A 72089-nucleotide genomic window follows, 5' to 3' on the forward strand; every position below is an offset into this window, starting at 1 on the left:
ATGCTAGCAAGGTTCTTAATGAAGCCCAAAGAAACTACACCACCACAGAAAAAGAACTCCTTGCTATAGTCTTTACATTAGATAAATTCAGATCTTACTTCATTGGTTCTAAAGTCATTGTGTTCACTGATCATGCAGCACTCAAATACTTGTTAACCAAATAAGAATCCAAGCCTAGATTGATCAGATGGATCCTATTACTCCAAGAGTTCAACATTGAAATCAAGGACAGAAGTTGAGCAGAAAATAAGGTGGCTGACCACCTATCAAGGATCCCACATGAAGAGGATGAAGCACACAACCCTGGTGTAAATGAGAGTTTCCTATATGAGAAATTGATGATGATCCTAGAGGCTCTATGGTTCGTAGACATAGCCAACTTCAAGGCCAATGGAGAGCTACCTTCCAACATCAATAAACACTTGAAAAGGAACCTCATCAATGATGCCAAGCATTACATTTGGAATGAGCCCTATCTCTTCAAGAGGTGTGCTGATGGACTATTAAGAAGATGCATCCCCCATGAGGAAGGACAAGAGGTTCTTTGGCATTGCCATGGATCTATCTATAGAGGACATTTTAGTGGAGAAAGGACTGCAGCCAAGGTGTTACAATGTGGATTCTTTTGGCCTACTATATTCAAAGATGCAAAGGAGTTTGTAACAAGGTGCAATGAGTGTCAAAGTGCTAGCAACCTACCCAAAAAGAATGGGATGCCACAAAGATTCATCATGGAGTTGGAATTGTTTGATGTTTGGGTGATTGATTTTATAGGACCTTTTTCACCCTCATATTCAAAAAATTACATACTAATGGCTATGGATTATGTGTCCAAATAGGTAAAGACCATCGCAACATCAACAAATGACAATAAAGTGGTGATCAACTTCTTGAGGAAGAACATATTTAGCCGATTTGGGGTTCCAAGAGCTCTTATAAGTGAAGGGGAACTCACTTTTGCAACAAGCAACTAGAGACACTCCTCCTCAAATATGGTGTTAAGCATAAGGTAGCCACCCCATACCATGCACAAACTAATGGTCAAGCTGAAATTTCAAATAGAGAGCTCAAGAGGGTCCTTGAGAAGACTGTTAGGAACTCAAGAAAAGATTGGTCCAAGAAGCTGGATGATGCATTATGGGCTTATAGAACATCTTTTAAGACACCTATTGGCATGTCTCCATAACAATTGGTGTTTGAAAAAGCTTGTCATCTACCAGTGAAGATTGAACATAGAGCATTTTGGGCTCTAAAGATGTTAAACTTTGATAATCAAGCTGTTGGAAAAAGAAGATTGCTACAACTCAATGAGTTAGAAGAAAAAAGACCACCCCACTGAGAAACCCAAAAAGTACTACAACTACACCCCTTTTCGAGTGTCTCTTGTGGACGTTTACGGGGAGATATGTAACACTGAGAAGATCCCATTGCCTCGCCCAATTAGACACAAGAAAGTAGGAGGTCGGACAAAGTATTACGAATACCACCAAATCTACAGGCATTCTACCAACAAGTTCTACGACCTAAAGAATTGCATAGAAAAATTGGTGCGAGAAGGTCGATTAGATCGGTTCTTAGCCAATAGAGTGGATGAACCAAAAAAGAGAAGAAGGAATGAAGAGGTCGGACGAGCTGAACGTCCCCCTCACACACCTGAGAGACATGTTCACATGATAAACAGATGATTCGCAGGAGGAGGGATCTCTAAGTCATCCCGCAAAAGACACCTTTAAGAGGTTTATCATGTTGGAGAAGGGGACAGGTCACCCGACCTCCCCACTATTACCTTCACTCAAGAAGACGCCGTAGGCATCATCCCGGGCACGATGACCCCGTGATCATTACCATAGCACTCACCAACGCCAATCTCCACCGAACCTTGGTAGACCAAGGAAGCTCTGCAGATATCCTGTTCAAATCCGCCTTCAACAAGCTCGACCTACAAGAGAAAGAGCTCAGAGCTTATCCAAATAGCTTGTTCGGACTCGGAGATGCCCTAATCCAACCATTTGGGTACATCCCACTACACACAACATTTAAAAAAGGAACACGGTCTAGAACGCTGAGTATAGACTACATCGTAGTCGACGTGAACTCCGCATACAATGCCCTTATAGGTCGGACAACGTTAAATCAGCTCACCCTGGTGGTCTCCACTCCACACCTATGCATGAAGTTCCTAACTACAGAAGGGATCACTACTGTAAAGGGGGACCAAAAACTCGTGCGACGCTGTTACAACGAAAGCCTGAACCTTAAAGGCGACTCCAGAGGAAAGGAAACCAATACTATAGAACTTGGGGGAATCCGAGCTCGTGAGGAACTTCTCTCTCAACCAAAAGGTGAGACCAAAGAAGTTCAAATCGGAGACACTCGAGATAAAACAACCAACATAGGGGAAAATCTATGAGGAGACCTAAAGGAGCTGCTAACAAAGCTCCTAAGGGATAATTCCGACCTCTTTGCATGGAAGGCAGCCAACATAGATCCCGGACTAATGTGCCATAAGTTAGCCGTATATCCTGGGTCTCGGCCATTGCAACAAAAGCGTAGGATGCTCGCCCGGAGAGGTCGCAAGCCATAGAGGAGCAGGTACAATCCTTGTTGGAGGCAGGGTTCATAAGGGAGGTAAAATACCCATTATGGCTAGCCAATGTAATATTAGTCAAAAAGTCAAATAGGAAGTGGCGGATGTGTACTGATTACACCGACCTCAACAAAGCCTACCCAAAAGATCCCTACCCACTCCCGAACATAGACACACTAGTCGACGCTTCATCGGGGTATAAGTACCTCTCCTTCAAAGACGCTTACTCGGGATACAATCAAATCCCAATGTATCAATCAGACCAGGAGAAAACTTCATTCTTAACCCCAAGAGCAAACTACTGCTACATAGACATGGCCTTCGAACTCAAAAACGCAGGAGCTATGTACCAGAGACTGATGAACAAAGTTTTCGCTAATCACATCGGGAAGCTGATGGAGGTTTATGTAGATGACATGCTGGTGATGACTTGCATTATCTACCCTTCCTTCTTGCATAAAGAAGACCATAAAAGAGCACAAATCTCATTTGATCAATACAATTCATTCATTATTTGATGAATATTATGGTACACTACTTTGAGATGAGTTGTGCTGGATTGCAGGTTAAAAAGGTGTCAAAAATGGGAAGAAGACAAATAAGAAGCTGAGCGTGTGTGATTGGCGTGTCACATGGGGGCAAACGCCACAAAAATGCACTAGGGTGGCATGCCAGGAGCTAAGCGTGGCACGCCATTACTAAATTCCAAAAGGGAAATCCAAGCATGCATGTGGGCGTGGCACGCCAGGTAGGGGTGCACATGGGCCAGGTGAAGCCGGGTTTGAGGTGACCCAGACCTGGCTCGAAATATAGACCGGGTCTATTTATTAGACCCGGACCCGGCCCTAGACCCGATGAAACCAACAGTCTTTCTGGCCACAATTAAACCGGGTGAAAATCAGGTGAAAACCGAGCCATAACCAACCCTTCTTCAAAATTAAAACATAATCAGAATCAATACCAAAGCATCATCACAATCAATAGTCCAATACTAATATTGCCTAATAACACTAAATATTTAAGTCAATACAAATAACACAATAATATGCATTAGTCTAAAGTCAAAACAAATAACACAATAATATTTAAGTCAATACAAATAAAATGTTAAGGTTTACAATACATAAGAATAATCACCCTCTATCAATAGCCATTAATGTTATCAACTTGTTCCTTGTGATGTGGATGCATTAGTGAAACCTACAAAACATATAAAATTACTCATTTTTCATATAAAAGATTATTACTTGAAATAAATAAGTCACAAATAATAAAGATATCATAAATGTACCTTCAACAATCTTCTGACTGTTATCAAATTGATCAAACTCTTGATTTCCAACGTCTTGTTTAGAAGGGCACAACCAACTTTGAGTGCATATCAAAGCTTCAGCCATTAATGGTGACAAAGAGCTATGAAAGACATCAAGCACACGTCCACCGGTGCTGAAGCATGATTCAGAAGCAACAGTTGAAACCGGAATACCCAAGATGTCGCGGGCTATGAGAGAAAGAATCCTGTATTTTGAAGCATTCACTTTCCACCAAGTCAATATATTAAAATTCTCATCTTCCACAGTATCCTCGGCGAAATATCTCTCCACATCTGACTTTCTATCTGCATTAGCCTTCTCTCTTTTTGGTTTTTTCCACATATTCACCCGATTTTCAGAAACGCTCTTGGCACCAGCTGAGATTTTAATATTGTCATTTAATACAATACTAGATAAATCTCCACCATCATCCCTTCCTTTATCATCGACAACCTCTTTTTCATAAAACTTATGCAATGTATCTAATGTGAGTTTAACAACACCAGTCATGCTAGTAGATACTTCCTTGTCATAGACATCCTCCAAACACCAACAGAGAAAATCTAGTTTGTACCGAGGATCCAATACAACAGCAACAAGTAACAATGGATTAAATTTGTCAACCAGTCCCCAATATTTATCATATTTATGTTTCATAGAGCATGCCATACTTCCTAACAAATCAGATTGATTTTGGCTCCAAGATGTTAATTGAGAAGCAACAGATGCAATTTCATGAAAATATATGTTAGATGTAACATGCAAGGAAGATGAGAAAGTCAAAGTTATCTCATAGAAAACTCTCAAAAAATCCATGAATAACCTAGCATGTTGCCAATCAAGGGGTGTAGGTGGACCAATATTCTTTTTTCCCCCACTATCCTCTCCAAACCATCTAAGAAAATCAATTTCTTGATCATAAAGTCTATCAAAAGCTTTTTCAAATTTCTCGGCATGTTCCAACATTAGATAGGTAGAATTCCACCTAGTTGGAACATCCAAGCACACAAGACTTTTAGATTCAATTAATTCAGCCTCAATGCAATCTTTAAATTTTTTAGTCCTTTGAGGAGAGGACCTAACATACGTTACAGCATTTCTAATGCTTTCAATTGAAGTTTGTTGCTCTTTAATTCCTTCATTCACTACCAAATTAAGAACATGAGCACAGCATCTCACATGCATGTACTTTCCTCCACACACCAACCCACCTCTTGTACCTAATTTCCTTTGAAGAAAAGTAATAGCTCCATCATTCAAGGTTGCATTATCCACTGTGATTGTGAAGACTTTTTCAATTCCCCACTCTCTCAAGCATTTCTCGATTTCTCTTCCAACAATGTCACCCTTGTGGTTCTCAATTTGACAGAAATTTATAATTTTCTTTTGTAACATCCATTCTTCATCAACAAAATGTGCAGTCAAGCTTATATAAGTATAGTTTTGATTTGATGTCCAGCAATCTGTTGTCAAACAAACCCGAGCACATGACTTTGCCAACCATTCTTTTAGCCTTTTCTTCTCATCTAAATAAAGTTGAAAGCAATTTTTTGAGACTGTCATCCTAGATGGTACCGTAAATCTTGGCTCAAATCGATTTAACATCCTACGAAACCCAATCCCCTCGACAACTTTAAACGGCATTTCATCAAGTACAACAAACTCAGCTACAGACTTCTTACAATCTTCTAAGTTATAACCCTTAAAAGCATTGCATAGATCCTCTTCTTCAATTTTGGGCATGTACCCATGAAGTGTACCCTTCTTCCCCACTTTAGTAAATATCCACTTATGAGCACTCTTTAAATGCTTATTTAAAGAATTTGTGCCATGTTTAGTAGGATGACAACCGAATTTTTTCTGGCAATGATTACATTTAGCTTGGTGCAGTCCCACGGAAGTTGAGTAAAATGCTGCCAAACATACGATTTCTTTCCCCTTGTTCGAGCAGCTTCTAGATTCTCCATTTTTCATCAAAATTTTCTTCATTAGCTTCTGGTTCAGTAGGAGTTGTGGCAGCATCAACAGCAGGAACAACAACATTTTCAGCTTCAATTTCCATTGTTTTATTCTCCTCCATAATTTCTAAAGGAATGCAATTATCTCCTCCTCCCATTGTTCGTTACCTAAACAAACAAAATCAAGAACAAATTCAACAATAATCAGCAAATCAGAAAGATAGAAATCTTATAATAAAACATGAAAAAATAAATCAGTAAATATACAGTAAACACAAGTAAAAATTTAGAAATTAGTACAAAATCAGTAAACCCAGAAAATCAGTAACTAATTATCATAACAGATTCTTGTAAGGAATCGATGAGCATTTCTTGTGTTAGCATAAATGGGTGTCACCAATGTCACTAACAGATTCTTTCCTTTTTATATTATTCACTACGTTCCTGCTTTTTATCTACTATCACTTTTCATTACATCCTTAATCTAATCATTGTATCTGGATAGAAGGGATTGAGATTGTAACATTTAGTCATTTAATGTAACACAAGAAGATCAAATAGCCACCAATTATTAAAATGCAACTAATAAATCGTGATTACTTTGTAATAATCTCCCTAGCATGGGAGTTAAAGGTATGGTTAAATCTCCTGAATTAGAGGGCAAATATCAAGTTCAACATATAAAATGGCTTACATACAAGTAATGATCCAGCAATCAAACAAACAAACAAAAATGATCATACAATAAAGAAAAAAAAAAGATGCTTACATACAATTAATCATCAACCAAACAAACACTAGAAGGCAGGATAAGGATTATACAATATCCAATCTTTTTCTTCACCATATTACACTAACAATCCCTCTTTGACCTGTAGGCAGGGGATGATGCAACTTGAAAGAGTCACAAATGGCCAAACAATGCCAAACATCTTAAACCAAGCTTTGCTTCATACTCTCAAAATATGAACATGTGAATGCGTGTGTGCAGCTTCATTGCGTAAAATACCAAAATGGTTAGTGCTGGATTACCTTAAACCAAGCTTTGCTTCATACTCTCATTCAGCAATTTTACTTTCTTGGCTGTCTTTGGATCTTCTGGTGCAGGTGAACTTTCACTCTGATAAATGTTATGGTCCAATGCACCTGTACAATATAGTTCAGCTCAACTTGTCATATAAGAACAACTGAACAAGATAATCAGTAACTAATCAGCTAAACAAATCATTTAACACACATCAACACCCACACCTAATCAGTAAAGAATCAGTAAATCCACACCTACTCAGTAAAGAATTAGTAAACCCAGAAATCAGTAGTAAACAGTGAATCAGAACAAAAAATAAGCTAAACACACATCAACAGCCACACCTAATCAGAGTTCTAATAATGAAAATCAACACCTACAACCAAAATTCACAAATTCTATTTATCAAAAACCCTAATCCTTAATCAGAATTTTAATGACATAATAAAATTAATTACTTACCTAAGTAGAAGACCTGAAAAGAAGACCAGATAAGAGAGTAGAGCAGAAGGAGCAGGACTAGCAGAGCAGAGCAGAGCAACGTCACCGAGAAGCAGGTCAGCACCGTACGTCGTCACTATCGTCCGTCGAACGAAGAGCTTCGGCGGTGACTGGGGTGAAACATGGAGGGTTGTGAAGAGATTAGAAAGGGAGGAGTCGGCGACTGCGTGGTGCGTGCCGCGAGACTCGGAGTGGGCCGTGGGGAGAGAAGATGAGGTCAGGGTCACCAGATCGGCCTGCCACCGGGCCAGGTCCGGGTGACCCGAGCCATGGCCCGGTCCCGGCTTCACTTCCCTTTCTGATTTTATTTTTTTTCCCGGGTCCACCCCGGGTCACTTCGGGTCCGGGTCTTTGCGGCCCAAATTCCTTCGGGGCCGGGCCGGGTCTTCGAGCCGGTCCGGGTCTGTGCACCCCTAACGCTAGGGACTAGGCATGGTACGCTAGTACAAAATATCAGAGAGCAAAACGGAGGACACAAAAGGGGTGTGGCACGCCAGGTTGGGCATGGCACGCATGACCCCTCAACCTCACTTAGGCGTGCCACTTGGTGTCGAAGGAGTGGCACGCCAGCTCTAAAAGTCAGTTTGGCGTGCCACTTGAAAACGCAGGCGTAGCACGCCAAGCTTTAAGATTGCACAAATACATGGGCGTGCCACTTGAGCAACATGGCCTGGAAAGCTGGTAAAGTGATCCAGAGAAGGGGCTGAAGGCAAATAAGGACTGGGCGTGCCTGATGAGAGAACTTTTGCGTGGTCTAGAATTCAGAATAAATTCTCGTTGTAAGTATAGCTTCTAAACCAACAGAAGTCCTTTCATACAAACATTTTGGTTGTCACAAGTAACAAACCCCTTTAAAATTGATAACCGAGTATTTAAACCTCGGGTTGTCTTCTCAAGGAATTGCAGGGAGGTATGTTCTTATTATTGGTTATGAAGATTGTAAATCGGGGTTTTGAAGTTTGGGCAATGGGCACAGGTATATTTAAATGACAAGTAAAATAAATTAACAATAATAAAATCTCTTGGCAAGGTATAAGAACTGGAAGTCCTATCCTAGTTATCCTTATCAATTGTGATGAGAATAGGATTTTTCTCCCACTTCGAATCCTCAAGTCCTAGTCTTTCCTGGGGAAGAGTTAGAGTTATTGGATCTTGTTCTGAGGGTTACCTAAAATTGTAGGTCGATCTCGGATGAGATCTTCTGTGCTGGTCGGAGCCGACGTGTTCGGCGAGTGTGTAGCGGCCGGAGCTGGTGTGTCCGACTTGTGGAACTAAGAATGCTACTGATCCTTCGTCCTCGGAGGGTGGGGGGTACCTGCAAGGGACTCCGATGCTTAAGTTAGCAAGGGTATTAAACAGGTATTGAGTAGAATCAGAGTATGAATTATACCTGGGTGCTCCAGTGTATTTATAATGGTGAGATGTGACCTCCTGTGGATAAGATAAGTTAGTTATCTTATCTTATCTTTAGGTGTGGTCATCTTATCTTCAAGGGAACCGCCCTTCTCCCTGTAGGCTTAGGCTGCCCTTGGATTTGGGACGTGTTCCTCTATTTGGGCCCTTTGTTTGGGCTTTCCTGTGACTTGGCCGAGCTCTTTGAGAAGAGGTCGGGTTGTCTTGACCTGAAGAGGCCGGTCGCTTTGTCTGTCGAACATCCCGGGTCGGACAGCTCGACCCAGGGTATGAACAGTGCCCCTGCTTGAGCTCAGACTTCTTTGAGGTCGAGTCTTTGACTTCGGTCCTTCTTTGGTGAAGCCGAACTCAAGCATTTTGTCGATTCCTTTGTAGCAGCTTTTGAATGTAGAACGTTTTCCTCTAAAAGCGTGCGTTTTTATATCAGCGCTTTTTTGGGGATGTGTGAGAGTTTTAATATCTGCATTTAATTGGCATTAATTGCCCCGTTTTCTCTTGGTCTTTTATTTTGAATTTCTCAATCAAAAAATGGTTTCTCTTCTTCACTCCTTCTTCGTAACTTCTCCTTTTACTCTCTCATTTTCTGTTTCTTTCGTAGTTTCTTCCATCTGTTCTGTCGCTACTTTCTGTGGAAGAGGAGTGACTTCTAGGTTTTTTCCTCCGCAATTTTCCGCTTTCGAGGGGTGGCTTTTGTGGCTTCTGTTCTTTCGGCTTTCGAGGTTTTCTTCTTCTTTTTTCCAGGTTTGTTTTTTCTTTCTTCTGTTTCCTTATATGTGGGAAGTTTGCATTTCGTTTAGAGGAAGTTTGGGTCTTTCTGCTTTTATCATGCCCGATTGTTGCATGCTCTGGAATTTCTTTGTTTATGGTGCGAATCTTTTTTCTTGTTGCTTGGATCTTTTTCTTTGTGTTGTCGTCGTTTCTGCTTGTGCCTTCACTGATGATTTTTGCTTGATTCCGGGAAAGTTTGCGTCTTTACTATTTTTCTGCTTGGCATTTTTGGTGTTTTTGACAATGAACTATAGAAGAGTGGCGTCTTTGCATTTTTGCTTTCTTTGTATCATTTGAGACTTTATTTTCTTTTTTGATGAGTGTCAGGACGTGAGCTGTAGAGATTTCCTAAAAAACCTTACTTTGTTACTGCCTCCAAGGGATGTCCCAGGACTTTTGCCTTGAGTCTTGGGGTTTTCCTTCTCTGTTTGTCCGTTCATCGAGTTGTTTTGCCCCTCATCCGAGATGTTTTTCTAAAGTAATCCGCTCTTCTTTTCTTTTTGTAGGATTTTAGTTGGCCTCATGTCTTCCCGAAATAACGTTGTAGAGATGCCTTCCCAGGTCCCTGAGGGCATGGCCAATTGGGTGGACTCGATGGTTCTTATGTGTGTCTCTCTGGTTGATTCTGAGTTTTGCGCGCAGCTTAGGCAGTTCCATAGTGTCTGTAGTAATCCTGGTGATGAGAAGAACTATGAACTTGTCCCTCCCTCTTCTGACGAGAGAGTCTGCTTCTCTACTCGGGTTGTTGAGAATCGCCCTTTCTTCTATGTTTATGACTTTTTCTTTGGTCAGCTGGGTATCACCCTTCCCTTTACTAAATTTGAGATCGACCTGTTATGGTCCTGTAATGTCGCTCTCTCTCAACTTCACCCTAATTCCTGGGGTTTCATAAAGATTTTTCAATTGTTATGCAATGGTTTTGGTATCCCTGCTTCCCAGTCTCTCTTTTTCTATCTGTTTGTCTTAACAAAACCCGGAGTGGTAAAAAAGAAGGCAGCTTGGGTCTCCTTCCACTCTACCCAAGGAAAGAAGGTTTTTTTCCATGTTTGACGAGTCATTCCGTGATTTTAAAAACTACTTTTTCAAGATCCGAGCTGTTGAAGGAGCTCGGCCCTTCTTTCTGGATGAAAATAACGAGCCTGCTTTTCCCTTGGAATGGCAAAAAGATGTGAGGGTGTCCCGATATACGTGGGAAATGTTGGATGAGGCTGAGCGAGCCTTTGTGACTGTCTTGGAAGAACATTGGGGTCAACCTCCCCATCTCGACACAAAGAAATTTCTAACCAATCCCTCTCTTCTTCAAACTGAGATGGGTATTTTGTGTTTCCTTTTTTATCTGTTCTATATTACTCGTAACTGTCTTTTCCGACTTGTAGCTTAATTTCTGTTTTATTTGCAGAGGTGATGAAGAATAATGAATCCATGAAAGCTTTTAAAAGAGCGCAGAGGGCGACTGCTGCCAAAAACATCTCGGCCAAGGCGGCTGTGGAAGGATCCTCCCAAGTGCACATGAAGCCGTCTGTGCCGAGTTCCCCTGGGGTGAAGAAGGTGATCCCTACTCCCCGAGTTCGTCTGGTGGATCCTCACCCTACTTCTGCTGCTCCTTCTGTTGCTCCTCCTAATAAAAAACAAAAAACAGTTGAGCCTTTCGACCTCAAATCTCCCGACTTTAATGCCATTGAATTTGTGGATCAGCAAATCGGTCCCTATGGTACCCTCTCCATGGACGATGTGTCCATCCTCCATCATTTGGAATTTATGGCCCGAAATCACGTACAGATGGCGTACATGGCGGCTGCTATATACCGGACTACTCAGAATCTTCCTCTCCATGCTACAAAAGCATTTATGGAGGAGGCAAAGCAGGAGTTTGACCGGATGAAGGGGCTGAAGGAGGAACTTGAATTAAAGGTGACTAAGTTGGAGAAGGATCTAGAGAATGAGAAGGCTAGTTCCCTTTCACTGGCAGCTTCTTTGAGGTTGGCCGAGGACACAGCCCTGATGCATAAGGAGAGTTATGTTACGACTTATCGGGAGGTGATGCGTCTGAGGGGGGAGTTGGACAATGCCCAGGAAGATTATTCTGAGCTCCAAGGTCATCTTGTTGGCAGCGTGACTGCTGCTTACGAGAACTTGAAAGAGCAAGTTCGGGTCTTTGCTCCCGAGGCCGATCTCGCCCTTTTCAGCCTGGACAACGTTGTTAGAGATGGCAAGATTGTCCCTGATGACGAGGTTGATGATGATGCTGATCCTCTCCCTGTGTCCTCTGCCAAAGTGTCGACCTCTTCTGTTCCTATAGTTGCACCTGATTCGGATTGCTAGGTTCTGAACCGGGAGGATGGAACTATAGATGCTGTGCCTATTCAGACTCGCCCTCCTTCTCCTTGTCCTGATGCTACCAAGAAGGCTCCTGATGCTTGCTGATCTTTTTCTAGATATTTATGTAGTTGGCCCGGGTTGTGGGCTCTTTTAAACTTTGTTTATTTTGCTGACGATTTCTAGTTGCTTGTTTTAGCAACTTTTTATTTTGAAAAACAAAGAGTAGCTCGCTATCTTTGGTAGGTGTTGATGGCCGCCGAGGCTTTTATAACTTTGTAGATTATATCAAGATTTTTGACTTGTTTTCTCTTCTTCTTTCTGAGAATGCTGGAACTTTAAAGCTCGACTTCTTGGGATTGCTTTGTGCGTTTTGTTTATGGCGTGGATCCTTTGAGTTTGTGTCTATGTGGGTCTGACTTGTTTCTCGGTTTTCTCACTTTCGTACGCCTTTTTGTCGCTCCGTAACCGATTCTTTTGCGTCGGTCCCCTTGTAAGTTATTTCTGTAATCCCTTTTCTAGGAACTTTATTAGGTTTCCTTTGGGGATTACTTTTATAACTTGTAGCAGATTGACTTCGTTAGGTCGATCTCTTTCTAAGTTATTTTTTGTAATCCTCTTTTTTGGACCTTTGTCAGGTCTCTTTCAGGGATTACTTTTATAACTTTCGTTTTGTAGGAAACCGACTTCGTTAGGTCGATCTCTTCCTAATTTATTTTTTGTAATCCTCTTTCTTGGACCTTTGTTAGGTCTCTTTCAGGGAATACTTTTATAACTTCATTTTGTAGGAAACCGACTTCGTTAGGTCGATCTCTTCTTAAGTTATTTTTGTAATCCTCTTTCTTGGACCTTTGTCAGGTCTCTTTCAGGGATTACTTTTATAACTTCGTTTTGTAGGAAACCAACTTCGTTAGGTCGATCTCTTCTTAAGATAAAGTAATCCTCTTTAATAGGGTTGGCCGACCTCTTTCCAGGGTTTACTTATAACTTGGGTTGACTTGGTCCGACTTCTGAATGTCGGCCAGTCTTTAAGTTATTATTTTAGCTATCCGTAAGACCTCGTCAGGTTCTTTTTTGGATTGCTTTTGATAACTTCTTACATTATTTTGTGTTCATCTTTGCCAATTTGTAGAAAGCGGTTGGCATCTTTAGATCGTCTTTTAGGTGAATCGCATTTTCACCTTTATCGGACGGTTATCTTTATCGTGATCGTGCAGTGAAATTATTTTTCACTTTCTGCCGATCTGTTGCTTTATAATCGGATGATGAATACTTCAGATTAATGCGTCTTGAAATCTTGTAGAATATCCAAATAAATTTTATTCAAAGTAAAGTGCGAAATATATATATGTGGGAATTTTTTCATCCCTTTTAAGTCGGATAGTGTCTAGGTCTCAACCTGGTGCCTTATTAAAAAACCTTTTCAGGAAAAAGTGTGCATCTAATAATGAGATCATTTACCTTTTCTAACTGTAGTACCTTCTTAGGTTGCAGGCGTGCCATGATCTGGGAAGCTCTCGTCCATCGAGTTCGGACAGTCTGTAGTAGCCCTTCCCAAGTACTTCTATAACTCGGTAGGGTCCTTTCCAGTTTGCTGCCAGCTTTCCTTCTCCTAGTCGAGTTGTTCCAATATCATTTCGGATTAGGATAAGATCGTTCTCTGCAAAACTTCTCGGTACTACCTTTTGATTATATCTGGAAGCCATTCGGCGCTTTAGAGCTTCCTCCCTGATCCGAACTCTTTCTTGGATTTCAGGTAGTAGGTCGAGCTCTTCCATCTAAAGTTGGGAGTTTGCTCCCTCATTGTAATGAACTACTCTAGGCGATCTTTCCTCAATCTCTACTGGAATCATTGCCTCTATTCCGTATGCTAACCGGAAGGGGGATTCCTTTGTGGTGGAATGTGGCGTCGTTCGATATGCCCATAGGACCTGTGGAAGCTCTTCTGCCCAGGCTCCCTTTGCATCTTGTAATCTCCGTTTTAACCCGGCCAATATGACTTTGTTGGCGGCTTCGGCCTGTCCATTGGCCTGTGGATGTTCGACGGAGGTGTACTGGTGCTTTATATTCAAGTCGGCCACTAGTTTTCTGAAGCCTGCATCTGTGAATTGAGTGCCATTGTCTGTGGTTATTAAATATGGGACTCCAAACCTTATGACAATGTTTCTATATAGGAATTTCCAGCTTCTTTGGGCGGTAGCATTGGCTAGGGGTTCTGCCTCGATCCACTTTGTAAAGTAATCTACCCCTACTATGAGAAATTTAACTTGTCCTGACCCTTGGGGAAAGGGGCCGAGAAGATCGAGTCCCCATTTTGAAAACGGCCAAGGCGAAGTTATGCTGATGAGCTCTTCTGGCGGGGCGATGTGAAAGTTGGCATGTTTCTAACATGGTGGACATGTCTTTACAACTTCCGTGGCTTCTTTCTCTAATGTTGGCCAATAGAACCCTGCCCGAAGTACTTTTTTAGCGAGGGCCCGTGCTCCAAAATGATTGCCACAAATGCCGCCGTGTACTTCTTCTACCACTTCCTTTGTGTGGGAGGTCGGTACGCATTTTAATAATAGTACTGAGATCCCTCTTTTGTACAGGATGTTGTTTATGATGGTGTAGTACTGTGCCTCCCTTTTTAGCCTCTTTGCCTCCTTTTCTTCTGTGGAGAGTGTTCCTATTTTGAGGTAGTTGATTATGGGGGTCATCCATCCTTGGTCCTGGTTTACTATGGCTAGGACTTCTTCTTCTTCCGATGTTGACGGGTTTTGTAACATTTCCTGGATGAGGCTTCTATTGTTACCGCCTGGTTTGGTGCTGGCTAGTTTCGAGAGTGCGTCAGCTCGGGCATTTTGTTCGCGGGAATGTGGCAGATTTTATATTCTCCGATTTGTCCGAGCTGTTCCTTGGTCTTATCCAAATACTTTTTCATGATGGCATCTTTGGCTTGGTAGCTCCCTGTTATTTGTGATGTGACCACTTGTGAATCGCTGTAAATGTTGAGTTTTTGAGCTCCCACCTCTTCAGCCAGCTTCAAACCAGCTAACAATGCTTCATATTCCGCTTGGTTGTTTGAGGCCGGGAACCCAAACTTGAGAGAGAGCTCGACTTGGGTTCCTTGGTTGCTTTCTATTATTACGCCTGCGCTGCTTCCAGATTTATTTGAAGAACCGTCCACATAGAGGTTCCATTCTGTGACGGTTTCCAGGACATCTGTGAATTCTGCGATAAAGTCGGCCAGATACTGTGATTTGATGGTCGTCCAAGCTTCATATTGGAGGTCGAATTCTGACAGCTCGACTGTCCATTGTAGAATTCTGCCTGCTAAATCTGTTTTCTACAATATTCCTTTTAGTGGCTGGTTAGTTCGAACCTTAATGGTGTGAGCCTGGAAGTAAGGGCAGAGTCGTCGGGATGTTAAAATGAGAGAATAGGCGAATTTTTCTATTTTCTGGTAGTTTAGCTCGGATCCCTGTAGTACTTTGCTGATGAAGTATACGGGTTGTTGTCCATTCTCGTCTTCTCTGACTAGTGCTGAGGCTATTGCCCGGCTTCCTACTGCGAGATATAATATGAGTGGTTCTCCTTCTCGTGGTCGAGATAGAATAGGTGGTTGTCCTAAGAACTTCTTAAAGTCTTGGAAGGCTTGCTCACATTCTGTTGTCCATTCGAACTGTTTTCCCTTTCTTAAAGTAGCATAGAAGGGGAGAGATCTTATTGCAGCTCCTGCTAGGAATCGGGATAGGGCGGCCAATCTCCTATTGAGTTGCTGTACTTCTTTGACACAGGTTGGGCTCTTCATTTTAAGCATGGCTTGACACTTGTCTGGATTTGCTTCAATTCCTCTTTGTGTGAGCATGAAACCTAAGAATTTGCCCGCCTCTACTGCAAAGGTGCATTTCGCGGGATTGAGTCGCATGTCATGCTTTCTTATGGTGTCGAACACTTGGGCCAGGTCGGACAATAATGTCTCTTCGCTTTATGTCATCCACGTAGACTTCCATGACCTTTCCGATGTGATTCGAGAAGACTTTATTCATTAGCCTTTGATAAGTAGTTCCTACGTTTTTGAGACCGAAAGGCATCACAATGTAGCAGTAGTTTGCTTTCGGTGTTAAGAATGAGGTCTTTTCTTGATCTGGTGGGTACATGGGGATTTGGTTGTACCCCGAGTAAGCGTCCATAAACGAGAGATATCTATATCCGGAGGAAGCATCTACCAGAACGTCAATACTTGGGAGTGGATATGGATCTTTTGGACAAGCTTTGTTGAGATCGGTGTAATCGGTGCACATTCGCCACTTTCCGTTTGATTTTTTCACCAAGACGACGTTGGCTAGCCATAGTGGGTATTTGACTTCTCTTATGAATCCTGCTTCCAGTAGTGCTTGTACTTGTTCTTCCACAGCCTGGGATCGCTCTGGCCCAAGTTTTCTTCGTTTCTGCTGTACTGGCCGAGATCCTAGATAGACCGCCAACTTATGGCTCATTAGCTTAGGGTCTATTCCTGGAATGTTTGCGGCTTTCCACGCGAAGAGATCAACATTATCTCATAAGAATTGTATTAGTAATTCTTTTGAATCTTCTCTTAGGATTGTGCCGATATTGGTTATTTTTTCCGAAGTATCCCCGATCTGAATCTTCTCTATCACATCTTCTGGTTGTGGACGAAGCTCTTCTCGTCGTTGGGCTCCGCCCAGCTCGATTGTGTGGAACTCTTCTCCCCTGCCTCTGAGGTTTAGGCTTTCGTTATAACAGCGACGTGCCATCTTTTGATCTGCTTTTATCGTGGCTATTTCTTTCGTAGTGAGGAATTTCATACATAGATGTGGGGTCGAGACTATCGCGCCAAGTTGGTTGAGTGTTGTCCGACCTATGAGAGCATTGTAAGCTGAACTTACATCGACCACGATGTAGTCTATTCTGAGGGTCCTGGATTGGTTCCCTTTTACGAAGGTTGTATGTAGTGGTATGTATCCCAGTGGTTGAACCGGGGTATCTCCTAGTCCGAACAGACTGTTTGGATATGCTTTAAGTTCTTTTTCTTCTAAGCTGAGTTTATCAAAGGCTATTTTGAATAAGATATCGATGGAACTCCCTTGGTCTATTAAGGTGCGGTGTAGATTGGCGTTTGCCAATATGATGGTGATGACCATGGGATCGTCGTGTCCTGAGATGATGCCAGAGGCGTCCTCTTTAGTGAATGTTATTGCCGGGATGTTGAGTGCTTCCTCCTTTCCCTCGACATGATATACTTCTTTGAGATATCTTTTACGAGATGATTTGGAGATCCCACCTCCTGCGAATCCGCCATGTATCATGTGGACATGTCTCTCTGGTGTCCGGGGTGATCGTTCAGTTCGCTCGGTATCTTCATCCCTTCGTCTCTTTCTTTGATCATCATTCGGGTGGCCAGAAATCAATCTAATTTTCCTTCTCTCACCAATTTTTCTATGATATTTTTTAAGTCGAAGCATTCGTTTGTGGAGTGTCCACGGACTCGATGGTATTCACAATATTCCTTCCGATTTCCTCCTCCCTTTTTTCCTTTGAGTGGCCGTGCTGGGAGAATTTTTTCTGTATGGCAGACTTCTTTGTATATCTCGACCAGGGATGCCCTGAGAGGAGTGTAATTGTGGTATTTTTTGATTTTCTCCCCTTGTCGATCTTCTTTTCTCTTGGATTCCTTGTCTTTGTCTCGGTAGGAGGTCCCCGATTTTGAGGTCTCTCCTAACCGAGCGTTTTCTTCCATGTTGATATATTTTTCTGCTCGTTCCTATACTTCGTCTAAGGAGGTCGGGTACTTCTTTGATATAGATTGGCTAAAAGGTCCTTCTTGCAGGCCGTTGATGAGTCCCATGATGGAGGCTTCTGTTGGTAAACTTTGTATGTCCATGCACGTTTTGTTGAATCTTTCCATGTAGTCGCGGAGGCTCTCCCGATCTCCTTGTTTGATCCCTAGTAAGCTGGGGGCGTGCTTGGCCTTATCTTTTTGAATGGAGAATCTGGCTAGGAATTTTTTAGCTAGGTCATCAAAGCTTGAGATGGACTTTGGGGGTAGGTTGTCGAACTATCGGATTGCTGTCTTTGTGAGAGTTGTTGGAAAGGCTTTACAGCGAACAGCATCTGGGGCGTCGGTAAGGTACATTCTGCTTCTGAAGTTGCTGAGGTGGTGGTTGGGGTCCGTGGTGCCATCGTATAGGGTCATATCTGGGAGTTAGAAGTCTTTTCATGGTTTTCATCGTACCGGGGGACTTTTAATTTAAGATCGGTGGTGTGCGAAATTGTGATCACTACTTTTCACAACTCAAATAATCCCTAGTAATGGCCCCAAAGACTTGGTGCTCAATACCATGGCATAAACACAACTTTGCACAACTAACCAGCAAGTGCACTGGGTCGTCCAAGTAATAAACCTTACGCGAGTAAGGGTCGATCCCACGGAGATTGTTGGTATGAAGCAAGCTATGGTCACCTTATAAATCTTAGTCAGGCAGACTCAAATGGGTATAGATGATATATGAATAAAACATAAAGATAAAGATAGAGATACTTATGTATATCATTGGTGAGAGCTTCAGATAAGCGTATGAAGATGCTGTCCCTTCCGTCTCTCTGCTTTCCTACTGTCTTCATCCAATCCTTCTTACTCCTTTCCATGGCAAGCTTATGCAAGGGTTTCACCGTTGTCAGTGGCTACCTCCCATCCTCTCAGTGGAAATGTTCAACGCACCCTGTCACGGCACGGCTATCCATCTGTCGGTTCTCGATCAGGCCGTAATAGAATCCAGTGATTCTTTTGCGTCTGTCACTAATGCCCCGCCCTCTGGAGTTTGAAGCACGTCATAGTTATTCAATCATTGAATCCTACTCAGAATACCACAGACAAGGTTAGACCTTCCGGATTCTCTTGAATGCCGCCATCAGTTCTTGCCTATACCATGAAGACTCTGATCTCACAGAATGGCTGGCTCGTTTGTCAGGCGAGCACTCGGTTGTCAGGCGATCAACCATGCATCGTGTATCAGGAATCCAAGAGATAAACATTAGAGCCTTGTTTGCTTGTAGAACAAAAGTGGTTGTCAGTCACTTTGTTCATAAGTGAGAATGATGATGAGTGTCACATAATCATCACATTTATCAAGTTCTTGAGTACGAATGAATATCTTGGAATAAGAACAAGCGGAATTGAATAGAAGAACAATAGTAATTGCATTAATACTCGAGGTACAGCAGAGCTCCACACCTTAATCTATGGTGTGTAGAAACTCCACCGTTGAAAATACATAAGAACAAGGTCTAGGCATAGCCGTGAGGCCAGCCTCCCAAAGTGATCAAAAGATCTAAAGATCAAAAGATTCCAAAGATCAGAAGATGAAAATACAATAGTAAAAGGTCCTATATATAGAGAACTAGTAGCCTAAGGTGTACAAAGATGAGTAAATGACATAAAAATCCACTTCCGGGCCCACTTGGTGTGTGCTTGGGCTGAGCATTGAAGCATTTTTCGTGTAGAGACTGTTCTTGGAGTTAAACGCCAGCTTTTGTGCCAGTTTGGGCGTTTAACTCCCATTTTGGTGCCAGTTCCGGCGTTTAACGCTGGGAATTCTGAAGGTGACTTTGAACGCCGGTTTGGGCCATCAAATCTTGGGCAAAGTATGGACTATTATATATTGCTGGAAAGCCCAGGATGTCTTCTTTCCAACGCCGTTGAGAGCGCGCCAATTGGGTATCTGTAGCTCAAAAAAATCCACTTCGAGTGCAGGGAGGTCAGAATCCAACAGCATCTGCAGTCCTTTTCAGTCTCTGAATCAGATTTTTGCTCAGGTCCCTCAATTTCAGCCAGAAAATACCTGAAATCACAGAAAAACACACAAACTCATAGTAAAGTCCAAAAAAGTGAATTTTAACTAAAAACTAATAAAATATACTAAGAACTCAACTAAAACTATTAAAATCATACTAAAAACAATGCCAAAAAGCGTACAAATTATCCGCACATCACAACACCAAACTTAAATTGTTGCTTGTCCTCAAGCAACTGAAAATCAAATAAGATAAAAAGAAGAGAATATGCAATGAACTCCAAAAACATCTATGAAGATCAGTATTAATTAGATAAGCGGGGCTTTTAGCTTTTTGCCTCTGAATAGTTTTGGCATCTCACTTTATCCTTTGAAATTCAGAATGATTGGCTTCTTTAGGAACTCAGAATCCAGATAGTGTTATTGATTCTCCTAGTTAAGTATGATGATTCTTGAACACAGCTACTTTATGAGTCTTGGCCGTGGCCCAAAGCACTCTGTCTTCCAGTATTACCACCGGATACATACATGCCACAGACACATAATTGGGTGAACCTTTTCAGATTGTGACTCAGCTTTGCTAGAGTCCCCAATTAGAGGTGTCCAGGGTTCTTAAGCACACTCTTTTTGCCTTGGATCACAACTTTATTTCTTTCTTTTTCTTTCTTTTTCTTTTTCTCCCTTTTTTTTCGTTTTTTTTTTGTATTCACTGCTTTTTCTTGCTTCAAGAATTATTTTTATGATTTTTCAGATCCTCAGTAACATGTCTCCTTTTTCATCATTCTTTCAAGAGCCAACATTCATGAACCACAAATTCAAAAGACATATGCACTGTTTAAGCATACATTCAGAAAACAAAAGTGTTGCCACCACATCAAAATAATTAAACTGTTATAATATTCAAAATTCATGCAATTCTTTTCTTTTTCAATTAAGAACTTTGTTTTAAGAAAGGTGATGGATTCATAGGACATTCATAACTTTAAGGCATAGATAGTAATGATCATAAGACACAAACATGGATAAACATAAAGCATAAATTTTTGAAAAACAAGAAAATAAAGAACAAGGAGATTAAAGAACGGGTCCACCTTAGTGATGGCGGCTTGTTCTTCCTCTAGAAGGTCTTATGGAGTGCTTGAGCTCCTCAATGTCTCTTCCTTGTCTCTGTTGCTCCTCTCTCATGATTCTTTGATCTTCTCTAATTTCATGGAGGAGGATGGAATGTTCTTGGTGCTCCACCCTTAGTTGTCCCATATTGGAACTCAATTCTCCTAGGGAGGTGTTGATTTGCTCCCAATAGTTTTGTGGAGGAAAGTGCATCCCTTGAGGTATCTCAGGGATGTCATGATGAGAGGGGTCTCTTGTTTGCTCCATCCTTTTCTTAGTGATGGGCTTGAGGTCATGCCTTCTCAGTTGAACCGGCTTTCCTCTTGAATCTCTCTTCCATTGAGCGCCCTCTTCAAAAATGTCTGTGAGGACTTGGTCCAACCTTTGATCAAAGTTGACCCTTTTTGAGTTTGAAAGGGACCTCATGGATCACCTTCTTCATGGCCACAACTTCATAGAAGTGGTCTTGATGCACCCTTGAGATAAATCTCTCCATCTCCCATGACTCGGAGGTGAAAGCTTTTGCCTTCCCTTTCCTCTTTCTAGAGGTTTCTCCGGCCTTGGATGCCATAAATGGTTATGGAAAAACAAAAAGCAATGCTTTTACCACACCAAACTTAAAAGGTTTGCTCGTCCTCGAGCAAAAGAAGAAAGAAGAGAGTAGAGGAAGAAGAAAATGAGGAAGAAGGGAATGGCTTTGTGTTCGGCCAAAGAGGGGGATAAGTGGTGTTTAGGTTGTGTGAAAATGAAGGAGTGAAGAAGGGTTTATATAGGAGAGGGGGGCTCATGGTTCGGTCATGTATGGGTGGGTTTGGGAGGGAAAGTGGTTTGAATTTGAAGCGTGAGGTAGGTGGGGTTTTATGAAGGATGGATGTGAGTGGTGAAGAGAAAGATGGGATTTGATAGGTGAAGGGTTTTTGGGGAAGAGGTATTGAGGTGATTGGTGAATGGGTGAAGAAGAAAGAGGGTGGTGGGGTTGGTGGGGATCCTGTGGGGTCCACAGATCCTGAGGTGTCAAGGAAAAGTCATCCCTGCACCAAATGGCATGCAAAAACACGTTTTGAGCCAATTCTGGCATTAAACGCCGGGCTGGTGCCATTTCTGGCGTTAACGCCAGGTTCTTGCCCTTTTCTGGCGTTTAACGCCAGTCTGGTGCCCCTTTCTGGCGTTAAACGCCCAGAATGGTGCCAGACTGGGCGTTAAACGCCCATCTGCTAGCCTTACTGGCGTTTAAACGCCAGTAGGTTCGTCCTCCAGGGTGTGCTATTTTTCTTCCTGTTTTTCATTCTGTTTTTGCTTTTTCAATTGATTTTGTGACTTCTCATGATCATCAACCTACAGAAAACATAAAATAACAAAGAAAAATATATAAAATACAACATTGGGTTGCCTCCCAACAAGCGCTTCTTTAATGTTAGAAGCTTGACAGTGGGCTCTTATGGAGCCTCACATTTTCTCAGATCAATGTTGGAACCTCCCAACACCAAACTTAGAGTTTGAATGTGGGGGTTCAACACCAAACTTTAGAGTTTGGTTGTGGCCTCCCAACACCAAACTTAGAGTTTGACTGTGGGGGCTCTGTTTGACTCTGATTTGAGAGAAGCTCTTCATGCTTCCTCTCCATGGTGACAGAGGGATATACTTGAGCCTTAAACACAAAGGATTCTTCATTCACTTGAATGATCAGTTCACCTCCATCAACATCAATCACAGCCTTTGCTGTGGCTAGGAAGGGTCTGCCAAGGATGATGGATTCATCCATGCACTTCCCAGTCTCTAGGACTAAAAAATCAGTAGGGATGTAATGGTCTTCAATCTTTACCAAAACGTTCTCTACAAGTCCATAAGCTTGTTTTCTTGAATTGTCTGCCATCTCTAGTGAGATTCTTGCAGCTTGCACCTCAAAGATCCCTAGCTTCTCCATTACAGAGAGAGGCATGAGGTTTACACTTGACCCTAAGTCACACAGAGCCTTCTTGAAGGTCATGGTGCCTATGGTACAAGGTATGGAAAACTTCCCAGGATCTTGTCTCTTTTGAGGTAATTTCTGCCTAGACAAGTCATCCAGTTCTTTGGTGAGCAAAGGGGGTTCATCCTCCCAAGTCTCATTTCCAAATAACTTGTCATTTAGCTTCATGATTGCTCCAAGGTATTTAGCAACTTGCTCTTCAGTGACATATTCATCCTCTTCAAAGGAGGAATACTCATCAGAGCTCATGAAAGGCAGAAGTAAGTCCAATGGAATCTCTATGGTCTCAGTTTGAGCCTCAGATTCCCATGGTTCCTCATTGGGGAACTCAGTGGAGGTCAGTGCACGCCCATTGAGGTCTTCCTTAGTGGCGTTCACTGCCTCTCCTTCCTCTCCAAATTCGGCCATGTTGATGGCCTTGCACTCTCCTTTTGGATTTTCTTCTGTATTGCTTGGGAGAGCACTAGGTGGGAGTTCAGTAACTTTCTTGCTCAGCTGTCCCACTTGTGCCTCCAAATTCCTAATGGAGGACCTTGTTTTAGTCATGAAACTTTGAGTGGTTTTGATTAGATCAGAGACCATGGTTGTTAAGTCAGAGTGGTTCTGCTTAGAATTCTCTGTCTGTTGCTGAGAAGATGATGGAAAAGGCTTGCCATTGCTAAACCTGTTTCTTCCACCATTATTGTTGTTGAAACCTTGTTGAGGTCTCTCTTGATTCTTCCATGAGAAATTTGGATGATTTCTCCATGAAGAATTATAGGTGTTTCCATAGGGTTCTCCTAGGTAATTCACCTCTTCCATTGAAGGGTTCTCAGGATCATAAGCTTCTTCCTCAGATGAAGCATCCTTAGTACTGCTTGGTGCATTTTGCATTCCAGACAGACTTTGAGAAATCAAAATGACTTGTTGAGTCAATATCTTATTCTGAGCCAATATGGCATTCAGAGTATCAATCTCAAGAACTCCTTTCTTTTGATCAGTCCCATTGTTCACAGGATTCCTTCCAGAAGTGTACATGAATTGGTTATTTGCAACCATTTCAATTAGCTCTTGAGCTTCTGTAGGCGTCTTCTTCAGATGAAGAGATCCTCCAGCGGAGCTATCCAAAGACATCTTGGATAGTTCAGAGAGACCATCATAGAAAATACCTATGATGCTCCATTCAGAAAGCATGTCAGAAGGACATTTTCTGATCAATTGTTTGTATCTTTCCCAAGCTTCATAGAGGGATTCTCCATCCTTCTGTCTGAAGGTTTGGACTTCCACTCCAAGCTTACTCAATTTTTGAGGTGGAAAGAACTTTGCCAAGAAGGCATTGACTAGCTTTTCCCATGAGTCCAGGCTTTCTTTAGGTTGTGAGTCCAACCATGTCCTAGCTCTGTCTCTTACAGCAAAAGGGAATAGCATAAGTCTGTAGACCTCAGGGTCAACCCCATTAGTCTTGACAGTGTCACAGATTTGCAAGAATTCAGCTAAGAACTGATGAGGATCTTCCAATGGAAGTCCATGGAACTTGCAATTCTGTTGCATTAGAGAAACTAATTGAGGCTTAAGCTCAAAGTTGTTTGCTCCAATGGCAGGGATAGAGATGCTTCTCCCATAGAAGTCGGGAGTAGGTGCAGTAAAGTCACCCAGCACCTTCCTTGCATTGTTTGCATTGTTGTTGTTTTCGGCTGCCATGGTTTCTTCTTCTTTGAAGATTTCTGTTAGGTCCTCTACAGAGAGTTGTGCCTTAGCTTCTCTTAGCTTTCACTTCAAGGTCCTTTCGGGTTAAGGGTCAGCTTCAACAAGAATGCCTTTGTCTTTGTTCCTGCTCATATGAAAGAGAAGAGAACAATAAAATGTGGAATCCTCTATGTCACAGTATAGAGATTCCTTGAGGTGTCAGAGGAAAAGAAAAATAGAAGGAAGAAGTAGAGAATTCGAACTTAGTGAGATAGAGTTCGAATTGTGCATTGAGGAGGAGTGGTACTCCATAAATAGAAGGATGTGAGAAGAGGGGAAGAAATTTTTTCGAAAATTAATTAAAAAGATTTTAAAAACATTTTGAAAAATTTTAATTTGATTTTCGGAAACCAAGAGTGAGAAAGAGATCAAGTAATTTTTGAAAAAGATTTTGAAATTAGAAATCAAAAAGATATGATTAAAAACTGTTTTGAAAAAGATATGATTGAAAAATTATGGTTTTAAAAAGATATGATTGAAAAGATATGATTTGAAAACAATTTTAAAAAGATTTGATTTTAAAAATTAATGACTTACCTAACAAGAAAAGATATGATTCAAACATTAAACCTTTCTCAACAGAAAAGGCAACATACTTGAATTGTTCAATCAAATCACTAATTGTTAGCAAGTATCTTTGAAAAAGGAAAGAAATTGATTTTGAAAACATTTGATTGAAAATATGTGATTTGAAAAAGATTTGATTTTGAAAAACTTTGAAAACTTGAAAAAAATTGATTTGAAAAAAAAATCCTCCCTCTTGTGCCATCCTGGCGTTAAACGCCCAGAATGGTGCACATTCTGGCGTTTAACGCCCAATGAACTACCTTTTTGGGCGTTAAACGCCCAACCAGGCACCCTGGCTGGTGTTTAAACGCCAGTCTGTCCTTCTTCACTGGGCATTTTGAACGTCCAGCTTTTTCTGTATAATTCCTCTGCAGTATGTTCTGAATCTTCAATTCTCTGTATTATTGACTTGAAAAGACACAAATTAAAAATATTTTTGGTTTTTTAATAATGAGGAATAATCAAAATGCAACTAAAATCAAATAGATAATGCATGCAAGATACCAAACTTTAGCAGTTTGTATACTACTGACACTAACAAAATAAGAATGCATATGAGAAATAACAAAACACTCAAGTCAATAGAATTCAAAGATCAAAACAAGGAAATCATCAAGAACAACTTGAAGATTAATGAAGACATATGCATAAATTCGAAAAATGCAAGAAGAACAGAAACATGCAATTGACACCAAACTTAAAATGAGACACTAGACTCAACAAGAAACATAAAATATTTTTGGTTTTTATGATTTTGTAATTTTTTTGTGCTTTTTCGAAAATTATATGAAAATAGAAAATAAAGGTTTCAGAATTCTTAATTAGAATTCCAGGAATCATTGCAATGCTAGTCTAAGACTCCGGTCCAGGAATTAGACATGGCTTCACAGCCAGCCAAGCTTTCAAAGAAAGCTTCGGTCCAAAACACTAGACATGGCCAATGGTTAGCCAAGCCTTAGCAGATCATTGCTCCAACAGCAAGTTTGATAGAAATCAACAAGCTCTTGTGATGATAAGTTGAAACCTCGGTCCAAAAAGATTAGACATGGCTTCACAGCCAGCCAGATTTCAACAGATCATCATGAAACTCTAGAATTCATCCTTAAAGAACTCTGAAGAAAAATGCCTAATCTAAGCAACAAGATGAACCGTCAGTTGTCCATACTCGAAACAATCCCCGGCAATGGCGCCAAAAACTTGGTGTGCAAAATTGTGATCACTACTTTTCACAACTCAAATAATCCCTAGTAATGGCCCCAAAGACTTGGTGCTCAATACCATGGCATAAACACAACTTTGCACAACTAACCAGCAAGTGCACTGGGTCGTCCAAGTAATAAACCTTACGCGAGTAAGGGTCGATCCCACGGAGATTGTTGGTATGAAGCAAGCTATGGTCACCTTGTAAATCTTAGTCAGGCAGACTCAAATGGGTATAGATGATATATGAATAAAACATAAAGATAAAGATAGAGATACTTATGTATATCATTGGTGAGAGCTTCAGATAAGCGTATGAAGATGCTGTCCCTTCCGTCTCTCTGCTTTCCTACTGTCTTCATCCAATCCTTCTTACTCCTTTCCATGGCAAGCTTATGCAAGGGTTTCACCGTTGTCAGTGGCTACCTCCCATCCTCTCAGTGGAAATGTTCAACGCACCCTGTCACGGCACGGCTATCCATCTGTCGGTTCTCGATCAGGCCGGAATAGAATCCAGTGATTCTTTTGCGTCTGTCACTAACGCCCCGCCCTCAGGAGTTTGAAGCACATCACAGTCATTCAATCATTGAATCCTACTCAGAATACCACAGACAAGGTTAGACCTTCCGGATTCTCTTGAATGCCGCCATCAGTTCTTGCCTATACCACGAAGACTCTGATCTCACGGAATGGCTGGCTCGTTTGTCAGGCGAGCACTCGGTTGTCAGGCGATCAACCATGCATCGTGTATCAGGAATCCAAGAGATAAACATTAGAGCCTTGTTTGCTTGTAGAACAGAAGTGGTTGTCAGTCACTTTGTTCATAAGTGAGAATGATGATGAGTGTCACATAATCATCACATTCATCAAGTTCTTAAGTACGAATGAATATCTTGGAATAAGAACAAGCGGAATTGAATAGAAGAACAATAGTAATTGCATTAATACTCGAGGTATAGCAGAGCTCCACACCTTAATCTATGGTGTGTAGAAACTCCACCGTTGAAAATACATAAGAACAAGGTCTAGGCATGGCCGTGAGGCCAGCCTCCCAAAGTGATCAAAAGATCTAAAGATCAAAAGATTCCAAAGATCAGAAGATGAAAATACAATAGTAAAAGGTCCTATATATAGAGAACTAGTAGCCTAAGGTGTACAAAGATGAGTAAATGACATAAAAATCCACTTCCGGGCCCACTTGGTGTGTGCTTGGGCTGAGCATTGAAGCATTTTTCGTGTAGAGACTCTTCTTGGAGTTAAACGCCAGCTTTTGTGCCAGTTTGGGCGTTTAACTCCCATTTTGGTGCGAGTTCCGGCGTTTAACGCTGGGAATTCTGAAGGTGACTTTGAACGCCGGTTTGGGCCATCAAATGTTGGGCAAAGTATGGACTATCATATATTGCTGGAAAGCCCAGGATGTCTACTTTCCAACGCTTTTGAGAGCGCGCCAATTGAGCTTCTGTAGCTCCAGAAAATCCACTTCGAGTGCAGGGAGGTCAGAATCCAACAGCATCTGCAGTCCTTTTCAGTCTCTGAATCAGATTTTTGCTCAGGTCCCTCAATTTCAGCCAGAAAATACCTGAAATCACAGAAAAACACACAAACTCATAGTAAAGTCCAGAAAAGTGAATTTTAACTAAAAACTAATAAAAATATACTAAGAACTCAACTAAAACTACTAAAATCATACTAAAAACAATGCCAAAAAGCGTACAAATTATCCGCTCATCAATCGGCTTCCAATTGCTATAGTTTTTCTTCCAATTCTCGATGTCGCCGTACCTCTCTTTGTAGATCTTTTCCGATTACTCGTTGTTGTTGGGTTTCTTTTTCAAGTTGTTTTAGGCAATCTAGGAGCGCTTCTATGCCCCGGAATTCGGTGAGTCTTTATCCTTGTTGGTTTTCGGGGTATCTTGTAGCGTGACATCCGCGTTCTTGTGCGGTGTTCTATCTTCCAGACCTGAATCGTGGTCAATGTCATGGTCATCCGCCATGGTGATGGGATGACTTCCAGGTTCCCCGGCAACGGCGCCAATGTTCTGAGGGTTACCTGAAACTGTAGGTCGATCTCAGATGAGATCTTCTGTGCTGGTCGGAGCCGACGTGTCCGGCGAGTGTGTAGCGGCCGGAGCTGGTGTGTCTGACTTGTGGAACTAAGAATGCTACCGATCCTTCGTCCCCGGAGGGTGGGGGGTACCTGCAAGGGACTCCGATGCTTAAGTTAGCAAGGGTATTAAACAGGTATTGAGTAGAATCAGAGTATGAATTATACCTGGGTGCTCCAGTGTATTTATAATGGTGAGATATGACCTCCTGTGGATAAGATAAGTTAGTTATCTTATCTTATCTTTAAGTGAGGTCATCTTATCTTCAAGGGAACCGCCCTTCTCCCTGTAGGCTTGGGCTGCCCTTGGATTTGGGATGTGTTCCTCTATTTGGGCCCTTTGTTTGGGCTTTCCTGTGACTTGGCCGAGCTCTCTGAGAAGAGGTTGGGTTGTCTTGACCTGAAGAGGTCGGTCGCTTTGTCTGTCGAACATCCCGGGTCGGACAGCTCGACCCAGGGTATGAAAAGATATCGAATCAATTCTTGAAGAATTCCAATTTTCAATCAACAATGAGTTTGATAACTCAAGAGTCACCAATTAATCAACCAAAGCCAAAAGGAAAAATATCTAAATTAAATTAAAAGCATTCATGTAAATAAAGCAATCAAACTACGTCTAAATATAAATTCAAGTCATAACATGGAAAGGTTCATAAGCCAATTGGGCAACATAAATCAAATACAAATAAAAGTATTAGAGTAAATAAAAGTAGAAAATAAATATTGAAGGAATATAGAAGCTGGAATGAAGATGAATTGAACTAAACTAATAGAAATCCTAAAATCTTAAATCCTAAGAGAGAGGAAAGAACCTCTCTCTCTAAAAACTATATCTAATCCTAAAATCGTGAATTATGAGAGCATGTTGAGTCTCTGCATGTTCCCTGACTTTAATCTGTGTTTCTGGGCCAAAAACTGGGTTGAAATGTGGCCCAAAATCTCTGCCAGCGACTTTTGTAATTCTGCAGATCGCGCACGTCACGCGTCCGCGTCATCCACGCGTTCGCGTCACTTAGCATTTCTCGTACCACACGTGCGCGTCGTCTACGCTTTCGTGTTGTTCGTGCAGCTTCCAATCCGCGCGATCGTGACAGGCACGCGAACGCGTCACTCAGATTTCATCCATTTCGCGCGGTCGCGTGAGCCATGCGACCGCGTGACTTCTCGCTGGTCATCTTCTCAATTCCTTGTGTTCCTTCCATTTTTGCACGCTTGGTGCACAAAATCTTAATCTCAATATCAAAATCAAAATTCCTTATGATCTCGTATCACTAATGGTGCATGAAATTGTGATTCATTCTTTTCTAACTCGAAACAATCCCCGGTAATGGCTCCAAAAACTTGGTGCTCAATATCACGGTGTCTAAAATTCAATTCACAACTCCGCACAACTAACCAGCAAGTGCACTGGGTCGTCCAAGTAATACCTTACGTGAGTAAGGGTCGATCCCACGGAGATTGTTGGTATGAAGGAAGCTATGGTCATCTTGTAAATCCCAGTTAAGTGGACTCATAAAGTGAAATATGATTAGATTGGATAAATAAAGATAAATAAAATAAAAAGGGATAGAAATACTTATGTAAATCAATAGTGGGAATTTCAGATAGGCATATGGAGATGCTGTACTCCTCTTGGATCTTTACTTTCTTATTGCATTCATCCAATCCTTCTTACTCCTTTCCATGGCAAGCTGTATGTAGGGCATCACCGTTGTCAATGGCTACATCCCATCCTCTCAGTGAAAACGTTCCTATGCTCTGTCACAGCACGGCTAATCATCTGTCGGTTCTCAATCAGGTTGGAATAGAATCCCTTGATTCTTTTGCGTTTGTCATCACGCCCAGCCTTCAGGAGTTTGAAGCTCGTCACAGTCATTCAATCCCAGAATCCTACTCGGAATACCATAGACAAGGTTTAGACTTTCCAGATCCTCATGAATGCCGCCATCTATCTAGCTTATACCACGAAGATTCTGTTGGGGAATCTAAGAGATATGCGCCCGTCCTAGAGTAGAACGAAAGTGGTTGTCAGTCACGCGCGTTCATAGGTGAGAATGATGATGAGTGTCACGGATCATCACATTCAACAAAGTTAAGTGTAACGTATATCTTGGAATAAGAATAAAAGAGAATTGAATAGAAAGTAATAGTAATTGTATTGAAACTTGAGGTACAGCAGAGCTCCACACCCTTAATCTATGGTGTGCAGAAACTCCACCGTTGAAAATACATAAGTGAAAGGTTCAGGCATGGCCGAATGGCCAGCCCCCATGATCTGAGAACTAATCGTCCCAAGATGTCAAATACATTAGTTAAATGTTCTATTTATAATAAACTAGCTCCTAGGGTTTATATGAGTAAGTAATTGATGCATAAATCCACTTCCGGGGCCCACTTGGTGTATGTTTGGGCTGAGCTTGATCAATCCACGAGCTGAGGCTTCTCTTGGAGTTGAACTCCGAGTTATGACGTGTTTTGGGCGTTCAACTCCGGATCATGACGTTTTTCTGGCGTTTAACTCCAGACAGCAGCATGTACTTGGCGTTCAACGCCAAGTTACGTCGTCAATTTCAGAATAAAGTATGGACTATTATATATTGCTGGAAAGCCCTGGATGTCTACTTTCCAACGCCGTTGAGAGTGCGCCAATTGGAGTTCTGTAGCTCCAGAAAATCTATTTTGAGTGCAGGGAGGTTAGATTCCAACAGCATCAGCAGTCCTTTTGTTAGCCTTTTTCAGAGTTTTGCTCAAGTCCCTCAATTTCAGCCAGAATTTACCTGAAATCACAGAAAAACACACAAACTCATAGTAAAGTCTAGAAATGTGAATTTAACATAAAAACTAATGAAAACATCCCCAAAAGTAGCTTGAACTTACTAAAAACTACTTAAAAACAATGCCAAAAAGCGTATAAATTATCCGCTCATCAACTAACCAGCAAGTGCACTGGGTTGTCCAAGTAATACCTTACGTGAGTAAGGGTCGATCCCATGGAGATTATTGGTTTGAAGCAAGCTATATTTATTTTATTGATCTTAGTCAGGATGTCAATAAGGTTATTTGGATTTAATTGTAAGAAGTAAAAGTGTTTGGAATAAGTAATTGTTACTTTATTAATGAAGAATATGTTGGGGTTTTGGAGATGCTTTGTCCTTTGAACTTCAACTCTTCCTCGAAATCCTTCAACACACGCAAGGCTCCTTCCATGGCAAGCTGTATGTAGGGTGTCACCATTGTCAGTGGCTACCTCCCATCCTCTCAGTGAAAATGGTCCAGATGCTCTATCACAGCACGGCTAATCAGCTGTTGGTTCTCGATCCTGTTGGAATAGGATCCATTGATCCTTTTGCGTTTGTCATCATGCCCAGCAATCGCGAGTTTGAAGATCGTCACAGCCATTCAATCCTTGAATCCTACTCGGAATACCACAGACAAGGTTTAGACTTTCCGGATCCTCAAGAGTGGCCGCCATCAATTCTAGCTTATACCACGAAGATTCTGATTAAGGAACCTAAGAGAAGCTCATTCAATCTGATGTAGAACGGAGGTGGTTGTCAGGCACACGTTCATGAATCTGAGGAAGGTGATGAGTGTCACGGATCATCACCTTCTTCATGTTTAAGCGCGAATGAACATCTTAGATAGGAACAAGCGTGTTTGAATGGAAAACAAAAGTAATTGTATTAATTCATTGAGACGCTGCAGAGCTCCTCACCCCCAACAATGGAGTTTAGAGACTCATGCCGTCAAAGTGTATAAAATTTAGATATGAAAATGTCATGAGGTGCAAGATAAGTCTCTAAAAGTTGTTTAAATAGTAAACTAGTAACCTAGGTTTACAGAATATGAATAAACTAAGATAATTGGTGCAGAAATCCACTTTTGGGGCCCACTTGGTGTGTGTGCTGGGGCTGAGACTAAAGCTATCCACGAGCTGAGGCTTTTCTTGGAGTTGAACTCCAAGTTATAACGTGTTTTGGGCGTTCAACTCCGGATCATGACGTGTTTCTGGCGTTTAACTCCAGACAGCAGCATGTACTTGGCGTTCAACGCCAAGTTACGTCGTCTATCATTGCGCAAAGTATGAATTATTATATATTGCTGGAAAGCCCTGGATGTCTACTTTGCAACGTCGTTGAGAGCGCGCTAATTGGACTCCTGTAGCTCCAAAAAATCCATTTCGAGTGCAAGGAGGTCAGGATCCAACAGCATCAGCAGTCCTTTTTCAGCCTAACTCAGATTTTTGCTTAGCTCCCTCAATTTCAGCCAGAAAATACCTGAAATCACAGAAAAACACACAAACTCATAGTAAAGTCCAAAAATATGATTTTTGCCTAAAAACTAATAATATTCTACTAAAAACCAATTAAAACATACTAAAATCTACATGAAATTACCCCCAAAAAGCGTATAAAATATCCGCTCATCAACGCTTCCTTTTTATTCTCTAAGCCATTCCTGCCCTATGAAGCCTGAAACACTTAACACAAAGATCAAGGCGTCGAATGGTAATAAGAGAGGATTAAGATTAGCTAAATTAAGACCAAAGCAGCATGTTTTCAATCATAGAACTAAACTAGGAAGGAATTGTAAAATCATGCAAATCTTATGAATAAGTGGGTGAAAAGCTTGATAAAACTACTCAATTAAATACAATATAAACCATAAAATAGTGGTTTATCAACCTCCCCACACTTAATCATTAGCATGTCCTCATGCTAAACTCAAGGAGACCAAATAAATGAGTAGGAAAAGACAAGACTCATGCAATGCACCCTATGAATGTGAATGCAACTACATGCTAAAATGATTCAACCTACTTGGTGAAAAAGTAAATAAATCTTTCAAGAACAAATATGAACCGGAATTCACTAATTCAAATTACAAAATGAAAGACAAGTAAACTTGTAAGAAGATAGCTCATAAAAGCAGGGAACATAGAATCAAGCACTGAACCCTCACTGGTAGTGTATATCACTCTAATCTCTCAAGTGTCTAGGGTCAATCACTCTATTCTTCCCTACTCATGCTTTCTAAACTTTGTCCTTCATCTAACCAATCAACAAATTTTTAGTATACCCATGCACACATCATGAGGTCTTTTCAAGGTTGTAATGGGGCTGAGGTAAAGGTAAGGAGGTATGTATAAGGTTAAGTGAGCTAACAAAGTGAATCCTTGATTAGTCTAAGATCTCACCTAACATATACATATTTTCTAAAATTTAAAATTCTTTACCTAGCTACCCAAATTTTTCCCACTTTTGTATTACATGCTCATGTATCAAACTTATTTTTGAATTTTGTCCCATGTGCATTGCTTTATTTTACATTTGGGGAATTCTTTTGTATCCCCTTTATTTAAATACTAAATTTTTTTTATATGCACATGGTAATTTAATTACTTTGATTTCACATGAGCATGCTTCCCAAAAGTTTTTATTTTGAAATATCTTTATTCTTTTCAACTTTCTACCTTGTTTCTATCATCCATGTTCCCATAAGGTTTCCCCACACTTAAACAATTACATAATTTCTATCTTAAGCTAACCAAGGATTCAACTTGGGATTTTTATTTTGTTTTTCTACTTAAGGCTAGTAATGTGGTTATAAAACAAGGGGGAATTTAAAAGCTCAAGGGGGTAACAAGGGTGATGTAGAAGGTATGCTTTATTTGGGATAAGTGAGCTAAAATCAAACAATGGCCTCAATCATATGCAAGCATGTAAATATACTAAACAATGAACATATAGAATGGAACAAAGCAAAGATTACAATCATAGAGAAGAAAACACACAAGAATAAAATATTATGGTTAAATAATGTAACCGTACAATTAAGCTCAAAATCTCACAGGTTGTGTGTTCTTTGGCTCAAAAACCATGTTCCAAATACAACTTCAAATAAATTTAACACATAATTTTTTTTTTCAATTTAAATTAGTGAAATACTATAAAAATTTCTTGAAAAGAAATTACTTCAACCAAGTAGTAACTAAATGCATAAAATCAAACAAACATGCAATCAAATATGCAAATGCAATAATGAATAAACAAAGAAAATAAAACAATCGTGTTGAAAAGAAGAAAATAGCTAACCCATAGAGATCGGTATCGACCTCCCCATACTTAGAGATTGCACCGTCCTCGGTGCATGCTAAGATATACAAGTGGACGGGTTGCTTCAACTGGTGGCCATCCTGAAAAGGGAAAAAGAAAGTAACTTTTAAAGCTAAGGGTTAGAGCAAGGAAGAGAGCGGAAAAGGTGGTAATCAATGCACAATAAAGAAGAATGACGTTAACACACGCTCATGAGTACATGTGAAAAGTCATCAATGGAAAATAGCTAGTGCATATGATAACAAGTGAATGCAAGGTGTTTATTAGCATGTTGGCAAAGGCATGAGTAGCATAGATCAAGCATTCAATGTCCAAGTTAGATTACAAAGTCTTTCAAACTAACAACAGGTTTGTAATAACAATTATATTTAATTAATAAAATATAAAAAGGGTTTTGTGAAAAGCAAGCATTTATAGTAGTAGATTAAAAGAAATCTTAAAAATAGTGCACAATGCCATACGGGCATTTTCACAAACACATAGCATGCATGGTAAATAAGCTATTTGAAAGTATTAAATTGAACATGCAAGAAACCCTTTAAAAAGTAATATATAATTGTCAAATAATCCAGAAAAATATAAAAAAAACAATGACCCAAATAAAATTCCAACACCAATGAAAATAATGCATTGAATGAAAGTATGCAATTAAGTAAAAGAAAATGAAAGATAAGAAGAATGAGAAGGGAAAGAAGGGAAGAAGAAGTAAGTAAGAAAGGAGGGAGGAAAAATTAGGATTGGGAAGAAAAGATAAAATATTTTGGCATATTAGGTTAAATGTGTGCGACGCTGGCGACGCGGTCGCGTGGGTGACGCGGCCGCGTGGTGCGCAATAAGGTCAGGCGACGCGGACGCGTGGGTCACGCGATCGCGTCACTTGATTTGTGCTAGTGGCGTGAGTGCAGCCTCGCATTCGCACAACTCTCAATTTGAATTACATTTTGCCAAAAATTTGGGTGACGCGGTCGCGTGGGTGACGCGATTGCGTGGATGGCCATTTTTGAAAGACGACGCGGTCGCGTGGGTGACGCATTCACGTGGGAGGGCTTGGGCTCCTAGCACGAGTCCAGCCCAATTCCAGCACAACTTTCGGCCATGCACCTTTTTGACGTCGATTTTCATGGCACGCGGCCGCGTGGGTGACGTGGTCGCGTGGGAGGCCAAAGTTCCACATGACGCGATCGCGTGAGCGACGCGGTCGTGTGGGGTCAAATTATGCTAATGGCGCGCCTCCAACCATGCTCTCGCGTGACTCTCTGTTCAATTCTTTTCTTCCCAACGCACTAGTGATGCGGATGCGTCAGCGACGCTGCCACGTCGCGTGCGTGTTTTCCCTTTCTTTTTTTTATTATGCAGTTATGCAGTATGCAATATGCAGTGTTAATATAGATGCTATGAAAACTTCCAGGTTCAATGAAAATAAAATAAAATAAAAAAATAAACAACACGAAATAAAATTGAAAAAGAACGATCATACCATGGTGGGTTGTCTCCCACCTAGCACTTTTAGTTAAAGTCCTTAAGTTGGACCTTTGGCGAGCTCCCTGTTTTGGTAGTTTATGCTTGTACTGATCCAGGAATCCCCACCAATGTTTGTACTTCCAGTAGCCTCTGGGGTCCCAAACTAAGCATGTAAAGCCCTTAAGAAGCTTCAAACAGATTCTTAGGCTCCCGGGGTGACAAATGTCAGAACAGATTCCAGGATCCCAAACCTTACTTTTACACCCATTTTTGTCTCGATCTGCATTTTTCCAGCCGGGTGAAAGGTGATCTGAATTCTCACTGCAGCGACCAAATAGCTTCCTAGACCCATTCAGTTGAGCTTTACACCTGATGTGCGGAAAACGATCCGACACAAAACTCACCGGCAAGTGTACCGGGTCGCATCAAGTAATAATAACTCACATGAGTGAGGTCGATCCCACAGGGATTGAAGGATTGAAAAATTTTAGTTTAGTGGTTGGTTTAGTCAAGCGAATCAAGTATTGGTTGAGTGATTTGTGTTTAACAGGAAGTAAATGACAGTAAATGTAAAGGGGGAAGGGTAGAATTGCAGAAATTAAAAGAAACTGAAAGTAAAAGGACTGAATCTTAAAGAACAAGAAAGTAAATGACTGAAACTTAAAGTGCAAGAAATGTAAATTGCAGTAACTTAAATTGCAAGGAATATAAATTGCTTGAATGTAAAAGGGATTTCAGGACAGGGATTTCAGAATTTAAGCAAGAGAATGTGAATTGTAACAATCAATAGAGCAGGAATTGAATTAGAAACAATTATGATTCAAACAGTAAGGAAATAAAGTGCAGCAGAGGTTCACAGAAGAACCAAAAGTAAATTGGGATCTCAGGGCTCAAGAGACTAGGTAGCAGAGCCTAGATCTCAATTACCTTCCTAGATCCAAGTACTCAAAGCAATTAACAAGAAATAGAAGAAGAAGCAGTAAAGGACAGTGAAATTAAATTTAATTGTGCAGAAAGGAATTAAAGAGATTTTGAATGGAGGTTGAGATAGAATTTCCTCAACTCTTCACACCCAAAACTCAAAACAAGAAAAATAAAAGTGCTCCAGCAAGAACGAGGAAGAAGAGAGATCAATTCTCCTCCCTAATTCTCTGAAATCTCAGTGAAGTCACCAAGAGAAGTTGCAGAATTCAAAATCAAGTAAAAGGTAAATGTCAAAAGTTCAAAAGTGAAAAGTAAAAAAAGTCCTATTTACATCAAACTAACTCCTATTTATACACTTTCTATTCTTGGATCTTGGGATTTGGATGGGCTTTTGATTTGGTGAAGAATTGAATTAAATTGGATTTTTAATTCAATTTTTGGCCCATGAGAAGTTGCTTCCAGGAGGCTGCCCTGCCCTTGTGGAGGGCAGGGCAGGATTTGATGCTCGATGCGTGCGTGGTACGGCTTGGTGCGCAGAACGCTGCCCTGCCCTCGCGGAGGGCAGGGCAGAAAAAATTTGTGCGCCAGAAATTGTGCTGTGGTGCGCGCTGGTGCTGCCAGGATCGTGCTGTGGTGCGCGCTGGTGCTGCCAGATTCATTCCTTGGTGCGCCAGAATCATGCCACACAAAATGCTGCCATGCCCTCGCGGAGGGCAGGGCAGTGTTTTCACTTTGATGTCCCAAGTTCGAATCATGGCCGAAACACACGCTACTTAATTTCCTTGGCTTTCTTGGCACGGTGATGGCACTTAGTTCCTTGCTTCCCCATGGTCCCGTGTTCAACTCTTGTGGCAAGCATTTGGAGACATTTTCCTTTGATTTTCTCCCCTTGTGAGCCCGATACTGCCCTTGTGGAGGGCAGGGCAACATTTTCTTCTTCTTGATTCCAAGGCACAGATTTGTGCTCTGCCCTTGTAGTGGGCAGGGCAGAGTTGCCTTTTATGCTTGGTTCCCTTATGTTGCCCTCCTAGAGGGCAGTGTGCCCTTGTGGAGGGCAATGCTTGCCTTCCTCATGTTGTGCGCCACACTTCTTCTCTCTTTGACCACACTTTCTTTTCCTTGGGCCACATTTCCTTAGGCCACGCTTTTCCTTTTTTTCTTTTCTTCACCTACAATAAACCAAAACAACCACTCCAAGTATCACTAAATTCACAAGGCTTATAAATCAATTAAAAATCAATTAAATTTAGCTTAAACCTTATGAGTTAACATTAATTTCATGGTGGTTGTTTGATTTAAAGAAGTTATGCATTTTCACTCCAAATCACTTACTTAGGATGCAAGAAAGTGCATAAATGCTAACAAAACAAGTGAAATTAGCTTGAAAAATGGGTATATGATGACTTGTCATCACAACACCAAACTTAAATCTTGCTTGTCCCCAAGCAAGCATCAAAACTAAGAGAAATTGAAATGAATAAGAAAAGACACTTATCCTTATTAGGCATATAGCAGAACTTGATCTATGGGGTCTTTATGCAGACAATGATAACTCAAGTTATTGTTTGCTGTTACATAATACACATTTTTCATCAAAGGTTTGCTAAACTTGCTGTTATAAGACTTACTCTTTAATCACTCCCTTGCTAACTTTTCTTTCTTATAATGCTTAACAAGCTTATTCTTTTGGAGGTTTGGTGTCAAATGTTGCAGTAGTAGCCTTTGGCTTTATTTGTTTCTTTCTTTTACTCAACATCTTTCCACCACAGACACATGGCTCACTAATTCTTCCTAGGATCATTGATGCCCAGCATCTCTTTGGATAACTAAATGTTCTGTATCTAAGTTGCTCTTTATTGTGGACTTTCAATTGGCCATCCCAAATCAGTTGATCTAAGTGACCGGGTTTTAAAATACCCCTTAGAATTTACTCATCCAAGCAAATCTTAGTACAAGAACATCACAGGCATATGTCCTAGGGTCCAAGCTATTGGTGTCCAACCTTTATTCTTTGTTTTTCTTGCCACTTTGGCTTTTTCTTCTTCCTTTTCTTTCTGTTTTTGTTCTCAAGGGCTTTTTTATTTATTGGTAAGGGTCTTGATAACAGCAAGCTAACTCACACTTGAATGAGAATGATATTATGCAACAATTATTTCATGAGTCATGCATTTAATCAAACACATATACCACCATTAACTTCCATTCTACTTATGCAACATTGGATATTTCACTTTTCAATTCAAACCAAATCTCTTTTATTCAAGCATATGGGAAACAAAACAAAATTAAAGCAAAGTGATGAATGACAAGTATTATGCAAATCATTTCTCTAGCTACTTATTGAACAACAGAAAGTACAAGAAAAAGAAATAAAAAGGAAATAAACAGTGGAGGCATATCATGTTTCAGACATGCTTCTCCTTATTAGAAAAGTGAAAGAAGGTGATTGAAAGAACTTTGCCACCTTCTATTGGTCGTGGCTGCTGCTTGATTCTCCCTTCTTCTTCTTTCTCTTCCCTAGTTTGGAATAATCTCGGATCTCTTCACCAGGACATCTTCTACCCCAGACAGAATCTAAGAGTCCTGAGAGCCCAACATCTTCCAATCTTTTAAAGGTTGCCTCCGTATAGTGACGAGACCTTGCTTGTTGCTTGGCTTCAAATTCAGGGCATTGCTCAAATGGCTTGATCTGAGGATTGAGTGTTGGCAAATTATGGGTCAAGTACTCCAACCTTGCTTGCATGTTTTCATCATTCTCCATTCTTTGTGCATATCTCACTTCTCCCATGGTGTGATGAATATTCTTCCATTGATACAGGTTGTGACTGTATTCCCCTGCTTTAGCTTGACTAAAATACAGCTTATCATATGATTCCTTGAATTCTTTGTATTGCTCTTTTTGCCCTTCAAGGATCTGTGCTTGAAATTCTTGCTGTTGAGTCATCATCTGTTGTTGCCATCTCTCTTGCCTCTCCTCCATTTGACGCTGCCAAGCTTCTCTCTCCTCTTTGTCTTTCAGATATTGCTCCATAAACTCTGGATGGGGCTCTAGATATTGCGCTGGGCGCCCCTGATTATGCTCTTGTTGAGTCTGCATGAGTTGTTGAGATAGTTCTTCTATCGCCCTGTGTAACTGGCTCATGTCTATGGCATCATGAGCTTGATTTCGTCCTTCCTCTCTTTGTGATCTCCTTTGTCTGGGAGCTACCACCCCCTCTGGATCATCTTTTTCATTTATTCCTTCCATACTCTTCTTAGTGATCCCTTTTCCCTTTTTCACTTTTTCTGTGTCCTCATCTTCAAAGATTACTCCAGCTTTGTCACATAGCCTGAGGATGGTACTTAGATGTCCAAGACCCTTTGATTTGCTTGTGCTATTGGCCATCTCTTGAATACTGTCGGCTATGAGTTGTGCGAGGTTGATCTCACCTCCATGCAAGATGCAGTAAGCCAAGAGTGCTCGTTTGATTGTGACCCAAGAGGCGTTTCCAGTAGGAAGGATGGATCTCCTCACTATTTCATACCATCCCTTAGCCACAGGAGTGAGATTTATCCTCCTCAAGTGACTTGGAACTCCCTTTGAATCTTTTTCCCAATCTGTATTTTCTACACATAACCCCTGCAAGATCTCATCAGGATTGTTTTCTATCTGCAATCTGGTTTCATAACTGGGCTCTGCATAGGTTATGGTTCTCAACTTGAGGGCCCTTGTGATGGCAGCTGGGCTAAAACTCACTTCAACTCCTCTGACATAACTTGTGTAAGGAGCACTATCTTTGTTTTCTTTTACAGCATTTGCATAGAACTCCCTGATCATGACTGCACTAATGTCAACAAGAGGAGCACATAAAAGTTCCCACCTTCTTTCTTTAGTAATTTGCCTCATGATGGGGTATTCCCCATCTCTCAACTCAAGGCCTTTCTCATAAATGACATTCTTTGTCTCCATGAACCTTTGATATCTCCCTTCATGGAATTGGGATCTAAATTTGGTTGCATCAAATGATGGAGGTTCGGCTACCATAGGTTCCTTTCCCGGCCTTCTTTTTGAACTTGAGGAGGCCATCGGATTTGAGGTAAGAAGAAAGAAAAAGTGAGAATAGAAGAAGTATGTGTTGTGTTTGGGATGAGTTTTGGTTTGGTTTTGTTGTGTGAGATAAGGGAATTATGTTGGTTTTGGAAGTGGAAGAGATTATGGCTTTCATATGAAAGTGGCTTGAATGAGAGTGTGTATACCGTGTTGGTGCCAACGGCTACTTATAGGTGGATTCTTCAAGCTTTCCAACAAAACCATAATGAGTGAGAGAGGGACTCGTTGGTGCTCATGAAGGGTTAAGATTGAGTTGTTCATCCAAGGGATGCATGAAATGGACGGCCTGCATGTATTGTTGAGGCTTTGACGAGGATCCTTCTCCCATTGGCTGCATGCATTTAGGTGTTCAAGGATGCATGCATGCAAATTCTGTTCCCCATGAGCGCGTTCTTCTAGGCACATGTGACCATCCTCTCATAGCTTATCCTAACCGTGGCCCCTCCTTGCTTTTGTCTCAATCTTTTTCTCCTGCATGAACCAAAACAACTAGCCTTAGATCATCAATATAGTCGTTGGCAATTGATTTGTATTAAAGGAAAAGAATTGTTTTGTTTTTTTTTTATGGTCAATTGTGTCCCTTAATTAAAGATGCTAAAAGTTGGTGAACACCAAACTTATCTTTTATTGAGGGGGCGGCTTAGCAATGCAAACCATTCTTCACAATTGATGTATTTTTAAAGAAATTATTTGATGCATGATCCCTTTCTGTATGGTTTTGATTCCATGATTGGGAAATGATCTTCTGAACATTGTTACACATGCAGACACCAAACTTAGTGTTTGGTCATATGCTCCATCAAAAGAATTACGCGTATGTTCTAAGAATAGCTCCCTTTCTTTTTGAAAAGCAGAAATTAAGTGTGCCTTAAGGGACACCAAACTTAGAATTTTGACTTATACTTTAAAATGTGCATTTATCAAATATGAAAGTTCAAAATCATACTCAGGAAATCATAGCTTATTAAAGAGAAGACAGAAATTTTAAATCATGGGTTGCCTCCCATGAAGCGCTCTTTTATTGTCACTAGCTTGACATTGGACTCCCTTTAGGGTGGTTGATGTTGGTGATGTCTCAACTTGTCACCTCTCACTGTAAGCTTTCTCTGTGTGCCTTGATGCTCAATTTCAATGTGCTCAAGAGAGAGTACTTGGTTGACAGTGTAATAATCTTTTGTTCCCAGCTGTTGATACACTAGTTGCACCTTGTCACCTTTGGCAAATCCTTCTGTTGGGATTTTCTTATTCTTCCACCCTTTGTAAGCCCTTTTCTTGTTTTTCTTCTTTTTCTTCCTTGTTGATATGCTTCCTTTGACATTGACTTGAGTTGTGATACCTTCCTTTTTGTTTATTATCCCAGCTTCTTTTTAAATTCCTTTTTCTTCTTGTGGATGCTTTTTTTCCTGTTCTACTGCCTTGTTGGTTATTTTCTTTGGAAGGAAGTCACCACTTGTCTTGCTTGTTTCTTCATTCCTTTGTAATTCTGGGAAGACTTTCAAGGTGATTCTCTCCTCATGCATTCTGAGAGTTAGCTCTCCTTGCTCTATATCCACAATGGCTCTAGCAGTGGCCAAAAATGGTCGACCAAGTATTATGGAGTCATTTCCATTTTCTGAAGAATCCAAGATCACAAAATCTGTCGGATAGATGAATTTGTCAACCTTAACTAAAAGGTTCTCAATCAGCCCTTTAGGATATACTACTGATTTATCCACCAACTCCAAGGATATTTGTATTGGTTTCACCTCCTCTATGCCAAGCTTTTTCACTAAAGAAGAGGGGATTAGATTTATGCTTGCTCCTAAGTCACATATCCCCTTGTTGATGAATAGGTTTCCAATAGTGCAGGATAGGAAGAAACCTCCAGGATCTTCAAGCTTGGGAGGGAGTCCCTTTCTGATGAGTGCACTGCATTCTTCACTAAGCATTACAGTCTCCCTCTCATTCCAACTTCTCTTCTTGTTGATGAGCTCCTTTAGAAACTTGGCATACAGAGGCATTTGCTCTAATGCCTCAGCCAAAGGTATGTTGATTTCCAGCTTCTTGAAAGTCTCAAGAAATTTGTGGAAGTGCTGATCCTTTGTTTCTTTGTGGAATCTTTGTGGATAAGGTATTGGGGGTGTCAAGTTTTTCTCCCCTTGAAGTTGTCTTGGAATCGGTTCTTCCATGGTCTGCTTTCCCTTTTTCAGACTTTGTGGTTGGTTGTTTTCTTCTGTGAGTTCTCCTGGGACATTCTTGGTTGTCATGTCCTTGTTGATGGATTCATCATTCTTTGTTGGCTCATTGTCATTCTCCATAAGTTTCTTGGTTGCTCCTTGGTTACCATCCACTAACATCTTTCCACTTCTTAGTTGCACGACCTTGCATTCTTCCTTTGGTTTAGGAATGGTGTCACTTGGTAGTGAGCTTGATGGTTTTTCAACAGAAATTTGTTTGGAGAGTTGACCAATCTGCCTCTCTAGGTTCTTCATGGAAGCTTCTTGGTTCTTTGTTGTCAATTCTTGGTTCTTCATCATTTTCTCCATGAGCAGCTCTAGATTAGTGATCCTCTGAGAGTCTTGTGAGATTGGTTGGTTTTGGGATGTTGATGGATGATGGTAAGTGCTTTGGTTAGTTGGGTGGTTATTGGGTAAGTGATGGTTAGAGTTGGGGTAATTATTTTGTGGTTTTCTGTATGTATTTTGGTTAGTGTTTGGCTGGGGGTTGTGGTTTGTGTTTTTCAAATTGTTCTGACTTGAGTTCCTTTGCCATGGTTGTTGGTTTTGATTGTGGTTGTCTCCCCATCTGAGGTTGGGATGGTTCTTCCAAGATGGATTGTAAGTATCACCATAGACTTCATTTGTTCTAGGATTTTGGTTGTGCATGTATTGGACTTGCTCTTGCTGTTGCTCCTCTTGAGTTTCTTCACTTTGCACCCATGTGGTTGATGGTTGATTTGTGGTGCTCACTGCTGCCACTTGCAGGCCATCAATTCTTTTGGCCATTTGCTCAAACTGTTGTTGAATCTGCTGCTGCATCATCTTGTTCTGAGCTAGAATTGAATCCACTCCTTCTAACTCCATTACTCCTCTTCTCTGTGTTGGTTGGCGTTGTCTTTGATGAACAAAGAAATATTGGTTGTTGGCCACCATATCAATGAGGTTTTGAGCTTCCTCTATGGTTTTCATGAGTTGTAATGACCCTCCAGCTGAGTGATCAAGTGCTTCTTGAGCCTTTAGAGTAAGTCCTTCATAGAAGTTTTGCAACTTATCCCATTCAGTAAACATCTCTGGTGGACATTTTCTCAATAGAGCTTTATATCTTTCCCATGCTTCATATAAATTCTCAGCCTCCATTTGAGTGAATGTCTGCACCTCAGTCTTCAATCTTATGATTCTTTGAGGGGGATAAAATTTGGCAAGGAACTTGCTCACCAAGTCATCCCAAGTGTTGATGCTTTCCTTTGGGAACGTTTCTAGCCATTGAGTGGCTTTGTCTCTAAGAGAAAATGGGAAGAGCAACAACTTATAACTGTCAGGAGGCACACCATTGGTTTTAATAGTGTCACAAATCCTCAAGAAAGTGGATAAGTGTTGATTTGGGTCCTCCAATGGTCCTCCTCCAAAAGAACAGTTGTTTTGAACCAAGGTGATGAGTTGTGGCTTTAATTCAAAGTTGTTTGCATTGACATTGGGGGGAAGAATGCTACTCCCACAGTGTCTAGCATTTGCAAATGTATAGGAAGCCAGTACTCTTCTTTGTTGTTGATTATTATTGGCTCCTCCTTCTGGTTGATTGGGATTTGATGGATCTCCTTCCATTTCTTGGAACTCCTCCTCAGATTCTTCCTCTCCAATAACGTTCTTTCCTCTTTCAGCTCTTCTTATTCTTCGAAGAGTTCTTTGGTCAATTTCAGAGAGGATAGGGGAAGATCTTCCTGTACCTGACATACAAACACACAACAATAAACACACAGATCCAGAAAATCAATAAAACTTCAATCTATTGCTAGAATGAGGTTTTAGTTAGTTTAAGCAAAAATTCAAACAGTTAGTGTGTTAGAGAAACAGAAAAGAAAAAGTGCTTAATCTAGACCTCCACTTCACTTAATCATTGTCAATCTATTTCAATCCCCGGCAACGGCGCCAAAAACTTGATGTGCGGAAAACGATCCGACACAAAACTCACCGGCAAGTGTACCGGGTCGCATCAAGTAATAATAACTCACATGAGTGAGGTCGATCCCACAGGGATTGAAGGATTGAGCAATTTTAGTTTAGTGGTTGGTTTAGTCAAGCGAATCAAGTATTGGTTGAGTGATTTGTGTTTAACAGGAAGTAAATGACAGTAAATGTAAAGGAGGAAGGGTAGAATTGCAGAAATTAAAAGAAACTGAAAGTAAAAGGACTGAATCTTAAAGAACAAGAAAGTAAATGACTGAAACTTAAAGTGTAAGAAATGTAAATTGCAGTAACTTAAATTGCAAGGAATATAAATTGCTTGAATGTAAAAGGGATTTCAGGACAGGGATTTCAGAATTTAAGCAAGAGAATGTGAATTGCAACAATCAATAGAGCAGGAATTGAATTAGAAACAATTATGATTCAAACAGTAAGGAAATAAAGTGCAGCAGAGGTTCACAGAAGAACCAAAAGTAAATTGGGATCTCAGGGCTCAAGAGACTAGGTAGCAGAGCCTAGATCTCAATTACCTTCCTAGATCCAAGTACTCAAAGCAATTAACAAGAAATAGAAGAAGAAGCAGTAAAGGACAATGAAACTAAATTTAATTGTGCATAAAGGAATTAAAGAGATTTTGAGTGGAGGTTGAGACAGAATTTCCTCAACTCTTCACACCCAAAACTCAAAACAAGAAAAATAAAAGTGCTCCAGCAAGAACGAGGAAGAAGAGAGATCAATTCTCCTCCCCAATTCTCTGAAATCTCAGTGAAGTCACCAAGAGAAGTTGCAGAATTCAAAATCAAGTAAAAGGTAAATGTCAAAAGTTCAAAAGTGAAAAGTAAAAAAAGTCCTATTTATATCAAACTAACTCCTATTTATACACTTTCTATTCTTGGATCTTGGGATTTGGATGGGCTTTTGATTTGGTGAAGAATTGAATTAAATTGGATTTTTAATTCAATTTTTGGCCCATGAGAAGTTGCTTCCAGGAGGCTGCCCTACCCTTGTGGAGGGCAGGGCAGGATTTGATGCTCGATGCGTGCGTGGTGTGGCTTGGTGCGCAGAACGGTGCCCTGCCCTCGCGGAGGGCAGGGTAGAAAAAATTGGTGCGCCAGAAATTGTGCTGTGGTGCGCGTTGGTGCTGCCAGGATCGTGCTGTGGTGCGCGCTGGTGCTGCCAGATTCATTCCTTGGTGCGCCAGAATCATGCCACACAAAATGCTGCCCTGCCCTCGCGGAGGGCAGGGCAGTGTTTTCACTTTGATGTCCCAAGTTCGAATCATGGCCGAAACACACGCTACTTAATTTCCTTGGCTTTCTTGGCACGTTGATGGCACTTAGTTCCTTGCTTCCTCATGGTCCCGTGTTCAACTCTTGTGGCAAGCATTTGGAGATATTTTCCTTTGATTATCTCCCCTTGTGAGCCCGATACTACCCTTGTGGAGGGCAGGGCAACATTTTCTTCTTCTTGATTCCAAGGCACAGATTTGTGCTCTGCCCTTGTAGTGGGCAGGGCAGAGTTGCCTTTTATGCTTGGTTCCCTTATGTTGCCCTCCTAGAGGGCAGTGTGCCCTTGTGGAGGGCAATGCTTGCCTTCCTCATGTTGTGCGCCACACTTCTTCTCTCTTTGACCACACTTTCTTTTCCTTGGGCCACATTTCCTTAGGCCACGCTTTTCCTGTTTTTCTTTTCTTCACCTACGATAAACCAAAACAACCACTCCAAGTATCACTAAATTCACAAGGCTTATAAATCAATTAAAAATCAATTAAATTTAGCTTAAACCTTATGAGTTAACATTAATTTCATGGTGGTTGTTTGATTTAAAGAAGTTATGCATTTTCACTCCAAATCACTTACTTAGGATGCAAGAAAGTGCATAAATGCTAACAAAACAAGTGAAATTAGCTTGAAAAATGGGTATATGATGACTTGTCATCAACACCAACCTTTGCGTTTAAACTTAAAGCTTCCAACCATAATGAACCTTGCAGGACAATTCTTACCACTGGCCATCTTCCGCTTACTCTTAATGTCACAAAGAGCTCTAAGTTGACCATCCGTCTCTAGTAGCCCATATTCAAGTGGAATTAGAAAGCTAAGGGATATGAATTTTACCCACTTGAATGTTGTGAAGGATGATGGCAACTTAGGGGGAGGTATTTTTAATGAAATTGCAAGCTCCACTCCCTTGTGCTCTTCTCTGATAATTACCACCTCTTTGCAAGTTTCTTCAATTTCAACCTCTTCCTCTTGGTAGCTTTTTTCCAATTCAATCTCCTCTTCATTGCTTTCCAAGGGCATGGGAGGTTGTGCTTCTTCTTCTTGAATCTCCATCTCTTGATCAACCTCTTCCAAGTCTTTAACTGTGATATGCCTTGGAGGTTGTACACCCTCCTCAGTATCAATTTCAAACGTCTTGGAAAGGGGTTCTATGGTTGGACTTTCCCATGGAGGTTATGCATCTCCTAAATCTTTAACCATTTCTTCTTCTTCAATAATTCCGGCTTCCTCTACTTGTTCCAGTACAAAGTCATGCTCCGTACCGTTCACTGGAGTTTCTAGTATCTCCTTCATGCTACGTTCTTCATTAGATTGTCCACATGAAGCCATGGGGGTTCCTTGAGTGTCCGAACGTCGGGAAGCTAATTGAATTATCGCTTGCTCCAATTGACGAATGGTTGCCTAAAATCGATCCACTGTTTCCTTGAAACGATCCTTTGTCTCTTGATGCTCTCAGCTTTCATAAATAGGATCATAGTGCTCTTGGATTGATGGATATGGAGATGGTGAATATTGAAGTGGTGGTTCTTGGGAGTAATTGGGTTGGAATTGGGGTGGTTCTATATATGGTTCGTATGTCTCATAAGGTGGTTGGTATGGTGGTTGAGGGTTAGGGTCATATGGAGGTGAATGGTGGAAAGGGGCTTGTAAGTGTGGTGGTTCAAAGCTATGTTGAGAATGGGGTTCATAGGCATATGGTGGTGGTTGTTGATAATTAAAAGATTGCTCACCATAGCCATTGCCTTGATATGCATCACAGAATGGTTGTTGATAGTCCATTAGAGGTGGTTGTTTCCATGAGGGTTGATCAAATCCTTGTGGCTCCTCCCATCTTTGATTGTTCCAACCATGGTGCATGTTGTCATTATAATCTCCTTTTTCTGCAACATAATTATACCCAGACTTATAGCCAAAGGGGTGAGAGTTCATAGTGGTGAGAGAAAATAAAAACAAAAACTAACAAAAAGAAAATATTTTGAAAAAGAGATGATTTTAAAAAAAATTGAATTTTGAAAAATAAGATAAGTTAAGATAAAAATTTTAAAATAAAAATCTGAAATATTTTTTTTAATATTTACAATAACCAATAATAAGGCACACGTTTGCAATTCCTCGGCAACGGCGCCATTTTGATGAGAGAACTTTTGCGTGGTCTAGAATTCAGAATAAATTCCCGTTGCAAGTATAGCTTCTAAACCAACAAAAGTCCTTTCATACAAACGTTTTGGTTGTCACAAGTAACAAACCCCTTTAAAATTGATAACCGAGTATTTAAACCTCGGGTCGTCTTCTCAAGGAATTGCAGGGAGGTATGTTCTTATTATTGGTTATGAAGATTGTAAATCGGGATTTTGAAGTTTGGGCAATAAGAACTGGAAGTCCTATCCTAGTTATCATTATCAATTGTGATGAGAATTGGATTTTTCTCCCACTTTGTTAACCTCTAACTATGAAGGCAAGTTAAGTGGATGAATTAATTCGAATCCTCAAGTCCCAGTCTTTCCTTGGGAAAAGTTAGAGTTATTGGATCTCGAATCAATTCTTGAAGAATTCCAATTTTCAATCAACAATGAGTTTGATAACTCAAGAGTCACCAATTAATCAACCAAAGCCAAAAGGGAAAATATCTAAATTAAATTAAAAGCATTCATGTAAATAAAGCAATCAAACTACATCTAAATATAAATTCAAGTCATAACATGGAAAGGTTCATAAGCCAATTGGGCAACATAAATCAAATACAAAAAAAAAGTATTAGAGTAAATAAAAGTAGAAAATAAATATTGAAGGAATATAGAACCTGGTATGAAGATGAATTGAACTAAACTAATAGAAATCCTAAAATCCTAAATCCTAAGAGAGATGAGAGAACCTCTCTCTCTAAAAACTACATCTAATCCTAAAATCGTGAATTATGAGAGCATGTTGAGTCTTTGCATGTTTCCTGACTTTAATCTGTGTTTCTAGGCCAAAAACTGGGTTGAAATGCGGCCCAGAATCTCTTCCAGCGACTTTTGTAATTCTGCAGATCGCGCACGTCACGCGTCCACGTCGTCCACGCATTCGCGTCACTTAGCATTTCTCGTACCACACGTGTGCATCGTCCATGCTTTCGCGTCGTTCGTGCAGCTTTCAATCCGCGCGATCGCGTTAGGATCGCGAACGTGTCACTCTGATTTCTTCCATTTCGCGTGGTCGCGTGAGCCATGCGACTGCGTGACTTCTCGCTGGTCATCTCCTCAATTTCTTGTGTTCCTTCCATTTTTGCATGATTCCTCTTTATTCTCTAAGCCATTCCTACCCTATGAAGCCTGAAACACTTAACACATAGATCAAGGCATCGAATGGTAATAAGAGAGGATTAAGATTAGCTAAATTAAGACCAAAGAAGCATGTTTTCAATCATAGAACTAAACTAGGAAGGAATTGTAAAATCATGCAAATATTATGAATAAGTGGGTGAAAAGCTTGATAAAACTACTCAATTAAATACAATATAAACCATAAAATAGTGGTTTATCAGTGCCACTTGGTGTCGAAGGCGTGGCATGCTAGTTCCAAAAAGTCACTTTGGCGTGCCACTTGAAGGCCAAGGCGTGGCACGCCACTTACTGGAGCGAGACAAGATCATAGGCGTGGCACGCTAACCTTTAGGCGTGGCACACCGGTATATGTTTTCAGAGAGGGTGGAAGAGGCCAATTACATGGGGCGTGCCACTTGGTTTCGAAGGCGTGGCACGCCAATCACTATTCTTCATTTAGGCGTGCCACTTGAGCAACTAGAAGTGGCACGCCAGTTTCATTCAGAGGCCAAAGCATTATTAGGGCGTGCCACTTGAGTTCGTGGCGTGGCACGCCAAACAGAGGAACCACCCATTCACAAAGGGGCGTGGCACGCCAGACCCTGGGCGTGCCATGCTAGTGTAACTTTCCAGAGAGCATAGCCAAGCACATCTCAAAGGGCGTGCCACTTGAGCTCGAAGGCGTGGCACGCCAATACAAGAATGTCACTATGGCGTGCTACTTGAGCTCGAAGGTGTGGCACGCCAGGGTTGACAAGGGACGAGCGTGCCACTTGAAGGATTGAGCGTGGCATGGCAAGCCATTTTGAAGGGCACGTGACACGCTGATGGAGCGCCAGCCACACGCCAGCTAAGGAGTCACGTTTATTGAGTGCTTTCTTTCCCTCCAAAATGTAATTTTCCCTTTTTCAGTCTTGTAATTTCTTTATTTTCACTAGGAGTAGTATAAATACCCCTAAAGAGTATTGAAGCGGGGTTAAGCAGTTAGTTCTAGATCCACTTTTACATTCCACTTTTGAGTACTTTCTAATTCTCTTGATTTTCTAGGAGGAATTTCGTTCTTAATGCTTAGTGTTTAATCATGTTGGGAAAGAGATTGAATGCAATTGGATTTCATGGGAACCTTGGGAAAAGAAACATGAAACCATGCTTGAAATCCCTTCTCACATTTGAGTAGATTTTGGGTTTTGGTGATGGGATACGTGATATATAATCTCCCCTCTACCTGGACCTACAAGGGTGTGTGGTATAACCAGGGACCAAGCATATCTCTCTTCATGAGCAATTAGACCAAGGAATTAGCTATTGATCAAGATCTGAGAAATTGAGTCACCAAGGGATTGGGGCTTAATCAATCATGATTGCCAAGAGGTCAATGAGTTGCATAATTGAAGAAGATCTAAGCTAGATTTGATACAAAGAGACAACATCTCCCAATCTCAATGAATTTCTCCATTCTTATCTATCCATTTCTTTATAGCTTAATTTTACATTCTGCAATTCCCCATTCCCATTTACATTCAAGTCATTTATGATTCAGCACTTTATATTCAGCAATTTCCATTTCTGCACTTTATTACTTTTCTTTACATTATAGTCATTTACATTTATGTCATTTACAATTCTTCACTTCACAATCTTATTGATCCGCTTGACTAATTCATCAATCAATTAAAACTGCTTGGATTTGCCAATCTCTATGGATACGATCCCACTCCTCTGTGGGTTATTACTTGGCGATAATTTTAGTGCGCTAGCCAAAAGAACTCGTTCACTAAATTTTTGAAAAGGGGTAGTGAATCGAACTCATCAGCTGGTATAGACACAAAGAGAGGAAATGTTATTATCCGACCTCACTGAAGTGTTCAACACCATAAGAAAGCATGGGATGAGACTTAACCCCGTAAAATGCATTTTTGCGGTAGAAGCTGGCAAATTCTTGGGCTTCATGCTCACTCAAAGAGGGATCAAAGCAAACCCGGATAAACTCCAGGCCATACGTAGCATGAAAAGTCCAACCTGTGTCAAAGAAGTCCAACAGCTCAATGGAAGACTAGCAGCCCTATCCATATTTCTAGCTGGATCGGCCTTAAGATCCCTTCCATTCTTTGCAAAAATAAGGAAGGGAAAGAGTTTCGAATGGACCCCAGAATAACCAAGCTTAATACGAGGCCCTACTGGCTGGTTTAAGGCTAGCTAGGGAGGTGGGAGCTCAACAGCTTACCGTCTTCAGTGACTCGCAAGTAATCACCTCACAAATAGAAGGAAGCTATCAAGCTAAGGACCCCACCATGAAAAAATACTTGGACAAAACCAGAGAACAACTTAGACAATTTAGGGGATATGAGGTCCGACATATACCTCGGGAACAAAATGCCCGAGCTGACGCCCTTTCAAAACTAGCCAGCACCAAACCAGGGGGCAACGATAGAAGCCTCATCCAAGGCACACTACAAAATCCATCAACCTCGGAAGAAAAGAAGTCTTAAGCATAATAGACCAGGACCAAGGGTAGATGACTCCCATAATCAGTTACCTCAAGTCTGAAACACTCCCCGCAGATAGAAAAAGGCAAAAAGGCTAGTACGAGAAGCACAGTACTACGCCATAGTGCACGACATCCTATACAAGAGAGAAATCTCTACACCACTCCTAAAATGCGTCCCGACCTCCGCTACGAGCGAAGTCTTAGAAGAAATCCACAGTGGCATGTGCGGCAACCACCTCGGGGCGCGAGCTCTTTTCAAAAAGGAACTCCAAGCCGGTTTTTACTGGCCGACCTTACAAAAGGAAGCAATGGAGTTCGTCAAAACATGCCCCCCATGCTAGAAACACGCCAAGTTTTATATCGCACCACCAGAGGAACTTATATGCGTGACTTCACCCTGGCCATTCACAAAATGAGGGCTCAAACTCCTCGGGCCATTCCCCCAGGGATCAGGATAAGTCAAGTTCCTCATTGTAGGAATAGACTATTTTACAAAATGGATTGAGGCAGAGCCGTTAGCCAATGCTACAGCCCAAAGAAGTCAGAAGTTCCTATACAAAAACATTGTCACAAGGTTTGGGGTCCCATACTCCATCACTATGGACAATGGCACTCAATTCACTGACACAGGCTTTAGAAACCTGGTAGCCGATTTGAAAATCAAGCACCAGTTCACCTCCATAGAACACCCACAAGAAAACAGACAGGCGCAAGTTGCCAACAAAGTCATACTACCCGGGTTAAAATAGAGACTACTGGACGCTAAGGGAGCTTGGACTGAAGAGCTCCCGCAAGTCCTATGGGCATACTGGACAACACCACACTCCACCACCGGAGAATCACCATTCCGACTTGCTAACAAAATGGAAGCAATGATTCCCGTGGAAATAGAAGAAGGATTCCCTAGGGTGATCCTCTAGAACAAAGACACCAACTGTCAAGCTCAAATAGAAGAGCTCGACCTACTTCCAGAAGTCCAAGAAAGAGTTCGGATTAGAGAGGAAGCGCTAAAGCGTCGAATGGCTCTGAGGTATAATCGGAACGTAATCCAGCGAAGCTTCGCCACAAACGATCTCATCTTAATCTGAAATGATATCAGAGCGGGTCGGTCAGGAGAAGGGAAATAAGCAACTAATTGGAAAAGGCCATACCGAGTTACTGAAGTACTGGAAAAAGGCTACTATAAGGTGTCTGACCTCGAAGGGCCGGAGCAACCAAGGTTGTGGCATGCCTGTAAGTTAAGAAGGTACTATAGCTAGAAGATAGTAAAGATCTTAGGTCAAGGCGCACTCTTTTTCCTAAAAAGGTTTTTTAATGAGGCGCCAGGCCAAGATCTAAAAAGCTGCCTGACCTAGAAGGGTAAGCACTCACATGTACACACTTTTGTTTATATTTTTATTTTATTTGAATGAAAATTATCGATTCCCTAAAAAGTTTCCTACCAAGACGCATTAATCTACGCTCATAAAACGCAAAAGTTTATCGCCCGATCAGAAAGAGGTCGGCAAGGTAAAGCGATAGAAGCAAGTTAATACAAGAAGTTATAAAAAGTAACCCAGAAAAATTAACCTGACGAGGTCTAACTAAAAATGGGATTACTGAAAATAACTTAAGAAGGCTCGATAGAGAAGTCAGACCAATAAAAGGATAACTAAAAAGGGACAAAAACTTCTCGCAAAGGCCAAAGAAAGGTTAAAAACCAGGGCCTTGAAGTGCTCAGCTAAAAAGGTACAAAGTCCTAAAAAGGATTGTACTTAAAGCAAGAGCACGATCTCAAAACGGAGCTAAAATATTATCCAAACAAACTATAAAGAAAAGGTTACCCATCGGAACACTATCTAAAAAGTTGTTGGAATATGACTAAAAAGCCCGGATAACGAAGCCACATAGGTCGACGTCAGCTAAGAAGAAGCGCGACCCAAAGAAACAAACACAACCTAGAAAAGGTGAACAAGCAAAGGCCGAAAAGGTTAAAAAACAACCTAGGGCCGAAGAACCTAGCTAAAAGGGTACAAAACTTCTAAAAAGAGATCCCAAAACAAGGCTAAGAAGATCGTCCAAACAAACTAAGAAGGTTTTATGCCCAAAGAAGTTGTTTGGAATTCGGCTAAAAAGCCCGGGTGACCAGTTGCCAAGACGATATAGCTGACTAAAGAAAGGAGGTAGCCACCGTAAGGGAAACCAAGGCAAACCCCACCTCAAGGGTTGTCAAACCAAGGAAACCCAAAGAACCTATATAAAGGTTGAAGAGCAACCTCCTCCAAACAAAGGTTGAAAAATAACCTCCAAATACAAAGCATATCGACACAAGCAAAGTTAATGCATCATTCAACACAAATCAAAGCATTAAAGACTCAAAGGCTACCGTTGAGTTTAAAGTGTTTTTGAAATAAAGTTGCTAGGAAGCAACTAAAGAGTCATCCATAGAAACTTACAAAAAATTAACAAGTTCAACAAGTCCACAAGTCGGATGATGACCCGGAATTCATTACCCACATATAAAATGAATCCGTTCTTTTGGCAAGCGCACGAAAATTGTCGTCAAGTAATAACCCACAATGGAGTGAGATCGTATCCACAAAGATTAATTGGATCAAGCAAGCAATAGTTGATTAATTATCCTAGTTAGACTATCATAATTGGAGTGATAATCAACAAGAAAATACAAATGACATGAAAGTAACAGAAAGCAATAAAGTGCAAGAAAGTAAATGGCAAGGAAAGTAAAGTACAAGAAAGTAAAGTGCTAGAAATATAAAGTGCAGAAAATGTAAATAACCATAAAGTAAATAAAAGAAAGAAAGATAAAATAAGCATTGGGATCAAGAGATATTGTATTCTCCAAATTAATTGATTTTATCTCATCTTCAATCATGCAACTCATTGTCCTCTTGGCAATCATGATTGATTGAGCCCCAATTCCTTGGTGACTCAATCCCTCAAATCTTGATCAATAGCCAATTCCTTGGTCTAATTGCTCATGAGAAGAGATGAATAATGGTTCCTTATTATACCACACACCCTCATAGGTCCAGGTAGAGGGGGGATTATATGTCACATATCCCATCACTAAAACCCAGATTCTACTCAAGTGTGAGAAGGGATTTCAAGCATGGTTTCATGTTTCCTTTCCCAAGGTTCTCATGAAACCCAATTGCATTCAATCTCTTTTCCAAGATAATTGAACACTAAGCATTAAGAATGAAATTCCTTCTAGCAAATCAAGAGAAAATGAAGAGAAGAAGAAGAATAAAAACAATCAATCCATTGAAAAATAATAGAGCTCTCTTTCCCAATGGAAAGAGTTAGTGATTCATAGCTAAAATATTTACAAGGTAAGAAAGAAAAGAGAAGAAATTGTTGGTAAACAGAGAGGGTCCTAAGACTTCCCCCAATCCAACATGAGTAATTCTATGAAACTAAGGCCCTTATATAGGCTCTCCTAAATTACAAATCTAAATGAAATTAAAAGCAAATTACAATGAAATGAAAATAAAATATTCTAGACTCTTCTTGTGGCCTTGATTGATTGATACGTGTGGCTTGAATGAGAGTTGGAGTGGGCTTGATTGAAGGCTGAGGGCTGCAGGGAGAAGTTGGCGTGTGGTTCCAAGTGCCACTCCCACTTGATTTTGCCGTTTGGAGTATAACCCACTTTGCAATGTTGAAAGTATGGAGTTGGTTGGGCCTCAAAATGAATGTCCACTATGAATTATTATATATATTTGGAAAGCCCTGGATGTTTGCTTTCCAACGCTTTTGGAATCAACTCATTTAGACCTCTGTAGCTCAAGTTATGCCCATTTGAAGGTGGATAGGTCAGTCTGTCAAGTAGCCCGGCGTGCCACGCCCACTCTCTGGCGTGCCACGCCCACTCTCTGGCGTGCCACGCCCATATATTATGAAACTGGCGTGCCACACCCACTCTTTGGCATGCCACGCCTTAAATGATGCTCTTTGGCCATTAGAACTGGTGTGCCACGCCCAGAACCCCAAGTGGCACGCCCATTATGAAAATAAAGCTGGCGTGCCACACCTTCGATATGAAGTGGCACGCCCAGGTTTTGCAATGCTGAATTAATGGCCTTTTGCACCTTCAGTTTTAACATCCACCCTAGAGTGTTATATATCATTAGAAAGATCTTGATGTCAGCTTTCCAATGCCACCAAGATCACATAATTTGGACCTCTACAACTCAATTATTTTCCTTTGAAGAAGAAGAGGTCAGACTGGTAACTCTGCAGTGACGTCTTTTGCTCCCTATGTTTTCGGGGTCAATATCTTCATCAATTCTAGTGTCCATCATAAAATGTTATATATTATTGGAAAGCTCTAGATGTCTACTTTCTAATGGCATTAGAATCACTCCATTTGGAGTTGTGTAACTCAAGATATATTCATTTAAATGAGAGGAGGTCAGGCTGGCATATGCCCCGGCGTGCCACGCCCACTTCTTGGCGTGCCACGCCCATAGTTGGGCTCAAAATCACTCCTCTAGAACTTAAGCCTGGCGTGCCACGCCCAAAATACCATGTGGCACGCCATCTTTGACATCTTGGCTTCACAAACTTGGCGTGCCACGCTCATAGCACCAAATGGCACGCCCTCTTTGAGACTTGGCGTCCCACGCCCAAAGCTCCAAGTGGCACGCCCATGTGAAATTCTTCAACCTTCTTTGCTAGAATGTTGGCTTGACGTGCCACGTCCATAGCTTCATGTGGCACGCCCAGCTTCATATGTTATTTTCTTCCCTTTTTGTTGCTCTTTTCACCTGAATTTCAAAACAAACCCATTTCAAAGCAATGTACCATAATACATATCATTTAGGTCATGAAATTGCATCGATAAATAAGGTTATGCTCTTTTTATGGTCCTTTTAGATAAGAAAAATGGTACATGATGTGCAGTCATCATCGGACAATACCAAATATATAATCAAAATAAAGATAAGGAATCATAAAGGATTCGAAGTCGCTCCAGTAGCTGCACCCTTGGGAGAAGGAGGAATGGACAAGATCGGGGTACGTTAACGACTCCATCCAGCCCAGTCAGGATCTTGACATCAGGCTCGGGCTCCGGAGGGATCACCTCGGCAGAAGGGGTTGCAGTGGCTGAGGCAGTAGAAGCTTTAGCTGGCGTCATAAGAGGAGGACACTCATCATCATCATATGGGGCAAGCACAATCTTGCCATCCTTAACCACAGTCGGCGACAGGAGCAAGAACCCGTACCTGGGCCTTCAGAATTTCATACATATCGGTCATACTGCTCACCATATGGCCTTGAAACTCAGCGTAATCATTCTGATCAGATTGAAGCTTTTCCCTCATTTCTAACATCTCGGCATAAGTCCGGGTATAGCTCTCCTTAGCTTTCATGGCCATTTCCTCGGCCAGGTTAGCAGCCGCCTCCGCCGCAGTAGCTCTAGACGTTTCCTTCACAACATCAAGCTTCAATTTAGCCACCCTGGCATGTAGCTCATCTTTCAAAGCCTTGATCCTATTATACTCAAACTTTGCATCCTCCATAAAGGCTTTGGTAGCATGAACCGAGGACTCCCGGACAACTTGGGATAAGGCCGCACAAAGATTAGCCATCCGAAGACTATTGCTTGTTATGAAGTCAGGGTGGTGAAGGATCGACACATCGTCAGTCGAAACCTAGCCATAAGGAGAAATCAACTCTGTGGCAAACGCAACACCATCAAACTCTTTGTCATCCAGATTATAAGTCCCAATAGTCTTTTACCTTTTTTGAGGGGGACCAGCAGTGTGGGAGGAGGCAGCACCAGAAGTCGTTTGAAGAGTGTCGGAGGGAAGTGTCCGAACTCGTGGGTCGGGATGAGCTTCCTCGGACCCTGAGACTCAGCTGCCGGCTTCTTGGGAGGCAACTGTTCCGAAGAGCCCTCCCCCAAAGCCTTCCTTGACAAGTTATGGGCAGCCACTGCCTTTTTGTTTTACGAAACATTTTCATTGAATCAGAAGAGCTCACCATTTCTGAAAAATAAGCTAGGAAGACAATTACACAGTAGAAGAAAAAGGACAAAGACCACAAAATAGCACAAGAAAACCACTTCTATGAAAAAAGAGGTCGGATACTACCAAGCTCGGACCGGAGAAGGGAAGGATTTCCTTGAAATCTTTTAGTATCCAAGTGTGGAGGCTCCCCTCAATGCTCCTCTAGAACATCCACGAAAGTTTGTTCTACTTCATCTAAACTCTCCCAAGGATACTTAAGGACTACAGGATCTTTTTGCCACCATAAAGGAAAGGTCGGTTCCTTATTTTCATCCAAAAAGAAAGGCTGAGCACCCTCAACAGCTCAGACCTTGAAATAGAAGTTCTTAAAGTCACGAAAAGATTCATCAAACATTGAAAACACTTTCTTCACCTAGGTAGCACGAAAAGAGATCTAAGAAGCTTTCTTCTTGGCCACCCTGGGTTTGGTTAGCACGAACAAGTAAAGGAAAAGTTGTAAAGTAGGTCGGACACCCAGTTTTTGGCACAGTAACTGAAAGATCTTTATAAAGACCCAAGAGTTCGGATGAAGCTGAGAAGGGGCCACATTAAAGTTCCTTAAGAGTTCGGTTTCAAAGGCAGTAAAAGGAAGGGTAATACCTAATTGGCTAAAGAAATAGTCATAGGCATAAAAGAAAGGTCGCTCTGACCGAACTAAAGGAGGAAAACTAGCTCTCTCCTCAGGGTCGGGTGACACTAACTCGTAATTCTTCTCATCCTCCCTACTCTCACAGATCCTATGAAATTGCCTAAGTTTCTCACAGTACTTAAGGTCGGCTACGGTAGCACACATCAGGACTATGGAGTCTAGCCAGTCGGCCATACCAGCAGGTACCTTGGTGGACATCTCAACAATGTTCTAACGAGAAGACATATAGCAAACTACACCTATAGCAAAGAAAATAAAGAGGGTCACTACCAAATAACTCAGACAGTAATAGAATGGGAAAGAAACAACCAACAAGTGACAGTATGGTAACAAAAGGGAACCTAAGTCCCACAAAGAGAAACGAATCAATACCAAAAGCCCAAGGGCACCCTTTGGAGGCAATAACAGAGCAGAACACAGAAAAGGAAATGACGCAAAAGCCAAAAACCTCTCAAACAAGAGAAAACACATGGAGGCAAACAGAAACCTAGATACCGACATTTTTTCGCATAAAAAGCAAGATAAAAAGATTATAACTTTCAAGAGACAAAGGCATACAATAATTTCAAGGAAAGCTTCAACCTTTTTTCAAAGAGAAAAGCAAAGATCGAAACTTTTTACATAAAGAGAACATGCAAGAGTAAAGCGCAAAGGAGGGCGACAAAAAAAATGCATATAACAGATAAGGCGTGAAGAAAAAGCACCAACCTGCAGAAGAAGATAAACGAGCAAGCAGCAAGCCACAAACAAATCTTCACTAAAGATAATGGAAAATCCAAAAATTCAAAAAAGGAACGATTCTGGAATGCTGGGCAATCAAAGGACGAATGAAAGGAAGTCTCTCGTCACTAAGCAAATGAAACGAATGAAAGCAAGAAACTGAAAGCCAAGGTCTAAGGCTTTTCAGTTTGAAAATAAAGCAAGGAATGGAATGGCAAAATAGAATAAAAGCCCAATCAATAGGCACTAAAAGCGCGTGCGCATTCCCAAGGAAGTAACCCCCTCGAGGAACAAACACAGCAATAAAAAAAAGGCAAAAATGCTCCGTATTTTAACAACGCAACAGATCGGACAAAAGATGCTTGAGCACGACATCCTCAAAAGAGTCGAAGTTAAAAAACATGACCTCAAAGGAAATATCAAAGCTCAAGTTTGGGCACTGTTCATACCTTGGACCGAGTTGTACGGTCCGGGCTGGACGAGGACAAAACGGATGTCCTCTTGTAAGGTTGGTCATCATCGACCTCTTCCTAAAGAGCTCGGCCAAATCATCATAGAGGCCCAAGCAGGCCCAAAGCAGAGGATCACCGCCCACTTGAAGGTGGCTGGTCAAAAGATAAGTGATCACATCCACAAAAGATAAAATAACTAACTTATCTCAAGGAAGGTCAATCTACACTACCATAAATACACTGGAGCACCCAGGTATAACTCATACTCCAATTCTACAAAAAACCTGCTTAAAGTCTGTGCTAACTTAAGCTTCAGAATCTCTTGCAGGTACTGCCACCCTCCGGTGATCAAGGACCAGCAGCCCCTCAAGCTCGAACAAGTCGAGCGCGGAAGCTCCGATCACACCAGAAGATCTCATCCGAGATCGACCTCAACGTTTCAGATAACCCTCAGAACAGGTATGAAAAATTAATTTTCTTCCACTCATTATGTATACAATAAAGTTTAATTATGAGCCAATTACTAGATGCAATGAACCTAAGTTTGGTGTCCAAGAGACACACAAAATGAATGCTAATTAAATAAAGGAAAATGAAGCAAATTTTTTATCACTAATGTGAGTTTGTAACTAAATTTTCATGAAGAGGTGGGATTCACAAGATATTGAATACTCATCAAGTCAAGAGGTCAAAGTGTACTTCACACTTTGGAACTCAAAAACCTGAAGAAAGCTGAACAGCCTTTTGGGTTGTCGCTCTCTCCACGCTAGGCACCAATATCAAGGTTGAAAACTTTAATTTTGTTCATCAATTTCACCCTTCCAGACCCTTCCTTCCCTCCCTATATATTGCTTCACTCACCTCTCTTCCTCACACCACTTAAACTTATTCTCTCATACCGAAACCCTCTACCCATTTCTCTACTTTCTTGCCTTATTTCCTTCTTTCTTGCTTTCTTGATTTGCACAATCAAGTCCTATGTTTGGTGTTGAAGCAAACCCTTGCTTTGCTTTCTCTCTTTCTTTCTTCTAAACCCTTTCATCACTCCTTTAAACCTTCTCGTCACACTTCAATGGCACCACCAAAGGCCACTAGTTCAAAGAAGAGAAAGACCAAGGAAGCTTCCTCTGGCTCTTCAAGCTACAATAAGTTCAAGTTTCTCTCATTCTTCCACCAAAACTAGTTTTATGGGTGAGTGAGTGAGAGGCAAATAATCCTTGAGGTTGGCTTCCAACTAGAGAGAGATGAGCACATGAAAATCACCAACGAGATCAATAGCAGGGGCTGGGTAATCTTGTGCAACCCACCGAAGAAGGTGGTAGTGAGTTTGGTGAGGGAGTTTTATGCCAATGCTGTTCCACAGCCAGGGCAATAACTCACTCGTTTAAGCTATGTAAGAGGGAAAGATATTGACTACAGCCCGGTAAACCTAAAAAGAATGGTGGAAGTGAGGCGCGCAAGATCCTCCCAAAGCTTTGAAGAAAGAATCCAGCAACTTGATCCCGGATTCGAAGACATTCTGAATGAGATATGTGTCCTCAACGCCGAATGGATCAAGGACAAAGATGAAATGCCAAACCAATTGAGGAGAAGAGATTTGTGCCCCCAAGCTAGAGGATGGCTTGATTTTGTAAGAAGATCTCTCAACCCCACCTCTAACACTTCGTAGGTGACTATAGAGAGAGCCATGTTGGTTTATAGCATAATGAAGGGGGAGAACGTGAATGTGGGAGAGATGATTGCAAATAACATTCAGAGGATGATAACAAGCACCAAGGACAGCACAAGGTTGGCCTTTCTAAGCATAATCCAGCGACTATGTGATGAGGCTGGAGAAGAGACTGTGATTGATGAGACCTTGCTGGAGCAAGACAAGCCAATAACTGCCATGAAGATGGAGAAGGTAGTGGCTCATGTGCAAGAACCACAGGGGCCACCACAATAAGAAGAAGCATATGTTCAAGCACCAATTCCACAGTTTCAAGCACAATTTCCAGAAGGTTTTAATTTAGAAGAAATGCAAAGGAACATCCACCATATGCAAGGAGACATCAGCCAACTTATGGAGCAACAGAAGCAATGGGAGCAAATGCAAGAGAGTATCCAACAACTTCAAGGAAGTGTGGAGTATATGAAGCAGCAGCAAGGTCAATTCCATTGGGGAGAAATAAAAGGCAGCCTCAACAAAATTCTGGAACAACAAATGGTGCAACAGATGAATCTTGCTGAGTTTAGATCCCTCTATGAGGCTAGGACCCCATCAAGAAGACAATATGACATAAATACACAAGCAAAGCAAAATCACTTATGTGATGTGGTAGCCACCCTAAACCCCAATTATCTAACATTCATGCAAGGAGTGGAAGAGCTTAGTGCTTGGAAAGAGGAGATTTTGGCTAAGCAGAAGGAGGATGACATGACCTACATGGGGAGGTTAGGCTTCTGGAAGCCAAGGGACACTCAAGCACAAGAAGGAGCCTCGAAAAAAAAGAATGGTGATAAGTCTTCCAAGAAAAAGGATAAGGGAAAGGGGCCTATGCATTGAGCTGCTGATGAGTAAAAGGTGGTTGAGTCTCAATTGGAAGCTATTTTCTAAATTTGCTGCTTAGAAGTTTATTTTAATATGCTAGTTGTTGTTTTTAATGAGTTTCAGAGTCCTACAATGAGTCCTTTAAGTTTTAGTTTTTACTTAAGAAACAAAATGTCTTTTGTTAAATTTCACTACATTAATAAAATAAGTTTGCTTCCAAAAAGAGTCAATGATGAGTTGTTGCAAAATAAGAGTAAGAGACTGGTGCACGAAATTGTGTATGCCAATATTAATGGACTATTTCTCACAGCTTCGCACAACTAACCAGCAAGTGCACTGGGTCGTCCAAGTAATACCTTACGTGAGTAAGGGTCGAATCCCACAGAGATTGTTGGCTTGAAGCAAGCTATTGTTATCTTATTATTCTTAGTCAGGATATAATATTAATAATAATTTTTAGTTTTAATTGTAAAAAGTAAAAGAGCATGAAATAAATACTTATTATGCAGTAATGGAGAATATGTTGGAGTTTTGGAGATGCTTTGTCCTCTGAATTCCTGCAACATAATGCTTTCTCACTTTCATAAATGCAATGCTCCTTCCATGGCAAGCTGTATGTAGGGCATCACCGTTGTCAATGGCTACTTCCCATCCTCTCAATGAAAATGGTCCAAATACTCTGTCACAGCACGGCTAATCATCTGTCGATTCTCGATCATGTCGGAATAAGATCCCTTGATCCTTTTGCGTCTGTCACTACGCCCAACACTCGCGAGTTTGAAGCTCATCACAGTCATCCAATCCCAGAATCCTACTCGGAATACCACAGACAAGGTTTAGAATTTCTGAATTCCCAAGGATGCTGCCAATGGATTCTAGCTTATACCACAAAGATTCTGATTAAGGAATCTAAGAGATACGCATTCAATCTAATGTAGAATGGAGGTGGTTATCAGGCACATGTTCATGGATTGAAGAAGGTGATGAGTGTCACGGATCATCACCTTCTTTATAGTGAAGCGCAAATAAACATCTTAGATAGGAACAAGCGTGTTTGAATGGAAAACAGAAATAATTGCATTAAGTCATCGAGACGCTACAGAGCTCCTCACCCCCAACAATGGAGTTTAGAGACTCATGCCGTCAAAAAGTACAAAATTCATATCTAAAAATGTCATGAGATACAAAATAAGTCTCTAAAAGTTGTTTAAATACTAAACTAGTAGTCTAGGTTTACAGAAAATGAGTAAACTAAGATGGATAGTGTAAAAATCCACTTCTGGGGCCAACTTGGTGTGTGCTGGGGCTGAGACTTAAGCTTCTCACGTGTCTGGGCTATTTTTGGAGTTGAACACCAGGTTGTAACCTGTTTCTGGCGTTGAACTCCAACTTGCAACCTATTTCTGGCACTGAATGCCAGTTTACGTCATCTATCTTTGTGTAAAGTATAGACTATTATATATTGCTGGAAAGCCCTGTATGTCTACTTTTCAACCAAATTGAGATCGCGCCCATTGGACTTCCGTAGCTCCAAAAAATCCATTTCGAGTTCAGGGAGGTCAGAATCCAACAGCATCAACAGTCCTTTTTCAGCCTAAATCAGATTTTAACTCAGCACCCTCAATTTCAGCCAGAAAATACCTGAAATTACAGAAAAACACACAAACTCATAGTAAAGTCAAGAAATATGAATTTTGCCTAAAAACTAATAAAATTATACTAAAAACTAACTAAAACATACTAAAATCTACATGAAATTACCCCCAAAAAGCGTATAAAATATCCGCTCATCACAACACCAAACTTAAACTGTTGCTTGTCCTCAAGCAACTAGATAAATAAAATAGGATAAAAAGAAATTAAGAGGCAATAATATCTCAGAGTTTCAAGTGAAGCTCGGATTCTAATTAGATGAGCGGGACTAGTAGCTTTTTGCTTCTGAACATTTTTGGCATCTCACTTTATCCTTTGAAATTCAGAATGATTGGCATCCATAGGGACTCAGAATTCAGATAGCATTATTGATTCTTCTAGTGTAGTATGTTGATTCTTGAACACAGTTACTTTATAAGTCTTGGCCGTGGCCCTAAGCAGTTTGTTTTCCAGTATTACCACCGGATACATAAATGCCACAGACACATAACTGGGTGAACCTTTTCAGATTGCGACTTAGCTTTGCTAGAGTCCCCAATTAGCGGTGTCCAGAGTTCTTAAGCACACTCCTTTGCCTTGGATCACGACTTTAACCACTCAGTCTCAAGCTTTTCACTTGGACCTGCATGCCACAAGCACATAGTTAGGGACAGCTTGATTTAGTCGCTTAGGCTTGGATTTATTTCCTTGGGCCCTCCTATCCATTGATGCTCAAAGCCTTGGATCCTTTTCACCCTTGCCTTTTGGTTTTAAGGGTTATTGACTTTTTCTTTTTTCTTTATCCAATGATTCCTTTTTTTCCACTGCTTTTTCTTGCTTCTAGAATCAATTTCATGATTTTTCAGATCAGCAATAATATTTCTCCTATTCATCATTCTTTTAGGAGCCAACAATTTTAACATTCATGAAATTCAGTATAAAAAATATGCACTGTTCAAGCATTCATTCAGAAGACAAAAAGTATTGCCACCACATATAAATAATTAGAACTTTCCTTATTAAAAACTCAAAAAAATTAAATTGCCTGTTTATTCTAAAAATCTACTATTCATGTTTGATAATGATGTGAAAAATAACTTATAGCTTAATTGGAAATAAAATCAAAATAGATATACTAATTACTACTACTCCTATATAACTTCTAAGGTAAATTCCTATAAGAACAACTATCACAGAAGTAAAGCTAAGATTAGGACTCAACAACCTTTATTTTGTGAAGTGGATGTTCCTCTAGTCTATGGGGTGCTTGGTCCTTCAAGAGATAATTTCTGACGCTTCAGTTCCTTCAAGTCACGCCTTTGCTCTTCTTATTCCCCAAGCAATTTTCAAAGCATGCTATTTTGAAAGTATGGACTATTATATATTACTGGAAAGCCTTGGATGTCTACTTTCCAACCCAATTAAGAGCGCGCCTATTGGACTTCTGTAGCTCCAAAAAATCTATTCCGAGTGCAGGGAGGTAAGAATCCAACAACATCAGCAGTCCTTTTCAGCCTAAATCATATTTTAACTCAGCACCCTCAATTTCAGCCAGAAAATAACTGAAATTACAGAAAAACACACAAACTTATAGTAAAATCCAGAAATATGAATTTTTCCTAAAAACTAATAAAATTATACTAAAAACTAACTAAAACATACTAAAATCTACATGAAATTACCCCCAAAAAGCGTATAAAATATCCGCTCATCAGAGACTAAGACCTAAGTGAGCTGGATACAAAATAAGAGATGAAAAACAAGTGTAAAGCCATGAATTAAAACTTGGAAGTAAGTAAACCATAATGAAATAACTAGACCTAGGGGACATAACAAGTAGATGCTAAGTATGACCCTTGAATATCAATAGAACCAAAAAGTAGTAGGCACGACCCAAGGCTCTGAGCATCAACTACTAGGAGTTAAGGAAGAGACAAATAGCTCAAAGAGCCAAGACCCTAGTAGATGCTTGTGGTGAAGATATGTCAAGAAGAGAGACTTGAGCAAGTAAATTCATAGGGGTGTTTCAACACCTAGTACCCTAAAACCAACTGTTTTGGGAGTGCTAATTGAAAGCTTACTTTAAAGGGTCATCTTGAGACAAAACACTTAGAGTCGTGGTCAATTAAGGAAACAAAAGTATAATGAAAGAAGAAAAGGAACAATTAAAAGAAAGATAATAAACCTTACTACTTCAAGGTGACAATCAATAGAAGGGGCTCTAAAGGCAAGCACTTAAAAGGGACCTCAAAAGTCTAAGAGTTCATTGTGATATGAAACCAATAACAAAAGTTCATGCATGATTTGATACTTAGCCTCTATCTTTATTTGTGAATACATACTTTTAAGGGTCAAGTTTCAATCAATTAGAACAATTCATATTGATTTGCTTGGGGACAAGCAAAATTTAAGTTTGGTGTTGTGATGACTTACATCATCTACCTCTTTCTCTCATCTAAAAGGACCATAGAATTGATGAATTCTCATTCAATTGATGCAATTACATGAACGATATGGTGAAATTATGGGACATTGCTTTGAAATAAGTCTTGCTTGAATTTCAGGTGAAAAGAGCAATAAAAGAGGGAAAAAGCAAGAAAAAGGAGCTGGGCGTGTGTGCTGGGCGTGCCATTTCATGCAAACGCCACCATTTTGAATGGGCATGGCACGCTAACTATGAGCCATGGCACGCCAACTATGAGGCATGGCATGCCAGCTATTATTCCCAAGGAGCAAGATTTGAGGGATTATTATGGGTGTGGCACGCCAGAGTTGGGCGTGGAACGCTAAGTATACTTCCCAGAAAGAGTCCATGAAGAATTTCAATGGGCATGGCACGCTAGTTACAGTTTCGAGAAAAGACACCATGAAGAGCTACTATGGGCGTGGCACGCCAGCTATCTTTCCCAGAACATGGATGGACAAGCTTTACAATGGGCTTGGCACGCCAATGCTGGGTGTGGCACGCCAGTTATCTTTTCAAGAAAAGGGAACTCCATGCTTTATAATGGGCGTGGCACGCCAGGTATTCTGTCCAGAGAGGGATCTTTGAAGACTTGCAAGGGGTGTGGCACACCAAGACTGGCACAGCATGCCAGCTCTATCCTCCACAATGGGCATGGCATGCCAGGTCGAAGGCGTGGCATGCTAGTTCAATTGATCAGAGGAGAAGGGAAGAAGTAGCATCGAAGGCATGCCACTTGATACTTTGGGCATGGCACACCAAGCTTGTGAGTTTAACCATCCTCATAGGCATGCCACTTGAGTCCTGGGCGTGGCACACCAGTCCACCAAACTAGAAAAGGTGCATGAAGCTCCAACAAAGGCGTGGCATGCCAAGTCGAAGGCGTGGCACGCCAATACAAACTCTCAGAGAAAAAAGAACAAGAACTCACTGAAAGCGTCCCACTTGAGACTTTAGGTGTCGCACGCCAAGTCAAAGTATCAATGGGCGTGCCACTTGGTGTTTTGGGTGTGGCACGCCAACCTTGTTCGCACTATGGGCGTGCCACTTGAGTCCTGGGTGTGGCACGCCAACTTACTTGACCAGAAGGTAATGTTCATACACCACAATAGGCGCGGCACGCCAAGCCATGCGTGGAACGCCAGTTCAAACTTCCAGAGAAGAGATTGGAGACCTTAATAAAGGTGTGGCACGCCAGACCTGGGCATGGAATACCAGTACAAGTGACCAGAGATGAAGAGTGATCAACTTAACAAGGGCGTGGCATACCAGTTCAAAAGTCCAGAAGAGGAGCTTGAAGATATCAATATGGGCGTGCCACTTTGGATCTTTGGCGTGGCACGCCAGTTCAACATGCATCATGGGCGTGCCACTTGAGAAATGGGCGTGGCACGCCAAGACGGCTTCACTAAGAAAGTGTGCCACTTGGTAGCCAGGCGTGGAATGCCAAGCTAAGTTGATGAGCTGGGCGTGGCACGCCAGTCACACGCCGCGCACACGCCACTCACATGCCTCGATTTAGTGGTTTTTCTCTTTAGTTTCAATTGTAATTTTCTTTTCCTGGTGTAATTTTCATTTCCAGTAATAAGAGTAGTATAAATACCCCTTGAAGAGTATTGAAAAGGGGTTGGTTATTAGCTTGGAACTTTGACTTTATTTACTTCATCTACTTCCATCTCTTATACTTTTCTCTAAGCTATGAGTAGCTAAACTCCCTCTCGTTGAGGGAGGGAGTTCTGTCCTACTTGATGGATTAAAAGATAGTGAATGTCTTTTTCCTTAATCTCTCTTTGATTTGCTAGAAGGAATTTCATTCTTTATCTTTAATGTTCAATTATCTTGGAAAAGAGATTGAATGCAATTTGGGTTTCGTGGGAACCTTGGAAAAGGAAACATGAAACCATGCTTGAAGTTCCTTCTCACATTTAGTAGATCTGGGTTTTGGGATTGGATATGGTGACATGAAATCTACCCAATTATTTGGATCTATGAGAATGTGTGGTAAAATCAGGGACCAAGATTATCTCTCTTTATGAGTGGTGCGGGATTTATAACCCACAAACTAACCGGCAAGTGCACCTAGTCGTACCAAGTAGTTCCTCAGGTGAATGAGGGCAGATCCCATGAGGATTGATGGATCAAACAATAATGGTCAAGTGATTTGCTTAGTCAAACAAACAGAAAGTAGTATTTGGGTCTCAATTGCATTAACAGTAAATCCGAGAATCAGAAAGCAAACAGTAAACAAGTTGTGAAAAATATATGGAGAAACAGTTAAGGCTTCAGAGATATCTATCTTCCGGATTGACTTTTCTTACCAACTATTTTAATCATGCAAGATTCCATTCATGGCAAACTATATGTGACTAAACCCTAATTTCTTAGACCTTTTTAGTCTCTTCTAACCTTTATCAACCGCCAATTCCTTGGTCACTTATTTCCAATTAGAGGGTGAAGTTCAATTCTAGTTATATGCCACAAAAACTCTAATTACCCAAATATAAGAGGATTATATGTCACATATCCCGTTAAGTCCAGATAATTAGAAATTTAGGAGAAATTGTTTTCAAGCTGTTGTTCAAGTAAAGAGCTTTTCCAAGTTACACAAGAACTCAATTAGAACAAGGGTCATACTTCTGTTCCACCCAAATTCATAAGATAAAAGACAAAAATAATTCTTGATATAGAAATCAATACATGAATTAAAATTGAAAAGTAATAATATCAATCAATACAATAGACAGAGCTCCTAACCTTAACAGTGGAGGTTTAGTTGCTCATGGTTCAGAGAGAAAAACTAGGATTCTAAAAAACTATAAATTGCGGAATGAGGAAGAAGAGAAGAGAAGAGCCCAAAAGGCTGATTCTTTTCCTTTTTATATCTAATCCTAATTAATGAAAATTATATTTTCTAAAACTAAATAATATCTTTTTCTATTTTTAATTAAAATAAAAGTTTTAACCAAATTTAGTTAAAACACTCGTGCAATCCTTGATTTGGCGCTGGGACCACTTGATGATTGACGAGCTAGCGCCTAACTTGAAGGGTACAGTGACGAATGGCGTGGAGTGCTTGAATTGGCACCTAACTTGGGTTGGAGTGTGCCTAACTTGGAGTGGCCAGCATGGAGTGGGCACTTGGTCATGTCTTGTGCCTAACTTGAATGTGGAGTGCGCCTAACTTGAAGGAATCAAAACCAATTTGCATGTTGTGTTGTGTTTGGCGCCTAACTTGAGATTTCACAAGTTAGGCGCAACCTTGGTAGCCTCATTTTCATGTCTTGGTCTTTCCTGGCACCTAACTTGAGATTTCTAAAGTTAGGAGCCACTTTGGTTGCCTTGGATTATGGAGTTAGTTGATCTTGGTGCCTAACTTGAGAAACCTCGAGTTAGGTGCCACCCTTGCTGACTTGGTGGAGAAGAAGTATAGACTATTGTACATCATTGAAAAGCTTTGAAAATTAGCTTTCCAACACCACTAGAATTGCGTCTATTGGACTTCTGTAGCTTAAGTTATTTAGGTTTGAGTGCAGAAAGGTTAGGGTTGATAGCATCGTTCACCTTCTTCTCTTTTTCTGCGGAAACTCCATCAAATCCAGGCGAATGCTATCTAAAATAAATAGAATTGCACACGTCTCAAAGTAGCATCCATAATATCTAAAAGATAATTAATTCTTGATTAAACTCAACAAATTGAATGCAAATTCACTAGGAAAAGATAGGAAAGATGCTCATGCATCACAACACCAAACTTGAATTATTGCTTGTCCTCAAGCAACTAAAACTAACATAGGCTTAGGATGCGAATTTGCATGAGAGTGAGAGTTCAATTAGCGAAGTGGGGTTTATAATTGCAATACTAAATAGTTTTGGCATCTCACTCTCCTTTGAATCAAATGGATGTCATTGTCATTCGGAATTAGAATCCAGATAATATTATGAATTCTCTGATCTTTATACTTCAGTTTAATCCTTAAACACAGCAGATATCCTTTAATTATCTTTTAATTGGTTCTTTGGACTTTGAGTCTAGCCGTGACTTTAAATTTTCTGTCTCAAGGGTAAATTGACACAAGAACACCACAAGCACTTAACTGGGGAACTCTCTTGAAGTTTTGATTTTTTTAGCTACTCCCAGACAGTGGTGCTCAAAGCCTTTGGCTACTCTGCTAAATGCACTTGGTCTCGACTCTAAGTGTTCTGTTTTAAGGATTACTTGACACAAAAACACCACAAGCATATGACTAGGGAAACAACTCTTTGATCTTTTAATCATGTCTGACCTCCCTAGTCATTGATGCTCAAAGCCTTGGACCTTGCTTTTTATTTTTCCCTTGCTATTTCTTTTGCTTCAAGGATTAAACTTTCACTAACTTCAGAAAATTCATAATATTTCTCTAATTTCCTATTCCTTATATATCAACATCCTTTAATTCAAATTCAGATATACACTGTTCATGTCATGCATTCAGAATCACAAAAAATACCACCACATTTAAGTAAATAAGACTACTCTTAGTTATAAACTCAATTTTTCATGCAATACATCACTTCCTTTTCTTTTTCTTTTTAGATTCAAGCTCAGTGAGTGGTTCATGAGATATCTCTTTCAATTTAAAGATAAATAACTAAAATTTTAAAATAACAGAATTAAACTAGAACCTAGGAATTTAAATAACAAAAGATCATGCAATAACTAAAGCAAAATAGCAGAAAACAAGAACATATCAAAGTAATGGCAAACTACTATAGAAAGTGGAAGGAACTAGACCACCTCAATCACCATGGTGGGGATCTCTCTCCTCAAGCTGTGCTCCGTACGGGCCTCTCAGGCGGCTGTATTCCTGTCTCAGCTGAGAGATCTCCTGGCGCTGAAAGTTTTGATCAACTCTCATCTGATCAAGGATGGTAGTGAGATACTCCATGCAGCGGTCTTGTGTCTCCCTCATCTCTTCAACAGATATAGTGTACTATTGCCAACGGCTGTCATGCATCATCCTTATATGCTCAATGGAGGAGGTGAGCTGCTGCCAGTATTCTTGAGGTGGGAAGTAGTGTCCCTGAGGCAGTGGTGGCTGATCCTGTTGAGCTTCCTCTTCAACCTGTTCTTCTCCGTAGACCCTGCATTGTTCCCTGTGAGTCTCCATATTCTTCTTTGTGATTGGTCTCTCAACAAAAATGGGGAAATCATTCTCCACCTTTATCCCTACTGCTTCACACAAGTGATGAATCAGATGTGGCAATGTTGTATATCTGCTCTGGGATAATATCCTCCACCTCTACCACTTCTTCCTTCATGATACTGTAAATCATGATAGCCCGGTCCACAGTGCATTCGGACCGGTTTCTAGAAGGCATGATGTACCTTTGGATGAAGTCCAACTATCCTCTAGCTAAAGGAGTATGCTCAGTGCTCTTTAAGTGGTTCGGCTTTCCCTCAGCACCTA

General features: G+C 40.9%; 1 non-coding gene across 1 annotated transcript; it reads left to right on the plus strand.

Annotated features, from left to right (window-relative positions):
* Positions 1 to 23925: 23925 nt before the first annotated feature.
* On the plus strand, positions 23926 to 24033 carry LOC130955197 (small nucleolar RNA R71). The gene has a single exon (XR_009076652.1). It is a non-coding gene; the product is annotated as a small nucleolar RNA R71 (small nucleolar RNA).
* The last annotated feature ends 48056 nt before the right edge of the window (positions 24034 to 72089 follow it).

This window comes from Arachis stenosperma, chromosome 1, assembly GCF_014773155.1.
Source record: "Arachis stenosperma cultivar V10309 chromosome 1, arast.V10309.gnm1.PFL2, whole genome shotgun sequence".
In the NCBI taxonomy this organism is placed as follows: Eukaryota; Viridiplantae; Streptophyta; class Magnoliopsida; order Fabales; family Fabaceae; genus Arachis; species Arachis stenosperma.